The 72,089-nt window shown below is 34.4% G+C and overlaps 5 protein-coding genes across 10 annotated transcripts in view; 2 read left to right on the top strand and 3 right to left on the bottom strand.

Moving 5' to 3' along the window:
• The first annotated feature begins 2,486 nt into the window (after nucleotides 1-2,486).
• LOC148545634 (uncharacterized) lies at nucleotides 2,487-3,889 on the top strand. Its single transcript, XM_088497756.1, has 2 exons — nucleotides 2,487-3,528; nucleotides 3,855-3,889. Exons 1-2 carry the CDS (start codon nucleotides 3,195-3,197, stop codon nucleotides 3,887-3,889), a joined length of 369 nt encoding a protein of 122 aa, XP_088353882.1. The 5' UTR covers nucleotides 2,487-3,194.
• A 31,413-nt stretch (nucleotides 3,890-35,302) lies between these two features.
• LOC148545633 (uncharacterized) lies at nucleotides 35,303-36,460 on the bottom strand. The gene is made up of 2 exons (XM_088499079.1): nucleotides 35,542-36,460; nucleotides 35,303-35,445 (listed from the first exon to the last, which is right to left on the bottom strand). The coding sequence occupies exons 1-2, from the start codon at nucleotides 36,458-36,460 to the stop codon at nucleotides 35,303-35,305; spliced, it is 1,062 nt and encodes a 353-aa protein (XP_088355205.1).
• A 27,469-nt stretch (nucleotides 36,461-63,929) lies between these two features.
• Nucleotides 63,930-67,992, top strand: LOC107617914 (metal-nicotianamine transporter YSL1). 5 transcript variants are annotated; one of them, XM_088498077.1, is made up of 7 exons: nucleotides 63,930-64,369; nucleotides 64,519-64,940; nucleotides 65,283-65,455; nucleotides 65,786-65,880; nucleotides 66,105-66,239; nucleotides 66,335-66,648; nucleotides 66,763-67,992. In XM_088498077.1, the coding sequence occupies exons 2-7, from the start codon at nucleotides 64,550-64,552 to the stop codon at nucleotides 67,692-67,694; spliced, it is 2,040 nt and encodes a 679-aa protein (XP_088354203.1). In that variant the 5' UTR covers nucleotides 63,930-64,369; nucleotides 64,519-64,549; the 3' UTR covers nucleotides 67,695-67,992. The 5 variants fall into 5 exon arrangements, with proteins under 5 accessions (XP_088354203.1, XP_088354202.1, XP_088354200.1 ...); XM_088498076.1 differs by having other exon boundaries at nucleotides 64,222-64,362; nucleotides 66,766-67,992; XM_088498074.1 differs by having other exon boundaries at nucleotides 64,222-64,362.
• Nucleotides 67,956-69,141, bottom strand: SSN2 (zinc finger SWIM domain protein). Of its 2 annotated transcripts, none has more exons than XM_016319787.3 (4): nucleotides 68,992-69,133; nucleotides 68,861-68,882; nucleotides 68,564-68,780; nucleotides 67,956-68,234 (listed from the first exon to the last, which is right to left on the bottom strand). In XM_016319787.3, the coding sequence occupies exons 1-4, from the start codon at nucleotides 69,062-69,064 to the stop codon at nucleotides 68,133-68,135; spliced, it is 414 nt and encodes a 137-aa protein (XP_016175273.1). In that variant the 5' UTR covers nucleotides 69,065-69,133; the 3' UTR covers nucleotides 67,956-68,132. The 2 variants fall into 2 exon arrangements, with proteins under 2 accessions (XP_016175273.1, XP_088354204.1); XM_088498078.1 differs by having other exon boundaries at nucleotides 68,069-68,263; nucleotides 68,992-69,141.
• Nucleotides 69,142-69,609: 468 nt separating this feature from the next.
• Nucleotides 69,610-72,089, bottom strand: part of LOC107618270 (Tetratricopeptide repeat (TPR)-like superfamily protein) — a 6,399-nt gene continuing 3,919 nt past the window's right edge. The window contains exons 8-14 of the mRNA XM_021111341.2: nucleotides 71,558-71,620; nucleotides 71,368-71,433; nucleotides 71,122-71,250; nucleotides 70,898-70,933; nucleotides 70,520-70,639; nucleotides 70,192-70,380; nucleotides 69,610-69,916 (exon numbers count right to left, since the gene is read on the bottom strand). Coding sequence (XP_020967000.1) covers nucleotides 69,806-69,916; nucleotides 70,192-70,380; nucleotides 70,520-70,639; nucleotides 70,898-70,933; nucleotides 71,122-71,250; nucleotides 71,368-71,433; nucleotides 71,558-71,620 — 714 coding nt within the window. The 3' untranslated portion in view covers nucleotides 69,610-69,805. The remainder of the gene's footprint in view (nucleotides 69,917-70,191; nucleotides 70,381-70,519; nucleotides 70,640-70,897; nucleotides 70,934-71,121; nucleotides 71,251-71,367; nucleotides 71,434-71,557; nucleotides 71,621-72,089) is intronic.

The raw sequence follows: 72,089 nt of genomic DNA, 5'->3' as shown, positions 1-72,089 counted from the left end.
GGCTATGTCTCCTATTGACGCGCTTTAGAAGCGTAGCCAAAACTAACTCAACCAACATGTAACACCCTAACTATCATAATGTCACGCTTCCGGCTGCGCCACTCTGATAACTCGGGTATTACGACGACTCTTATAATATTTAATACTAAAATATGAGCCTGTTTAAAACTTGAACCTAATTTTTCAAAAAAAACAAATATTCAGACTTACAATATAAGTTACAATACTCATAGAGTATATATATATATATACAAACATCTCATATCACAATCCTATCCCTCTTACAAGACTTACAAAATTAAAGGCGAGGGAAACATAAATACTAAAACAATACAAAAATATCGTCTGACAAAAAATAAATAATATCTTCTGAACTTCGTCACCTGTAACCTGAAAAGAGAAGATCTGTAGCGGAGTGAAAACATCATCCTCGAAAGGGTTCTCACTACAAAAATATCGTCTGACAGAATTACTATAATAGGATATACGAGATAAAAATCGTTACAGTGATTAATAACCGCCTTATGCATCTTTTCAAAAGCAAAGGTTTACTTTAAAAGAAAAATCTGAAATCTTTTCTGAAAGAGGAACTGTTTGTTTCTGAAAATTCAAAAGCCTTTCAAAAGGTTTATCTATGCTGAGCTAGATTAGTTTTTCATACTTTTCCAAACCAGAAACATCAACCAGACATGGCCTTCGGCCCACCTCATGATCAACCATGGCCCTAGGCCCAAACAACCCAAACAATAACCAATCACCATAGTCCAACAAAGTCTCAGTCTCAAACACAAAGAGGAAAGTTCAAGCACAAACAAACAGTTACTGCAAGTAGAACAATTAGCAGTTAATCACAAGTAATCACAAAGGCAAACCAAGTACAATATGCACACCCAAACAATGTCAAATAGATGCATATAATGAATGCATGTCCTAGTGGCTGATGATATCATTTGTTGGTTATAAAGCCAACCCGACAAGTCCTGGTAGCTAACCATTGGACTATCCCTCTGTCATGCATCCCCAACTCGACTTATTCACAATCATAATCATAATTCACATCCAACACCCTCACTAGTGTATATTCACGGGGGCGAGCTCATCCAAAACTTTCACAGTGTCCGGCCACACTTATAACATAGGGTCAGCAGAGTATCGAGTCTCAACCTGGAGCACGTGGTGGCTAGCCACTGCTTCTACCCAGGAAAACTCATATCTCAGATAACTAGAAGTGCAACAATCACAATAGCAATAATTCAGCATATATGCATTTATTCTCAGCCATAAATCAACATTCATCTCAGCCATCCAGCTTAAATTCCTAATTCATAGTCAGCCATCCGGCTCATAACATATTCCGCAATTAGCCATAATTCATTATCATACATAGCCATTCCGGCTCATAACAAGATAGCACTTCCACCATCCAACATCATCAAATTTATAAAATCATCATTCAAGCCATAAATCACTTTTTCTCAATTCACTTCACTTTGAAATCAAAAATCAATTCTTTTCAACCTTGGCTTTAAAGTTCCCGTTTCTTAAATCATCTCAGACTCATAAGCCACGTTTACTCAAAGTAGGTTCCCTTTTTAAAACAAAGCCACCCTCGGCATCCTCTTTCCACTCTTTCCAAAACCATGGAAAATTAAAGATCTCTTTCAAAATATTCAAAATCATCCATCCAACAACGGAATTTTATAACAAAAGTTCCTCGACAAAGTCTCAAGTCTTTAGGGGAGAATAATATAATTCATTTCATCAAATTCGTTTAAAATCTTTAAAACTTTGGATTCCTGGTTTGAGTAATAATAGAAGTAGAATCTAAGTCAAACCGAGTCGTGTAGTCAATTACTCTGAACACATTTTCAAGACCATTTCTTTTACTTAACCAAAACCAATTCCATTATTAAATCTAAAGTATCTCAAACTGCTCAAAGATTGTTTAGTCTTAAAAATTCAGAATTCAAAGAGTGCTTTAAACTTTTCCCTAAAACATTGTAAAATTAGACTTATCAATAAACTTTCAAGTTGTTTCAAAGTCATTGAAACTCCTCCGAGTAAAACCTTTTAATCAAATTAAAGAAGAACATAAACCATTTTTATCTTTAAAATAGACCTCAAGCATAAACCACTTCCTAGTGACTTACACCCAAAAACATAATTTTTTTTTTGTAGGAAACAAGGCTACCTTGTTGACTAGATCAAATCAAAATCAGATCCATAATTTATTTCATGAATCTTTTCTATAAAAAGAATTAATTATAATATCCTTTTCAGTTTTAGTTTAGCTTATTTTTAGGGATTTTATGATTAGAAATATTTTCTTATTTTAGGCTAGTATATTTCCCATTTTCTAGTTATTTCTATTTCTATAAATCCTCTATAAAGAGATGATTTCCTGTACATTTGAATATACATAATATTCAGACACTTCAAGTTGGTATCAGAGCAGAATCTCTACACGGTGCCTCTGATTTGTAGATATGGCTGACAGTTCCTCAGTCATTAATCATGAACAAAAGGAGAATACCACTCCTACTCCATCAGATTTAAAATCTGAGCAGCGGGTACTAGTTAGTGGTGACTCCCATTCAGTTCAGATCACCACATTTCGACTCAATGGGTCAAACTACCTTAGGTGGTCTCAATTAGTTCAGATGTACATTCATGGAAGAGGGAAAATTGGATATCTCAACGGTGAGCGAAGCCAGCCTAACGTCACTGACACACAATATAATGTGTGGGATACCGAAAATTCTATGGTGATGACATGGCTAGTGAACTCAATGGAGGAGGATATCAGTAGTAACTATATGTACTATACCACTTCCAAAGAATTGTGGGATAGTATCAAGGAGATGTACTCTGATCTTGGGAATAAATCCCAAATTTATGAACTTACTCTAAAAGCTAGAGAAATTCAACAAGGGAGTGACAACGTCACCAAATATTTCCACACATTGAAGCGGGTGTGGCAGGACCTTGACCACTTCAATAACTACAAGTAGATTTCAGCCGCTGATGCCAAACACCACCAACAAACAGTGGAAGAAGGGAGGATATTTCAATTTCTTGCAGGCCTCAATGTGGAGCTAGATGAAGTTCGTGGCAGAATTATTGGAAGAGCAATCCTACCCTCAATTGGAGAAGTTTTTGCTGAGGTTAGAAGAGAGGAAACTCGTAGAGCTGTGATGATGGGAAAAGGCAAGACTGAACAGACTTTGGAGTCTAATGCACTCTTAGTGGCACCTGCTGCACTTAAAAGTTTATCAAATCAGAAGCATCCCTCCAATCTTTGGTGTGACCACTGCAATAAACCTCGTCACACCCGAGAAACCTGCTGGAAGATTCATGGGAAACCAGCACATCTTAAAGGCATCAAATCTGGTCCCAAAATACGTGCTACCTCAACTGCTCATGAGGCTGAAAAATCATCCTTAAGTAAGGAACAGGTTGAGCAGCTCATAAGGCTGTTAAATTCCAGTTCTTTATCTAGTACTCCTAGTGGTTCTTTGGCTCAAACAGGTAATTTTAGTATTCCTATGTCCCTTAACTGCACCTCAAACTTGAATGCACCATGGATTGTCGATTCAGGTGCATCTGACCATATGACCAGCCTCTCTCCTTTATTTAAAACTTATTCTCCTTCTTTTGAAAATGAGAAAATTAGAGTTGCTGATGGTAGTTTTTCATCCATTGCTGGAAAAGGTACCATTAAGTTGTCCAAAAACATTGACCTATGTAATGTCCTACATGTACCAAAGCTTTCCTGTAATCTTCTCTCTATTAGTAAAATATGCAAGGATTCCAATTGTGCTGTGACATTCTTTGACACTCATGGTATTTTTCAGGACCGAACTTCGGGGAAGATGATTGGCAGTGCTAAGATGATGGACGGGCTCTATCATTTTGAGGATATTTCGGAAGATAAAGTAGCTCAAGGATTTAGTGGTATTAGTTCTATGCCTATAAAGGACCAAATAATGCTCTGGCACAATAGACTAGGACACCCTAATTTTCCATATCTCAAACATTTGTTTCCAAGTTTGTTTAAGAATATTGATTCTTCCTTACTTAAATGTGAAAGTTGTATTCGTGCAAAGAGTCATAGAGTTCCTTATTACTCTCAACATTATCATGCATCTAAACCTTTTTAATTGATTCATAGTGATGTATGGGGTCCATCGAAAATAACAACTCAATTTGGTAAGAAATAGTTTGTGACTTTTATCGATGACCACACACGACTATGTTGGATCTATCTCATGCATGAAAAATCTGAGGTTTCTAAAATTTTTCAGTATTTTTCAAAAATGGTAGAAACTCAATTTGACACAAAAATTTCAATATTAAGAAGTGATAATGGTACTGAATTCTTTAACAAAAATCTTGGTGAATTTCTTCAAAAAAAAGGTATTCAACATCAATCTACATGCCCCAATACACCCCCAACAAAATGGCATTGCTGAAAAGAAGAATAAGCATCTTCTTGAAGTAGCACGTGCCATTATGTTTGAGGGTAATGTTCTAAAGTATTTATGGGGAGATGCTGTCCTAACAGCAGCCTATCTCATAAATCGAATGCCTACGCGTGTGTTAAATTACTGCACACCGTTGGATATTTTCAAAAAGAATTTTTCAGCATGTAGGTTGCATTCTGATTTACCTTTAAAAGTATTTGGTTGTACTGTATTTTTGCATACACATTCCCCCCGAAGTAAACTTGATCCAAGGGCAGAAAAATGCATCTTTATTGGCTATTCCCCAAGTCAAAAGGGTTATAAATGTTTCAATCCACACACAAGGAAATGTCATGTAAGCATGGATGTTACTTTTTTGGAACATGAAACATTTTTTCAGAAAAAAATTTCTTCAGGGGGAGAGTTTAAGTGAAGGAAATTTTTTGCATGAACCTTTACCCACTCCTATTTTACATATTGAGGATACAACTTTCACTGATCAAACAAATTCTAAAATAATTACCAAAAAAGATGTGAAAATCAATTCTGAAATTGTGCCAGAATTAATTGGAACATAAACAGAAAAAGAAATACCACAATCAGAAAAGGAGCTTCGATGTTATGTTCGGAAATATCCCAAGAAGAATAGAGACCAGCCCATCATCTCTGCACCAACCCAATCTGAAAACCCGGAAGACAGCCCAACTATAGTACCTGAGGATCTTCCAGGTAAATCTGATATTGCTACTTCTAATAATAATTTGCCAATAGCCCTTAGGAAAGAAACCAGAACCTGCACCAAAAAGGTACTCAAAACCAGTACCAACCATCCTATTTCCAATTATGTCTCTTACCAAAATCTCTCTCAAAAACATCGAGCTTTTACTTCTAAAATTACAAATCTGTTTGAGCCTAGGAATATAGAGGAAGCACTAGATGATCCCAATTGGAAATTAGCAGTGATGGAAGAGTGGCATGCACTCAAGAAGAATGAAACTTGGGAGATTGTAGATCTTCCACATAATACAAAATTGGTTGGCTGCATGTGGGTTTTCAATATCAAGTGCAATGCTGATGGAAGCATAGAGAGGTATAAGGCTAGGTTAGTAGCTAGGGGATTTACACAAACCTATGGAGTAGATTATCGAGAGACATTTGCTCCAGTTGCTAAACTCAACTCTGTGCGGATTCTCTTATCTCTTGCTGCGAATTACAATTGGCCTTTACATCAATTGGATGTAAAGAATGCTTTCTTGAATGGGGAGCTAGAGGAAGAGGTGTTCATGAAACTTCCACCTGGATTTGAGGCTGAACTAGGGAGGAATAAAGTGTGCAAACTAAAGAAATCTCTCTATGGATTGAAACAATCCCCAAGAGCTTGGTTTGAACGACTTGGAATGGTGGTGAAGGGACTTGGTTATACTCAAAGCCAAGCTAACCATAAACTTTTCTATAAACATTCAGCAGTTAATAAAATTGCCATCCTAATTGTATATGTGGATGACATTATTCTGACAAGTGATGATAGTTTGGAGCTAAAAGACTTGAAAGAAAAGCTTGCTAAAGCTTTTGAAATCAAAGAACTTGGCTCATTAAAATACTTCCTTGGAATTGAATTTGCAAGGTCTAAGGAAGGAATTTTTATGAACCAACGAAAGTACATCCTAAATCTTTTAAAAGAGACAGGATTACTTGATTGTAAAGCTACTGAAACACCTATAGAGCCTAACTTAAAATTGAAGCCAGCTGAACCAGAAAATGTAATGGACAAAGGGAGATAACAGCGCTTAGTGGGGAGGCTAATCTATTTATCCCATACACGCCCGGATATAGCCTTTGCTATGAGCATGGTAAGCCAGTTTATGCATTCACCTGGCCGAGAACACATGGATGCTGTCTTTAGAATCCTAAGGTACTTGAAGGGGTCGCCAGGGAAAGGGTTACTCTACAAAAACTATGGACATCTTCAAGTAGAAACTTATACAGATGCAGATTGGGCTGGGAATGTCATGGATAGAAAGTCAACATCTGGGTATTGCACCTTTGTTGGAGGAAACCTGGTTAGTTGGAGGAGTAAAAAGCAGAGTGTTGTGGCACGAAGTAGTGCAGAAGCTGAGTTTAGAGCAGTGGCTCATGGAATATGTGAAACACTATGGGTAGAGAAAATCCTACAAGAACTAAAGGTTCCCATTTCTCCACCAATGAGGTTGTATTGTGACAACAAATCTGCAATTTCTATTGCACATAATCCAGTTCTGCATGATAGAACTAAACATGTTGAAGTTGACAAGCATTTTATAAAGGAAAAGATTGAGAGAGGACAGATTTGTATCCCATATGTTCTGACCACGGAACAATTGGCAGATGTTCTAACTAAAGGTTTACCCAAGAAGACCTTTGATAGCATAATAAGCAAGCTGTCAATGAAGGATATCTTCAAGCCAGCTTGAGGGGGAGTGTTAACTAGATCAAATCAAAATCAGATCCATAATTTATTTCATGAATCTTTTCTGTAAATAGAATTAATTATAATATCGTTTCCAGTTTTAGTTTAGCTTATTTTTAGGGATTTTATGATTAGAAATCTTTCCTTATTTTAGGCTAGTATATTTCCCATTTTCTAGTTATTTCTATTTCTATAAATCCTCTATAAAGGGATGATTTCCTGTACATTTGAATATACATAATATTCAGACACTTCAAGTTACGTCATAATTCTCTTTTCAAAAATTCTTTTCGAAACATAATTTCAGCACTTCCGTAATTACTTCGGGTAAAGATAATAAAAGTCTCAAATTAACAATTTTCCAAGTAAGATAGTAAAGGCTTTAAATTCATAATTCTTCAAATAACATTTCAAACAAACACTCGAATTCTCTAGAAATTTCGATAGCACCTCCCCTAAAACTTGGACTCTACCACCCTTTTTGGGTCCCAACCAAACCAATCCGCAACCCCTTTCCATGGGTTCAAAATCAAATCAATTCAAAATCAAGCTAGATTCAAAATGCGTACCATTTTCATATTTCCAGAAAACCAATTCAAACTCAACTCAATTTTCAATGGACTAAACTCGATTTCAAAACTTTAAAGAAACAACTTTAAAGAAACACTTCAAAACAGTCCATCTCACAAAACCCAACAATAATCCAGTCAAACAAGCATTCACATCCATCTAAGACAATCCAAACAATACATAAGACTTATACAATCACCAAATACATGTTCTCACATCCATATCTATATATAATAATTCCAATTTACAAAGTATAATTTCCGGAAAAGGCCCCTACCTAAATTGGTCAAACACATAAATCAAACGCATCACAGTAACCTTCTCTCTCAACTCGAAATCACTGGCAACTTGAATCACAGCCTCGCTCACTTTCACAACAGCAGAAACAACCCTTACTCACAACATGTGTCCCCGATAACTAAATCCTAAAAAACATTAATATTGCGAAAGCCTTAAAACACATAACGGGATATGAATGGGGAAGGTTTCAAGACAAAGATACTTTCCATAACTAAAGAATACTGACTGAACCAAAGGACAGAAGCTTCAGCGGTGGTTCTGACTGTCACAGAACCGTTCTTGGCGGCCCGAATCACGGTGACTCAGCCTGCTCCTCTTCCTACAGTGATTCCCGCATCAACACCACAAGCCCAAAGAGCAGGGAGTGATAGAGCTCAGCCACGGTGAAGCAGGGCAGCACAACAGCGGCCAAGCACAGCCCCTCAAACGGCAGTGACGCAGACACAGCTCCTCCTCTTCGTGCTCGTCGGCGACGCGTGAAGCACAATGGCAGCATCTCCCTTTCTCAGCAGACCAGAACAGCAGAAACAGAGGGATTCATCTTGCTTCTCTCTCGCTACTGGCAAGGATGACTGCTACACAGGCTTCGGCGACGGCTCCATCATCGACAATGATGGCGACCCCAACTGATGATGGAGACGGCGTTGCGGCTTGACAACGGTGGAAACAACGTCTCCTTCTTCATCACGTTTTCCCTCTCGACGCCTCTCTCTCTCACCTCTGCTCCCCAGCAGTGGCCTCTCTCTCACCTCTCTCGACGGCGTGCGGCGGCAGCGGCGAGTCCCTCTCCACGCGACGCTGATTCCACGCCTCTCTCTTTCTTCGACTCGGACCTGACGACGGACTCCAAACTGGCGGAAGGAAATTCGACGGTGTTCGGTCTCCACGGCGACAACAGTGCGGAATCGGTGATGGTGAGCCAGACGACGGCTGGACGGCAACGTGGCGCAGCAGTGGTTCGCGTGGCTGGAGCAAGCCCCTTCCTCCTTGCGCGGCTCTCCCTATTCGATGCAACACGGCGGCGGCGGCAGTGACGCCCGCCGATGCCGTCCTTCCTCATTCCCCCTTTCGGATCTCCCTCTTCTCTCTTTCCCATTCTTTCTTTTCCTTTGATTCAGAGATCGTTTGTGTGTGTTGCTGCTGCTGGGTTTTGGGATTAGGGTTTTTTTTTTTTTTGAAAAATTCAGGTTAGGGTTAGGCTAGGGATAGTTTAGGTAATTTTTAATAAAATTAGGGAGTAATAGGGTAAAACAAATTTTAATTCAACAAAATTACTTTTAAAGAAAATATAATTCGATCATAAATTATAAATTAATTTGCTCTAATTCAGTAATTAGAGATAATATAATTAATTTTCTTTATTCATAAGAATTAAAGTATTAAATTCTAAAATCTCAATAATTTAAAGTAAATCATAAAATCTTTATTATTTTACCATTACTAAACTTTATAATTTAAATATGAAAATTATTCAACAATTATAAAATTAGATAAAAATCCAAATTTAATTATCAACATTTGATTTAATTAGCCTTAAAATAATTTCTGAAATTAAAATCCTTAATGAATAAATAATTTGAAATTGACTCGTATTGAGATTTTTCAAAGGTTTTGGGTTTTACATTCCACTTACCTTATAAAATTTTCGTCCTTGAAAATTAAAGCAATACATAAGATAATACCTAGCCTTAGTACTTTTAAATACTCTAGAAAGTAAGAAATCTTAGCATATATGTATAAATATTCAAATACCGAATAACCATGAGGTTTAAATATAGGAATAAAGTATGGCGTAAGACAGAAGATACCAGATAGGCTCGATGCAAAAGATCATATGGTCTCAAGACTTTACAAAAACTTGAAGTAACAAAGTAGCGTGCAAACCAAGATAGGCGTTCACAAAGCAAAGCGGTAGTTAATATGGTAAAAAGCTACAAAAACAGGTTGGTATTAAAACAACGGCTATAACATCCTCTCATAAATCTCTTACCCGCTACAGAACTTCAGCCTTTCAACTCCATCAAGCACTTTACAACCACATAGCCAATCATAAGCCTAACACCCGCAAGCTCATTTGTAAGGAACAAAACACCCACAACTCATAATATTGTACACCTACCGCTTCACCTTCCATATACACATATCACGTCTTAAAGAACTAACGCATCGCATTACTACATCTACAGGTCATACGTGACATTAAAACAATTCTCGAGTCTACTCAGAAGGATACAAGATTTTAGAAAGGAGAGACAAATGCCAATGATAATACTCATAAATTTGAAAGAATGTATGCAATTCCAGGTAAACAAAGATGCTCAAGCAATGAAGTTTACTAGAAATAAATCAATTGACAGCTTCAAAGATAACCCTTGGATCAAAGAAATTCAATAGGATCAATAACAAGAAAATCAGCGCATTAGTTTGAACAAATTCAAGCTGAGTCAAAGAAGTATGCGATTTACAGAAAAGAATATCTCAAACCCAAGACAAAGCTCACAGAACTCAAGAGCACGATTAAAATACTTTCGAATACATTGTTCAAAAAAGAATCGAAAACTTGTGGAAAAATACTTCGCAGTCTAAAAGAAAAGTTAAGCAATAAACATTCTTCAAGAGAGTAGCAAAAGCATAAACATGGCTTTGCTTTAATACAATTTCATGTTGAAGTAGATTATGTAGAGCTTTAAAAACAAAATACACACAGTTTTGGCTAAGAGCTAAAATATTTCCTCAAATATTTTAGAAAGATGGTTAGGTGCACAACTTAACCAAAAGTAATTCATAAAACTCGGAAGAGAATCAAATGCTTGTTCAAAAATTCTCAAAGTTCATAGTCAAACAAGTGTGTATAAAAATTATAGCAAGGAAGAAAGAAGAAGTTAAACTCTATTTAGAAAAGAGAATCCAAGGTAAAAATTTTCTTATAAGTTGGTAAAGGAAATAAGTAGTGCATTATAAACAGACAGATTTCTAATAAATATGAAAGCTTTCCAAAACTTCATTTAAAATAGTGCATGCCAACTTCAAAATAATTTTGTCAAAATTTGAAGAATGGTCTCAATTACAATCAAGCAACAGAAAAATTTTAGTTTGGAATTTTCTTCAAAGAGAATTCAAAACTTCTTTAAAAAGTTCAAAACAAGACTCCAAAAGTATACTTGAAATCACCATCTCAGAAGGACATTCAAGAAGTTTAGGATGTACTTAAAAAGGAGTCAAGCCATACAAGAAAGGATCTTAAATCAAGAGAATTCAAACAAGGTCCACTAGGCGTGAGACATCAAACAAGCATTCAATTGCTCCAAAAGAATACCAAAATTCATAGGAAAAGACAACTCAATTGCTAGTAATTTCTCAAGAATAAATCTTTGACGAAGAACTCTGGTAGAGACAATGAGAGGATAAACGATGCACTAATTTGAAACGAATTAAGCTGAGTCACATAAGAAGGATATTCACAAGAGAGGGGAAACCAAGATCAATGGTAATGTTCACAAGATGTAAAAGATTAGTTAAAAACAAAGTCATGTATGACATCCATAGAAACAAAGACTTAAGGAATTAGTCCATGCTAGAAAGGAAAGATATGAGCCCAATATTTTCAAAAGAACAACAATTGCATAAGTAATGTATCATGCTAAATTAAATTCAATTAAAAATGAATTAGGCGAAACTTGTCAAACGAAGATCAACCGGAATAAGGGCGAAAATCTTTTCTTTCTAAAATTTTGAAAAATACCTAAATACATAATCAAATAAAGATATGCATTGGAACTGTAGTAAAATTATTAGAAAGTCAAATTGTATTTAAAGTAAGTTTAGTTCCGTAAACCAGTAAAAGTACAAGCGAAGTATTAGAAATAAACAGTTGTTACACTATATAAGGAATTTTCAAGGTTCTATATAGATAAGTGTATATCGAATAAACAGCAATTTTATAGAAATTTGAAAATTGGTTGTAATCACTGTCAAATAAGAGAACAACTGAATTAACAATTTCTCTAAGAATGGACTCGGAATCAGGAGTTAAAAGGCACAGCGCATTAAGACAAGTTCAAAGCTATATCAAAGAATACGTGAAAATTCAAACAGAGAAAGATAGATACAACAAGGATTTCAAACAAGAATATGCAATTAAGATCAAACAAGAATGCATATGAACAGAGGAATAGAGTTGGAAAATCAAACTACTTTTCAAAAGGATTATCAAACAAGAACTTCAAGTTAGGATATGAAAGAACAAGTCGACTCGAACAAAATTCAAGATACATAACTGAATAGCCTCGAGAAATAGTTTCCAACGTTCCCAAAACCCACGAATCACGTTACCTATTACTCGTATATCGTCTACGACAACCCATTAGTGCTTTCATATACATAATTCACTAGTATTAAGCCGGCCAAACTTAAAATCAGGAATTATGCAATGCAAGGCTAATGGCATTAATCAATAGACCGTCATATGCATAAAGCTCTAATTCTTGTTATCCGAACAAGACCTATTACATGACAAACGCTCAGAGTATGCAATTGAAGCATAGTCGGTCCATTCCTCAGGCTCTATAGGAAAGACAACTCTGATACCATAATGTAATACCCTAACTATCATAATGTCACGCTTCCGGCTGTGCCACTCTGATAACTCGGGTATTACGACGACTCTTATAATATTTAATACTAAAATATGAGCCTGTTTAAAACTTGAACCGAATTTTTCAAAAAAAACAAACATTCAGACTTACAATATAAGTTACAATACTCACAGGAAATATATATCCTATCCCTCTTACAAAACTTACAAAATTAAAGGCGAGGAAAACATAAACACTAAAACAATACAAAAATATCGTTTGACAGAAAATAAATAATATCTCCTGAACTTCGTCGCCTGTAACCTGAAAAGAGAAGATCTGTAAGGGAATGAGAACATCATCCTCGAAAGGGTTCTCACTATAGGGTTGCAGAATTACTATAATAGGATATGCGAGATAAAAATCGTTACAGTGATTAATAACCGCCTTATGCATCTTTTCAAAAGCAAAGGTTTACTATAAAAGAAAAATCTGAAATCTTTTCTGAAAGAGGAACTGTTTGTTTCTGAAAATTCAAAAGCCTTTCAAAAGGTTTATCTATGCTGAACCAGATTAGTTTTTCATAGTTTTCCAAACCAGAAACATCAACCAGACATGGCCTTCGGCCCACCTCATGATCAACCACGGCCCTAGGCCCAAACAACCCAAACAACAACCAATCACCACAGTCCAACAGAGTCTTATTCGCAAACACAAATAGAAAAGTTCAAGCACAAACAAACAGTTACTGCAAGTAGAACAATTAGCAGTTAATCACAAGTAATCACAAAGGCAAACCAAGTACAATATGCACACCCAAACAATTTCACATAGATGCATATGATGAATGCATGTCCTAGTGGTTGATGATATCATCTGTCAGTTATAAAGCCAACCCGACAAGTCCTGGTAGCTAACCATTAGACTGTCCCTCTGTCATGCATCCCCAACTCGAGTTATTCACAATTATAATCATAATTCACATCCGACACCCTCACTAGTGTATATTCATGGGGGCAAGCTCATCCGGAACTTTCACAGTGTCCGGCCACACTTACGACATAGGGTCAGCAGAGTATCGAGTCTCAACCTGGAGCACGTGGTGGCTAGCCACTGCTTTTACCCAGAAAAACTCATATCTCAGATATTAGAAGTGCAACTATCACAATAGCAATAATTCAGCATATATGCATTTATTCTCAACCATAAATCAACATTCATCTCAGCCATCCGGCTTGAATTCCTAATTCATAGTCAGCCATCCTGCTCATAACATATTTCGCAATCAGCCATAATTCATTATCATACATAGTCATTCCGGCTCATAACAAGATAACACTTCCACCATCCAACATCATCAAATTTATAAAATCATCATTCAAGCCATAAATCACTTTTTCTCAATTCACCTCACTTTGAAATCAAAAATCAATTCTTTTCAACCTTGGCTTTAAAGTTCACGTTTCTCAAATCATCTCAGGCTCATAAGCCACTTTTACTCAAAGTAGGTTCCCTTTTTAAAACAAAGCCACCCTCAGCATCCTCTTTCCACTCTTTCTAAAACCATGGCAAATTAAAGATCTCTTTCGAAATATTCAAAATCATCCATCCAACAACGGAATTTTATAACAAAAGTTCCTCGGCAGAGTCTCAAGTCTTTAGGGGAGAATAACATAATTCATTTCATCAAATTCGTTTAAAATCTTTAAAACTTTGGATTCCTGGTTTGAGTAATAATAGAAGTAGAATCTAAGTCAAACCGAGTCGTGTAGTCAATTACTCTGAACACATTTTCACAACCATTTATTTTACTTAACCAAAACCAATTCCAATTCCATTATTAAATCTAAAGTATCTCAAACTGCTCAAAGATTGTTTAGTCTTGAAAACTCAGAATTCAAAGAGTGCTTTAAACTTTTCCCTAAAACATTGTAAAATTAGACTTATCAATAAACTTTCAAGTTGTTTCAAAGTCATTGAAACTCCTCCGAGTAAAACCTTTTAATCAAATTAAAGAAGAACATAAACCCTTTTATCTTTAAAACAGACCTCAAGCATAAACGTCTTCCTAATGACTTGCACCCAAAAACATAATATTTTTTTTTAGGAAACAAGGCTACGTCATAATTCTCTTTTCAAAAATTCTTTTTGAAACATAATTTCAGCACTTCCGCAATTACTTCATGTAAAGATAATAAAAGTCTCAAATTAACAGTTTCCCAAGTAAGATAGTAAAGGCCTTAAATTCATAATTATTCAAATAACATTTCAAACCAACACTCGGATACTCGAAATGGCACCTCCCCTAAAACTTGGACTCTGTCACTCTTTCCGGGTCCTAACCAAACCAATCCGTAACCCTCTTCCACAGGTTCAAAGTCAAATCAGTTCAAAATCAAGCTATATTCAAAATGCGTACCATTTTCATATTTCCAGAAAAACAATTCAAACTCAACTTAATTTCCAACAGATTAAATTCGATTTCAAAACTTTAAAGAAATAACTTTAAAGAAACACTTCAAAACAGTCCATCTCACAAAACCCAACAATAATCCAGTCAAACAAGCATTCACATCCATCCAAGACAATCCAAACAATACATAAGACTTATACAATCATCAAATACACATTTTCTCACATCCATATCCATATATAATAATTCCAATTTACAAAGTATAATTTCCGGAAAAGGCCCCTACCTCAATTGGTCAAACACATAAACCAAACGCGTCACAGGAACCTTCTCTCTCAACCCGAAATCACCGGCAGCTCGAATCACAGCCTCGCTCACTTTCACAGCAGCAGAAACAACCCTTACTCGCAACATGTGGCCCCGATAACTAAATCCTAAAAACATTAATATTGCGAAAGCCTTAAAACACATAACGGGATATGAACGAGGAGGGTTTCAAGACAGAGATACTTACTATAACTAAAGAATACTAACTGGACCAAAGGACAGAAGCTTCAGCGGTGGTTTCGACTGTCACAGAACCGTCCTTGGCAGCCTGAATCACGGTGACTCAGCATGCTCCTCTTCCTACAGTGATTCCCGCATCAACACCACAAGCCTAAAGAGCAGGGAGTGGCAGAGCTCAGCCACGGTGAAGCAGGGCAGCACAACGGCGGCCAAGCACAGCCCCTCAAATGGCAGTGACGCGGACACATCTCCTCCTCTTCGTGCTCATCGGCGACGTGTGAAGCACAATGGCAGAATCTTCCCTTTCTCAGCGGACCAAAATAGCAAAAACAGAGGGATTTGTCTTGCTTCTCTCTCGCTGCTGGAAAGGATGACGGCTACACAGGCTTCCACGACGGCTCCATCATCGACAATGACGGCGACCCCAACCGATGACGGAGACGGCGTTGCAACTTGACGACGGGGGAAACAACATCTCCTTCTTCATCGCGTTTTCCCTCTTGACGCCTCTCTCTCTCACCTCTGCTCCACAGCAGTGGCCTCAACTGGCGACAGCGGCGGACTCCACTCAAGGTGATGATGACTTCTCAGACAGCAGCGACGGCACACGACGGCGCGCGGCGGCAGCGGCGAGTCCCTCTCCACGCGACGCTGATTCCACGCTTCTCTCTTTCTTCGACTCGGACCTGATGGCGGACTCCAAGGTGGCGACAGGAAACTCGACGGTGTTCGGTCTCCACGGTGACAACAGTGAGGAACCGTTGATGGTGAGCCAGACGACGGCTGGACAGCAACGTGACACAGCAGTGGTTCGCGTGACTGGCGCAAGCCCCTTCCTCCTCGCGCGGCTCTCCCTTCTCGATGCAACACCACGGCGGCAGCGGCAGTGACGCCCGCCAGCGCCGTCCTTCATCATTCCCCCTTCCGGATCTCCCTCTTCTCTCTTTCCCATTCTTTCTTTTCCTTTGATTCAGAGACCGTGTGTGTGTTGCTGCTGCTGCTGGATTTTAGGATTAGGGTTTCTTTTTTTTTTTTTTTGAAAAATTAGGGTTAGGGTTAGGGGTAGTTTAGGTAATTTTTAATAAAATTAGAGGGTAATAGAGTAATTGAAAATAAATTTTAATTCAACAAAATTATCTTTAAAAAAAATATTATTTGATCATAAATTACAAATTAATTTCAAAGAAATGCTCTAATTCAGTAATTAGAGATAATATAATTAATTTTCTTCATTCATAAGAATTAAAGTATTAAATTCTAAAATCTCAATTATTTAAAGTAAATCATAAAATTTTTATTATTTTACCATTACTAAACTTTATAATTTAAATATAGAAATTATCCAACAATTAAGAAATTAGATAAAAATCTAAATTTAATTATCAACACTTGATTTAATTAGCCTTAAAATAATTTCTGAAATTAAAATCCTTAATGAATAAATAATTTGAAATTGGCTCGTAATGAGATTTTTTAAAAGTTCTGGGTTTTACACGGCACGTTTCTAAAAGCGTAGCTTTATCTCCACTTTTTGGCAAGCTTTAAAAGCGTGGTGAAAAAAGATATCGCTACACTTTTTTGCATTTTTGGCACACTTTAAAAAGACTAGCAAAAGGCAATTTTTCTTGTAGTGCAAGATACTTATCAATTTGTTATTAGTTTAAAAGGAATTTGTAATGACATTTGCGATAGTATTGCAACTAATTAAATACATATTATTTTCTAGCAAATTAGTGACTACTTTGTAACTTTGCTTTCTCATTTAGACTAGCTTTGGTTTAGCGACAAAATTCCTACAAATTTAATTATGGATTTTCAAAGATTAGCTATAAATTTGCTACAAATTGTGTTAGATTTGCGATCATATTAGCGAACAACTTGAGACGAGTTAAATTTGATAAAATTTCTCAGTAATTAGCATCAACTAAGCATTCCATTCGTCTACAAAGTTAGCTTGGATATAGCGATGAGTCTACTGCAATAGAGTTTGACGCTAATTAACGACTACCTATTAGTCTATTTCTTCTATGGAATTAGCTTTTAATTTAGTGATGGATTTGCGACTATCTATTCGGTCGCTAAAAAACTTTTCCGATGAATTAGCAACTATTGTATTTGCCTCACTGATCTGCGACTTGTAATTAGCGAGGAAAGCATTGGTTGCTAGACGGTAACTAATCCGTCACAAATTATATTTTGCGTTATATTAGCGATGATTTTACGATTTTTTGTTGTAGTTAATCGGCCAAATTCTTGTAGTGCTCAAGATTGACATATTATGTTATGCTCATACATATGAGATCTTAGCTATTTGGTTGATTTGCTTATGGAAATTGATTTATTCGAATGTGGCTTGGTGATTCTCTTCCCTAGCAACTCCTAGCAAGACAAAGAGATTTAGACAATCGTTGATCCAAATGTATTTGGCTTTTGTGAAAGTCTGGTTCTTTGTAAACTTATCTCCTTGCATAATATAACCCTCCAATAACGCTATAATTATGTAAGGACTTCAAACCCAAACACTTTCAGTACTTAACCATTGTTTTATTTGTCTCGGTCATTGCACTTTTCGTTTCTTTTTTCAGTTCTTAAATTTTAATTCTATTTTGAAGAAGTTCAAGCATTGAAACTCAGTTTTCTGCAAGCTCTCTAAGAAGTATGAGTACTGTGAACATGTTATTGATACTCTGGTTTCTCATTCAGAGTCCATTGAATGTGTTGCCTTTTAACCAAGGTATTTATTAACCTTTCATGGCCTTTGTGTCTGTGCAGTGCTACATAATTGGAAATAGTTTAGAGAAAAATAACTCACTTTAGATGTAAAATTATTGTTAACATGTAAAATAAAATACATGATCATCAAATAACATGAACTAAAGAGTGGCTTGACTTGGTTTCTAGTGTAACACGGCTTTTTTGACATAATTCTTTCTCATAATATGTGATGTGCTGTCGATATTGTCACTTGTCATAGATGTTAACCATAAATAACTTTGTTCAATGAAATTGTGATAATGATTCATGGGCTACAATTGGAGGCTTGGATAACAAACTTGTCATTTGGCATGTACAATATTCCTTATCCTGTGCCACTTGTAACCACAAGGTTTGTGTGAATTATGCTTTGTGAAAATCTAGGAACTAACTGAGCCCTGGTTGTAACTATCTTTAGCTTGAAACTATAAACTCACTACATGTTTGATACAAGGAACTTCATCATGTTTGAAAATTAATTTGGCTTTATGCTTCCAATTTGGCCACTGGATGCTCGGATGGAAATGTAAGATTATGGAACAGCCGCTCCGGTGAATGTACAACCACATTCAGGGGGAACCGGTGTGCCATTCATGCTCTCTGTGTGTCTGCTGATCACAATTCCGCAGGTCCGCAGGTCCTTAGTGCTCCAGCAAGAGAGAAGCATTCTATGCCACCAGCCTATCCGTTCTTTTGTTAGTTGTTATTCTAATTATTATATATATATATATATATATATATATATATATATATATATATATATACACAATTAAATTATTCTATATTTATATAATTTAATTTTAGTTTTATACTTTTTTTAATTTACAATTTTTCAGAATTTATACAATATTAAAATAAATGTAAAATATTTTAAATATTTACATAAAATTTTATTTTGATGTATTGATAGTGTAAAATATTTTAAACTCACTTATTTTTTTTCATAATTATAAAATATCTATTAATATTAATTTTTAATACATATTTGTAGTATATAATAGTATAATAGATATAAATTAATTAATAAATTATTAAAATTTAAAAATAATAGTTATTTTAATATAAAAATAAAATAAAATATTTATGATAGAGTAAAATTAACAAAATACTTATTGTTTCTGTTCCATATTGTTTTAAAATAACTAGATATTCTTAAAATATTAGTGAAAATATGTATTTTAAATTTTAATTTTAAAATTTTGACTATATTTTATTTTTTATTTATATAGGACCGGGTTAACTGATTCAACCAGTGATCTAATCATTGAACCAATAATTCAGTAACACAATAATCTGATCGGTTTGATTATGAGTTCGGTTCTGACAACTATGGTTTATTCATTGGGGCAGGATTTTTGTACGGGAAGATTTCTATTTTTTATTTATGATAGGAGTGTTAGAAATGTGAAATAGATAAAAACTAAACCTATTTTCATCATTTTTATTTGTATAATTGTTTTTTAAAATAATTGAATATATGACAATTAATTTATGTTTATATATATTCCATTCCAAAAATAAAAATAAAAAAAATTCAAAACAATTGGAATTTTTTAGAGATTAGATGCAGTTATTAATTCATGATCTAACATGTATGGTTAGAATAAAATTTTCATCTTCGATTTTATGAGAATTTTTATGAAAGTCTTTTATTTTTTTTTTTCAATAAAAATCTTATTTTTTTAGAATGTAATCTAATTTTTAGTCTAATTCTTCTTCTGATGATCAATTCAACATTAAAAAAGTGATTTTAAGATAATTTGTTGTATTTATGATATGAAAATAAGCCATTTTTAAGTGGTATAATTACAAAAATAAATATAAAATATTTATATTAATATTTAATATCTAGTATTTAAAGTAAAATTGGTAAATTATTATAATTAAAAAATAAAAGTAATTTATTAAAATGGTATTTGAAAGGTTTATCACTTATAAGAGTTTGTTTTCGTTGATAAAAAAAAACCCGCTAAGTTGGGGCAAATGATATACAACTAATTCTCAAATAAATTTTTAATTCGGTCAAATTCCTAAATTGATCTTATTCTCATATTTTCTTATTCTCTTTGTCATTGTTTTATTTTTTCTCTTCTCTTGTCTCTAAAGTCTACATCTACTATGACACCACATCCAGTACCACCACAACCGGCACTAATCCTCTGTCCCCCTGTAAAAAATATGTCATTTCTCATTGTCTAACGCTAACAACTACCATTAAACGAACAATCTACAAGGACAATGGTGGCTGTGGACAAGATTTAGTTCCTTTGCGTGTTTGCTTTGAAGCTCTGATGAATAAAATAAAAATAAAGAGGAGGATGAAATGACTAAATGTACACAAAAAAAAAAAAAAGTTAAATCGTGTTTTGATATAGTACTTTAAGAAGGCTTATTAAATTGTTTTTTTTTTATGAGCAGCTGAAAATATATGTTAGTTCAAAAATGTTTTGTAGAGGATAGTTCAAAAAGAAGCTTATGAGGTGTGTGAATACTTCAAAACAACATTAAAAGCAACTTCTTAGATATATAAAGAGTAAAATTTTACTCTGGTCTAATAATGGTTTAAAATAATAATTTGTCCTTCGTCAATTTAAAAAATGACAATGTGATCTTTAATTATTAATTTTGTCAAATTTTTTACTCTTCTGTTAAATTCTCCATTTAAAATTAACGGATTTTATTTCTGTGTAACATTAATTGAATACGTATCAAAAAATTATTTCATAGAACAAAATGCCTCCTGTTATATCAACAATATACTGCAATAAAGTAGGACAAGCAATAAAATAGAACAAGTAAACTTTTGTAAAAATTTTTGAGACACTTAAATCTTAACTAATTATAAATTTAGACACATAAATCCATAATAAACGATAAAATAGAATAAATATCTCTAAATTTTAACAAACAATTGTACCAACTACTACACTAGTTATTGGTTTTGGTTAGTAGTAGCCTCAATTCCTTACTTTTTTTTCTTCTTAGGTTGCAAAAATTTGATTTGATGAAATGTGTAAAAAAGGGTTAATCTCGAATACTGTTATTTTTATCATTTTGATTGATGGACAATATAAATATAAAATTTTGATTTGGTCTTAAAGAATTTTCGGACAATGATCAATCAGGGTATTAGGCTTTACTTAATCACATACAATATCCTCATGATGGGAAGAAAGAGAAGATGAGAAAAAAATTTATTCTTCAAATGTGATTTCACGTATTTTTTTTTTAGTTATTTAAAATTTAAAATTAAAAATTAAAGTTAATTGGATTTTGTTATTTAATAAATTTAGAAAGATAGTTATTTTGTCAAAAGATAAAAATAAAGATGTTTTTGTCTTTAAATAAATAAATAAAAGGATGTTTATGTTTTTATTAATAAATCACAAAAATATTTTAGTATAAACAATGACATAATATTGTCTTACAAAAAAATTAATTAAATGTTAATGTAGATAATATAATCCATATATCGTATTTTTATTTGTTCTCTTTTTTATCATATTTATATATATAAATTTAATTTAGCCATCATATTAGTAATTAGGATAATGCTACTGTGCTGATGGAAAAAAATTTTCTCATCTGCTGAGACAAGTTCTATGTTAAAACAGAGTGAGTAAAAAACGTTAACATCATGAATATTAATTATATTAGATTAATTTATTTTTAATGATGATAATTTATTTGTTGGGTTTTATTAAACCACTCTTCCACCTTAGCCCATGACAACAATAAAGACGTCTCACGACCCACAAATTCAGCCCAACAGAATACACAAATTAAATTATAATTTAGTCTTTATCTTATCTTATAGTTATCTCTATCTTTATCTATATCTTATCTTTATCTAATTTTATCTTTCATAGGCCAATACTCTATATATACTTAGTTTTACCTTTATAGTTTACATTTTCATTCAATCAACAATCAATAAAATTTCTTCATCTTTTTCTTTCATAATTCTTTTATTTTTCTATTCTTTCACAATTTTATTATGGTATCAGAGCTCCTCTTGAGCTCTGCTGACATCCATGGATCAAGGAGAAAGGGCACACCAGCAACTTCATCCGGAGTCTCTTTTGGACCTTTCGTCAGCCCAACACTTTTCTTTCATAGCACTTCCTTTCAATGAAGAAGCTCGTCCTTCAAACCAACTTGAACTTCTGCCAAGTCCAACTACTCATTATCTTTGTTCTTTCAATATCTTTTCTACTGTTAACAATTCTTCAAATCGAGATTCATTCTTGAATACTTGGATCATTGATTCTGGTGCCACAGATCACATTGCATCAAATTTGTCTTGGTTTATTTCTTACACACAAATTTCTCCTATTATTGTTCATTTACCAAATGGTTCTCGAACTACTGTTTCTTATAAAGGCATCGTTCAATTTTCACCATCCTTGGTTCTTCATGATGTTCTTTATTTACCTCATTTCAACTTTAATATTATCTCTGTTTCAAAAATTACTTCAGCACTCATATGTGAACTCACTTTTTCATCTTCTTCTTGCACTCTACAGAGCAACAATTTGGGGACAATTGATTTGGCCAGAATGAGAGAGGGATTATATGTCTTTGAACCCAATTTCGGTAAAAATTCATCCACTACACACTCCATAAATTCCATCCAATCTCCACCCATTACACCTTCCAATATATGGCATTTTCGTTTAGGACACCTTTCTGGGCAAAGACTTAATCATTTACATAAACAATTTCCTTTTATTTCTATGCATCATGACGAGGCTTGTGACATTTGTCATCTTTCTAAACAAAAGAAACTTTCTTTTTCTCAAAGTTTTAACAAAGCCAATGCAAGTTTTGATTTATTACACTTTGATATTTGGGGTCCGTTTCGACAAAATTCTATTCATAATCATAAATATTTTTTTACTATTGTTGATGATTTTAGCCGCTTTACATGGGTTACTTTATTAAAATCAAAAGGAGAAGTACAGAATCAAATAAAAAATTTTATTACTTTAATTGAAACACAATTCAACTCCAAAGTCAAAACTATTCGTTCTGATAATGGACCAGAATTTATTTTACCTGATTTTTATGCTTCAAAGGGCATTATTCATCAACGTAATTGTGTTGAAACTCCTCAACAAAATGGAAGGGTAGAACGCAAGCATCAACATATTTTGAATATAGCTCGTGCTCTTATGTTTCAATCTAATTTACCATCATCTTTTTGGTCTTATGCTGTTAGACATGCTGTTTATTTACTTAATAGAGTTCCATCATCTGCAATTAATTTTAAAACACCATTTGAGATTTTACTCAATCTTCCACCAAATTATCATGACATTAAAGTTTTTGGATGCTTATGTTTTGTTTCTACCCAAAAGGCAAATAGATCAAAATTTGATCCAAGAGCCAAAAAGGCTGTATTTATTGGCTTTCAATCTAGTTTTAAAGGGTATATTGTTTATGTTTTAGAAGATAAAAGAATTGAGATTTCTAGAAACGTAATTTTTTATGAAAAGATCTTGCCCTTAGTCACAAAAAATGTCCAATTCCAGACACTTATCCCAACATTGCCAAACACACCTTCTCAAAAACAAGATTCAGTTAGTCTTCCAGTTGAACCCTCACCTATACCCATTGACCCAACTCCACCTAGTTCTTTATTTTCTCCAACAACCTCTCCTTCTTCCTCATTATCGTTTCCTAACCAAGTTGAACCCATGACCACCGAATCCCTTTCAACACTAGACACTAGTCCACCATCACCTTCTCATCCCCCGTCACCTTCTTCACCACCTGAGCAACCCCATCCTCGTCATTCCGACCGGCCTCACCGACCTCCAGCATATCTCTCTGATTACTTGTGTAATTCCTCTCTCATCTCTACAAATCAATCTCCGTCAAAGTGCAAGTATCCTTTATCTTCAGTCATGTCTTTTTCTTCTCTTTCATCTTCACATAAAAAGTTTCTTTTATCTCTACATTCTGACATTGAGCCAAAGTCTTTTAAGGACGCCAATCAACACTCTAATTGGCGTAGTGCTATGAAAGATGAGTTGGATGCTCTTGAGCTGAACAAAACTTGGCGTCTTGTTGATTGCCCTGCAGGGGTTAAGCCGGTTGGCTGTAAATGGGTCTATCGCATCAAACGCAAGCCTGATGGTTCAGTTGATCGATATAAAGCACGCCTTGTGGCTAAAGGGTTCACTCAAACTGAAGGTGTTGATTTCTTGGAAACTTTCTCCCCTGTTGTCAAGCCTGCCACTATCAGATTAGTTTTGGCATTGGCCTCTATGAAGCATTGGCCTATACATCAGTTGGATGTCAATAATGCTTTCTTACATGGGGATCTTTCTGAAGATGTTTATATGACTCTGCCACCCGGATTTATATCTCCTCAACCGAATCAATGCTGTAAGCTACTAAAGTCACTGTATGGTTTACGACAATCTAGTCGTATGTGGTATGACAAACTTTCTCATCTTTTGCTATCTCATGGATATCAGCAGACCTCATCTGATTATAGTTTATTTGTCAAATTCATTGGTGATCAAATTTCTATCCTTTTAGTCTATGTTGACGACATTGTTCTCACTGGTAATTCTATTTCTGAACTTGCTGCCATCAAGTCTATTTTACACCAACACTTCCGAATTAAAGACTTGGGCCCATTAAAATATTTTTTGGGTATTGAAGTTGCTCAATCAGAGAAGGGAATTTGCTTATCTCAGAGAAAATATTGTCTTGATCTTTTGGAGGATTCTGGTTTATTAGGTGCTAAACCTGCCTCTGTTCCAATGGATAGTACCACAAGACTATATCAAGACCAAAGTCCCTTGCTATCCGACCCTTTTATATATCGTCGTTTGGTTGGCCGTCTTATCTATCTCACCACTACTCGACCGGACATCATGTATGCCACTCAACAATTAAGTCAATTCATGGCATCTCCTACTGAATCTCATCTTCAAGCTGCCAAGCATGTGTTACGATATCTGAAAACTAGTCCCGGCAAAGGACTTTTCTTTCCAAGGGAATCAGAAATTCAGCTTCTCGGCTTCAGTGACTCTGATTGGGCCGGATGTCCTGACACTCGGCGATCTTTAACAGGTTATTGTTTCTTCTTAGGTAGTTCTTTAGTCTCTTGGAAGACCAAGAAACAAACCACCGTTGCCCGCTCTTCCACGGAAGCAGAATATCGTGCACTTGCCAACACAACTTGTGAACTTCAATAGATAATAAATGTGTTACAATTTTTACGCATCTCTCCTATTCGCCCACCAGTTTTATATTGTGATAATCAGAGTGCTCTTCATATTGCTGCTAACCCGGTTTTTCATGAACGGACCAAACATTTAGAGGTTGATTGTCACTTGGTTCGACAAAAAGCTCAAGCTGGAGTGATGAAACTTCTCCCAATTCCCTCTTCTGGGCAACTAGCTGACATCTTCACCAAACCTTTGTCTCCTCAACCCTTCCATCTTAATCTGAATAAGCTTAGTGTTCTTGACATCTTTCATCCTCCAGCTTGCGGGGGCGTATTAAACCACTCTTCCACCTTAGCCCATGACAACAATAAAGACGTCTCACGGCCCACAAATTCAGCCCAACAGAATATACAAATTAAATTATAATTTAGTCTTTATCTTATCTTATAGTTATCTCTATCTTTATCTATATCTTATCTTTATCTAATTTTATCTTTCATAGGCCAATACTCTATATATACTTAGTTTTACCTTTATAGTTTACATTTTCATTCAATCAACAATCAATAAAATTTCTTCATCTTTTTCTTTCATAATTCTTTTATTTTTCTATTCTTTCACAATTTTATTAGGTTTTATTGATTTTGTCAAGCGTTTAGCTTTAAATTTTTTGTGAATATTATCTAGCAGATAAAAATTGGTCCATAAAATAATAAATTGGTCCATAAAATAATAAATTGGTCCATAAAATAATAAATTAAAATAATAATAACAACAATAATATATTTCCAAAATAATAATAATAATAATAATAATAATAATAATAATAATAATAATAATAATAATAATAATAATAATAATAATAATAATAATAATAATAATAATAATAATAATAATAATAATAATAATAATAATAATAATAATAATAATAATAATAATAATAATAAAGAGTTAGGGTATCATCACCCAAATCTTTTTTTTTGTTTCCGAAATTTTTATTTATATATATATATTCTCATATTTAATTTGTATAATAATAAAAATAAAGATTTTTTGTTTTTAAAAAAATTATTTAAAACTAATCACTAGTATTATTTTTATTATATTTTTTTATTTTTGAATTTATATTTTTTCATGAAATTAGTAGATAAAAGCTTATTGGATAATTAAAATTTGTGCTGAAAAATTTTGGTTTTGTTAAATTAGATGAAACATATTTTAAAAAAATTATATTTAACAAAACCAAAATGTTCTAGCAAAAATTTTAATTATTCAATAGATTTTTATCTAATTTCATAAAAAAATATAAACCCAAAAACAAAAAGAAACAGAATAAAAATAACATTAGTCATTCATTTTGAATAAATGATTTCTTTGAAGCAGGGACAAATTTAAAAGAGAGCAAACATAACTTTTTTGAACAAAGTTGATGGTTTTAAGTATTTAAAGTTATTATATATTATATAATTTTATTTTTAAAATAGAGTAACTAACTATTTTAGATAAATAATTAAATTATTAAATTCAAAAATAAGTAATAATTTTTAAATTAAGATAAATATTATTTTTAATCTTTTTTATTAAATAATTTTTTTAAATTTTTAAAATTTAAACTTTTTTTCTCTTTTTAAATATTTTTTCTCTTAATGCTCATACGTATTATCATATAAAAATACTTTAATATTTATAATAACAAAAAAATCTTTATAAGTACATGCATGAAAATAAATTATTTTAAAACTTATTTATTTATTTTATGATATTAAAATTATAACATATTAAGTAAATTCATTAAAATAATTATATTTTATATATTTTATTCAAGAATATATTTTAAATATATATAAAAATTATTAGAATAATTTATTTATATTATTTTATAGCATATTTGTTTATGATATGAAACATAAAAATATAACTTACTGTTATAATAATATTCAACAAAATAAACTAATAAAAAATAGATAACTTTTTATATTTTATTAAATCTAAAATAAAAAATATATATATAAAAATTAAGATAATTTTTTTATATAACAAGTACTTATTAGTATCTTTTAATTAAAAAATATTAGTTATGATTATATATATTACTAAATATATAATATTATATTTAACTATATAATATTTTAATTTTTGACATGTCCTCTACTAAATTTTTGGATTTATCTCTGCTTTAAAGGTAAAAATATATTTATTATTATATAAGTTAAATATGAGGATATATATATATATATATATAAAATAAAAATATAATTTTAAATAAAAATTTCAGTGAAAGAAAAAAAAGTTAGATGGTGATATTTTAACTCTTTCTTTTTTTATTATTAATTTAGAAGGATATTATTGTTGTTTTAATTTATTATTTTATGGACCAATTTCTATGTGATGGATAATATTTACAAAAAATTTAAAACGGTCAAAATTTTTCAAAACCAATAAAACCTAACAAATAAATTATCACATTAAAAATAAATTAAACCAATATAATTAGCATTCATAACGTTGACAAATTTTAACATAAAACTTGTCTAAAAGTATAGAAACAAGGCTAACACGTGTTGTCTCTTCTCTAGTGCCACGCTTCTTGAGCACATGCGGAGAAATTTTACCGTAGAATCTTCCTAGTAATTATCCTAAACTAAAAGGGAACTCCACCAGTAGGAGGAGGTTATTTATTTTTTTTTATATACGTAGAAGGAGTTAGTAATTACCTCCGGCATTGGACACCCTATTTTTTTGGGCTGGCATACCCTACTTTTCACGAGACAAACTGAGAAAAGTTTGTTCATTTTTATCGTTTTATCATTTTTTAGTTTGAGATATAGAAAAGAGAATGGGTTCTCTCCTAAGCCTTTACCCATAATCAAGCCCATAATGGCTGATTTATTTTTGTTGACTGGATCTTGGTAGTTCCAACTTCCAAAGTTCCAAAATCTTCGTCAGTAGTTCTTGTGACTGTGTAACAAAGGTATCAATATTTAAACTAAGCTAGATTGATTTAATAGTTAATTTATTAGTCTGTTTAAGCAAGTATGTATGCAACAATTTATTGGCCAACAATAAACTCTTAAATAAAGCTCCAATCCGTGAGAGACTAGTTTTTGGCCTGTCGAAATGAGAAATACAAAAAAAAAGTATCAATATTTAGTTTATCCTAATCTCAATACTTTGGCATGTATCGAAATGGTTGAGCTCACAAATAAATATGAATAGAGTTAATAAAATAATTAATATCATAAGTGGCAACAAGATATTAAGCTAATCTCTCATTTTTCTTTCTTTGAAAAAAAATACGAATGGATGCAATCATGCAGCTTGTAATTGTACATAATTGATTTTTTATTATTTATGATTTATGAAGGAAGAAAGTCCAAGATGGTGGTTAGTATCTTGCTAAGATAAGACACATTACTGAAAAGAAATTGCAGGTGATCTAATGAACATAAACAAACACTGCAAGGTTATTGTTTATTGACTTCTTCGTTTTATAATTTTCCTTTAAATCGTCTATTATGACAAGGTTAGCCTTATGTCTATGAAATCTATCCAAGACAGTACCATAGGAGATTTAAAATTTCAAGACAAAAAAGCTAAGATACACAAACCAAAGCTATTAAACAAAACATTAAAACTATATATAAAATTTAAGCATACAATCAATTCATCTATGTATAGTTAATTAGTTACAAAGAGTTAAGGTACATGCATTCAAATTATTCCCAACTTGCGTGGATTGGCTAAGGTTCAAGAATCAATTAGGAATTCGGAACAACGTGAAGCTAAATTGGGCCTAGCATAGCCCACCTAACAATAATAAACATATTTGAGAGCATGCTTTGTACATTTAATTGATATCTTACTAGTCACTAGTCATGAGTCAATATAGTCACCATTGTCCATTACCATACAAATTACAAACGCATTATTATTATTATTATTATTATTATTATTATTATTATTATTATTATTATTATTATTATTATTATTATCTTTTAACAAAGCTCATACGTAAAGGGTTGGTGCTCTAATCTTTTGCCACCCCCTAATTATGGAAGCTTAAAATGGTATATAGATCCTCACGGACTCGCTTTACGGCTTGATTTTATATGAATAGTTGTATTAAATTATATAATTAGTTATAAAAAATAATTAATAATCCTAGTTTATCTTCCTAATTCTAAATAAAAAATTGAATATTTATCATTTGATATTTAAAATATATATATATAAAGTTTTATTTATTTAGGAAAAAATGACAAATTGATCCCTGATTTTTTTGTCTACGAATATTTAAGTTTCTGAGAATTTAAAAATACATTTAGGTTTTTGACCTCTTCAAAATCTGAACATATCAATTTCTGAGTTTAATTTGTTCCATTTTAAAAATTCTCCTACGTGAGCATTCACATTAGCCAAATCAGTATAATAGAAATCAGGTTTGATTTTTCGTTAGGCCTGACAAATTCAAGTGAATAATAGAGATAAATGTGTCTAGATTTTGAGAAAGTTAGGAACTTAAATATATTTTTAAATTTTTAAAAATAAATGTCCACGGATCAAAAAGTCAAAAATTTATTTGTCATTTTCTCTTTATTTAAACATTAAAAAAATAATTAAAAAATAAATTAGAATTCTTAATCATTATTCTTAATTATAATATCTTCTAATAAGTAGTGGGGCATGTAACTTAATTTGTGTATTGCTCAAAATATTTTGCAATTCTTTTTTTTTAACAAATTTATCGTTATAAAATAATACTAACTAATTGCTTAAGATAATATTCAAAACCATTAAGTAAGGGATGTAAATAGGGTGAATATGAATTCGATTAGATATGGCTAAAATCTCGATTCAATCTGTGCTAAAATCATTAGATAGATTAGATCTAATATCTTCGTTTTTAGGCTCGGATCTATTCGATCCACAAATTTGTGGATCAAATTAGATTGAATATTAGATATATTCACAAAATATAAAAATATTTTAAAAAGTTTATTTTTATTAAAAATATAAATAAAAAATTTATTTTCATTCTTTTAAATATGTTTATTCCTTGAATATTATTAAACATATATTTTTTAAGTAATAAAAATAAAATAATACAACATATATAATAATTATTAATTAAAATAAAACATAATAAAAATATTTATTTATTTATTTATTTTACAGATCTATAGATCAGATATACGGCTTACATATGTAGATATTTACCTAAAATTTGTAATTCAATTTTATTAGTGTGCAGATTAGATCATATCTACAATTTTTGAATCGGATTCAGATAAATATTGCGTTTATATGGATTGAATCTAATCCATGAATATCCTTAGGTTTTAGGATGAAACCATATGAGTTTAATAACGGAATATGATCCAAAAAATTATTATTATTATTATTATTGTAAAAAAACAGACACTTATTAGGCTAAAAAATCTTGGATGTAGACTAATTAAATGTCAAATAACAGTTAATCCTACTAATTAAACCCTAATTAAGCTTTTTGTGTCGGTTGGACTAAAGCCTTGTTGAAGGGGAAAGTATTGTTAATTTGATTTTTATTTATGGACTTTATTATAATAATATACCTCCTAACCGGTTATAACGAATGTCTAATGCACATGGGGTGCCAATTTTGAGACCCACCTATAATTGGAAATATATTATAGAAATAGAACCCTTTCTCTTTTCTTATCTCTCGGTGTATGGCCTTGAAAAAATGGTATATATTCTCTATTGAGAGAGCTTGGACTTTAACTACTCTAGGCTAAAATATAAAGAATTTTCTCTTTCTTTGACTAATTTTGTACACTCACTCTAAAGAACAAAGAGCATAATAAATTATTTGATCTTCAGTTTAATTTGGATAATTTCTTCATAATGTTACTTAAAAGTTTAAGTTATTAATTAGACATCGAAACCAGAATCAAATCTAGATCCAAACAATATTATTTTAAAAAAATAAAAATCAATAAAATTTATTATTTTTTGTTAATATTTTAATTATCAATTTAATTTTTTTAGTATAATAACTCAACAATATATTTTTAGTTTATATTTTTAAATATTATTGACTAATTTTTAACTAAAAATAATAAATTAAATTTTATTAATCCTCTAACATTTTTCTATTATTTATTATTTAAGTAGACAACAACTTTTATTGTAGATGCATGAATGACTCCCAAGTTCAGAAGGTCCAAACCTATACTCATTATTTTATTTAATTTTTACTTGTCTCATAAAAATATCCAAGGTTGGTTAATGTTATGCAACAAAGCTCAAATTAATTTTATTATGGAGCCACAGTTTAGGTTGGACGGCGTTATGGAGAGAAGTAGAGCTTTACATGCGTATGATGTCAGTGCACATAGAAATCGGACCGAGCGAATAGCAGGCACAACGGAGACCGTCCGAGTTGTGGAAGGCGAATCCACGTGTCGCACACCCATGACTCCCCAGGACGGTGCCCCCTTTAACCCCACAAGTTGCCTTCGTATCTTCACTTTCCCATTCCTTCCCCACCCAGCGAGTTGCATGCCATCTTCTTCCTCCCTGAAATTTTGAAAGCTTGCTCCTTCATCCGTGGGCTGAGGGAAAAAATTTTGAAAATGTCCAAGAAATCAAAATCTAGAAAAATTGATCGTCCGGAATTTCACATTGTAAAATATCTCAACTATTCTGATTATGTAAGTTTATTTGTTAAATTTTTTTAATATTTTATAGTTCTGAGTATTAGTTTTGTAATTTAGTTAACTTTATTGTTGTTAGAACTTGAACTGAGAATGACTGAGTTTATAATTTTATTGATATAAATTTAAAAATAAATGTTTAAAAAAAGTGTAAATATAATTGATTCTTGTTTAAAATAGTTTATAATATATAATAGGTTATAAATAAAATAAAACAGACGTTTTTAAAAATTTTTGGAGGAATATTAGTAGTTATAATTAAGTTGTTATAGTTAAGTGTCGAAATTTAGGAATATATGTTTAAATAATAGTTAGAAATGTATATATTTAAATGTAGTTATTCTTGTGGCTGATTTTTTTGTAAATATAATAGATTAGAAATAAAAAAAATAGTTTTTTAGAATTTTTTGTAATAATAGTAGAAATTACAGTTAATTAGTCAACTATTATAATTAATTTTAAAAGTTTAGCAATATATATTTAAATGATACTTGGATAAGTGTGTTTAAGTATAATTAATTCTTGCTTACAATTTATTTCGAAATTAGTAGATCAGTATTAAGAATGACTTGTTCATAAATTTTTATAATAATATTATAAATTAGAGTTAAGTAGTTACTTGTTATAAGTAATTTTAAAAATTTAAGGCTATATGTTTAAATAATAGTTAGGAAAATGTGTGCTTAAATGTAATTAAGTGTTGTGGAGAATTTTTTTGAATATAATAAATTAGTAATAAAAATAACTTGTTTATAATTTTGTGTAATAATTTTAGTAATAATAATTAATTAGTTAACTGCTATAATTTCGTTCTATAATTTTTTTGGATTAATTTTTTTGGAATAATGTTGACAGAAATATGCTATTTTAGGGTAGTTTTTAGTATTATGAGTAAAATTATATGTTTTAATTAGATATTTTTATATTATGTATGATAGTTGTGTAATTTGAATCGTAATTTTGCTACGCTTTTGCAGGGTAACCGGATGCTGACCTGTGATCACCCTGTCCCTCCGGATCGGTACAACGAGAGGGTGGATGAGCATTTACGATCTACCAGTTTTTACCATGTCGCCCAGATTGGAGTTGTTCAATGTCAGAAAACACTGGTAAATGCTTTAGTGGAAAGGTGGCACCCGGACACTCATACCTTTCACCTTCCGGTTGGTGAATGTGCCGTGACACTGGAAGACGTGGCTATGATCTTCGGTCTTCCGACCGATGGTCTTCCAGTGACAGGTATGACTTTGAGTAGTTTTGAAGCCTTAGAGGCGGAGTGTCTGCACCAATTTGGGGTCACACCGAGAAAGTTGGATTATCGAGGAAGCGGCATAAAACTTACGTGGCTACGGAATTTAAAAGAACGGTTACAGTTGACTGATGAAAATAGTATACATGTGTACGTTAAGTGCCACATCATGTTGTTGATCGGTACGATCTTTTTTGGAGACAAGTCTGGGGCATCTGTCCACTGGAAGTTTCTGCCTCTGCTCAGTGATTTTGCTAGTATTGGATAGTATAATTGGGGATCAGCATGCCTAGCACACCTGTATAGGAGTTTATGCATGGCATCACGTTTTGATTGCAAGGAAATCGATGGTCCGCTAACACTTCTACTATGTTGGACATGGATTCACCTACCGAATCTAGCGCCGGTTCCTAGGAAATCCCACAGTTTTCTGCTTGCAAACAGGTAACATTATCTTACATTTACCTAGTATCTTCATATTTAGAATCCAATTATGTTAATAAATTGCGTTATATTAGGTGGCGTAACTGGGAGCGTGGAGACCGAGTCTATAGATATCTTAAGCTTGCTCATTTTAGAAAGGCCTTGGATGATCTTCAGGAATGCCAGGTGTGTTTGGATTAATGTTGTATTTGGTTCAGATCTAGTGATATAATTGTTTGGATTTTAATTATTTGTTTGCTTTACTGTTACCAGTTTTTGTGGGTTGCATATTCTATTGAGCATGTTGATCCAGACATAATTCCTGCGGACATCTACATGCACTCAGTCATTTGGAGTGCAACGGTGCCGTTGGTATCTTTCAAATATATTGAATGGCATGCTACTGATAGGTTTAGACGACAGTTTGGTCAACTGATGATATTATGTTCATGTATGGTATGTTGGTTAAGGTTGATTATACTATATACTTGGTTGGTTTGATTGTTTTATATACAGGTGACACCTGTACTCCAGATGAGACTGGCAAAGGCTACAATCTCAGGATTGATCCACCGCGTCGTAGCGCGAGTCGATACACTCCGTCTGTGTTCAAAAAGGCCGCAAAGAAATGCAAGAACATCGTGAACTTTGGAAAGTGGACATCGAGGAAGTAGTTGTGGTGTAGTTAATTTTATTTATGATTCAGTTATCTTTTGTCATGTATACCTTAACTATTTATGTATGACTATAGTTTCCTAAGTACCAACTAAGTATTGTATGTTTCAGTTGATGTTCCTAAATTTCATTAACTATTATATGTATGATGACTTTGCATGTGACGCTTCACTTGGACATAGGTTACAATGATTCTATTATCATAAATTACATTGACATAGGTTACGATGATTCAATTATCGTAAAGTACATTGACGCAGGTTACAATGATTCAATTATAATAAAGTACATTGACATAGGTAACGATGATTCATTATCAGAAAGTACATTGACATAAGTTACATTGTTTCAAATATCATATAAACCTACTACACATTATGGTCAGTACCTGGACCACCTCCCTGACGGCATCTACTACGACTGTGACCCTCAGTCCCCACATTGCCTACATCGCCTCGGACGATGTAACATTCGTGTGTCCATCTCATTCAAGAAGCGTGTCATCCTGGGCCGACCTTTGGCAACGCGTCTCAGGTACGGGTTCGGTACGAATCGAGGACCACTGTAAGAAGGACACGTTGTAGGATTCCCTAGTGACCTAAACCTAGCCCGATAAACGCGTCTAATTTGGTCCATCTTATAAACATCATGCACATACACCTGCCAATCTAGTTGTTGATTTGCACAACATGCAAACACATGCCGGCAAGGAATCCGGTCCACTTAGAACTCACCACAGTCACATCTTTGGCGACGGAGGTCAACAGCATACTCCACTCCACTTGGCATCTCACGCACTTCAAAGACTTCATTCTGCCTGTCGAAGCAATTAACCTGAATGTTTCCTAATGCAAGTTGATTTGCATGAAGTTTGGCAGTCACATGCTCAGAAAAAACATGGCCAGCATTAATCCGAGCCTCCGCCTCGGCTTTTTTCCATGTGAACAACTCATTAAATCTGTAGAATGTTGCTTTCACAAGTGCAGTGATGGGAAGATTGCGTGCACCCTTCAAGATTGAGTTGATGCATTCCACTAGATTAGTCGTCATGTGACCCATCGGTAACCACCGTCGAATGCCAATGCATACTGTTCACGGGGAATACGGTTTAACCAGTTAGTGTACGCCTCGCCTCGCTCTCGTAAACGATGGTAACACAATTCATACTCGCGAACCGTCCTCGAATATCCTGCACAATATCATATACCAAACACAAAATAAGCTTCAGGATGTTTAGATTGTTCGCATTTTCATTAGTAACAAACTTTGAAGTAATCAATGTTACCTATATTGACGACAAGCTTTTGCAGGTACGGTGCTTTAAATTTTCTCAGAAAGTTCGACTCAATATGCCTGATACAAAACATGTGGAAAGCTCTAGGAGGTGACCAAGCTCCGTGACTGCGTTCCACAGCTGCATTTATGGACTCATGTCGGTCCGATATAAGTTCCACACCATCCCGAGTCACAATATGTTGACGCATGTTACTCAGAAAAAAGTGCCACGCATCAGAAGTCTCTCCCTCGACAATAGCAAATGCAATCCGGACGATATTGTTGTTACCATCCTGCGAAATGGCCACTAACAAGCAACCCTTATACTTTTCGTACAAGTGAGTCCCGTCCACCTGGACAACTGACTTATAATGTCTGAATGCTCTAATGTAGGGGTAATAGCTCCAAAATACTCGATGCAATACCCGGATATCACTTACCGAGTCATCCCCTTGATATGCAGGCATAGTCTCAAAATGCACGACAGCTGATGTCTCCTTATGACACATGGCCTCGAACCATATAGGTAACGCTTCATAGGATGCTTCCCAACCTCCAAATATTTTATCAACTGACTTTTGCTTAGCCAACCATGCTTTCCGATAATTGACGGTATAGTTGAACTTCGACTGAATTTCTGCAATAACTGATTTTACCTTTAAAGAGGGGTCAGCCTCAACCAACGGCTTTATGGCTTCTGCAATTGTATTTAAATCCAGCTTCGAATGATCCTGAGAAATGGTTGCTCTGGTACAAGTGTGATTGCCGTTGTACCTCCTAATAACCCAACAGTACTTTCTGCTGATCATGCTAACTCTGATAAGCCAATCACACCCTGACCCGTACTGTGTACACTTCGCATAAAATGTCAACGGCTCCGACTCATACACACGGTAGTCTACAGATCTTCGGAAGGTATACTCCTTCATCGCCTTAATAATAGCTTCCCTAGAACTGAATTCCATCCCACGGCGAATTCACCATCTGCGAAAAAAGGAACTTCTGCCAGGACGGTAGCCATACCATAAATATTTAATACACGATTGTTTAATGACCAAAATTAAAGGTTAATCAGTACTCACAACATCAATAACGATATAAATAAGCTTTACATTACGTTATTATCTCAATTTCAATTAAATAAAAATACAAACACATTAACACATACTGTTAATTAATACAAATTAACTAAATATTTCGGTAAAAATAAATACTAATCTTCCAAATAACTTCATAAACCCTATAATAAACACTCGTTAGTAAACCCTAATTAACTAAATAACTAAAAATAAATAGTAATAACCTAAATAACTAAAAATAAATACTATAATAAATACTCATTAATAAACCCTAATTAGCTAAATCACTAAATAAATACAAATTAACTAAATAACTAAAAATAAATACTAATCTTCCAAATAACTTCATAAATCCTATAATAAATACTCATTAATATATCCTAATTAACTAAATATCTAAATAAATACAAATTAACTAAATAACTAAAAATAAATAATAATCAACTAAATAACTAAAAATAAATACTGTAAGAAATACTCATTAATAAACCCTAATTAGCTAAAAACTAAATAAATACAAATTAACTAAATAACTAAAAATAAGTACTAATCGCCTAAATATCTTCATAAATACTATAATAAATACTCATTAATAAACCAAAATTAACTAAGTAACTAAATAAATACAAATTAACTAAAAATAAATACCAGTCGCCTAAATAACTTCATAAATACTCTAATAAATACTTATTAATAAATTCTAATTAATTAAATAACTAAATAAATACTGGACCCTAAATACTAATTAACTCAAATTATTTTTATCTTAAACTTGACTAAATAAACTCTTTTACAAATGCTGAACGAGTACCTGCACTCATATAGTCCGGAAACTCCGGAGTATGCATGGCTTCCAAATTCAAAACTCGCATGAAAGATGGCTCCTCAAATGGCACTTCGTTCGCGAGTGTATTTTCAACGTCTGTCACATTCGGAGCCACACTGCCGTCACCTTGGTCTTCATCTCCGTCTGGGCCAACAACTTCGTAATTGCTTTCGAACTCTTCCTCACTGTCACTATTGTAGTCTTCCCGTAAAATGTTTCGATCGGCCTCAGATTGTTCGAATTCAATGTATAACTCGGTGAACGAGATTTGAGCACGACTTTCGATATACATTGAAAATATCTCCTGCATGCTCGTTTCGTCCGTAATATATTTCGTCTGAAATTGAACGAATCCACCAAATACTGGTACAGGATATATGTATAAAATACATGATATTTTTATTGCCATCTCCGAATCTATTTTATCACAAATCACACCTTTAAACTCTTCAAATAAAATTGTGAAGGGTAATAACATCCAACGGATCTTCACAAACAAATTTTACTCCTTCAGGTGTCTGCAACAAAATTTGACTAAAATAATACACTTTCAAAAGGACTCTATCATCCATTCTTCTCACTCAATTAAATAGACACAAATATTTCACTATCAATTTTTTCCTATCCAAGCCAACTAGCTCAACACCAGACCATGAGAAAGAAGAAGAGAAGTCGAAGAAGATGAAAAATGTTAGATCTGGTCGGCGGATTAAGGTTTACACATCTTCGCAAGGATATATATACACACACAAATCGGACCAAGCGAGTTGTGTAACCTAATTCAAAAAAAAAAAAAACTATATAATAATGAAAACGGACCATCCAATTTCATTTAGGGAAAATAAAAAAAAATTACTCCTCCACAACTCGGACCTAGCGAGTTGCTAAACCTAATTCCAAAAATTCGTTAACAATGAAAACGGACCATGCGATTTCCTTTAGGGAATATAAAAAAAAATTGTTCATGGACAATTCGTAGGGTCCAATATCCTTTATGTTATTTTCAGATCTTTTCTCCATGCAAAACGGACCCTCCGATTTGTTCAAAGCAATCTAAAAAAAGAAATCGTATGGTCCGATTTCTTATCACCAACTCTGAGCAAAAAAGCTGTCCCACATATTGGTCTAGCTCCTTCTGATCCCATAACCCAGCACAACACACCCAGGTCTTCCATAACCAAAAAAATTAGCCGCAACAAAGTCCTAGAAACAAAAAATAAATAAATAAATAAATAATTCCACACCTTATTAATTAGAACTGACCTAAGACAGCAACACAGCTGGTCGTTTCAAAAGAGAAGAACTACTAACTAAGAATAGGATTATTATAATACATTTAATTTATTTGTAATTTATAATAAGATTTATTTTTTGTGCATTTACAGTATAATGTATTTTATATAATTTTTTAATTATATTTATTTTAAAATAATTATTTATATAATTAATATAAAAAATAATTATTTTTACAAAAATACTATTTGTACACTAAAATCAGCCACTAAAATTAGTTATCAATGTATTTATATATAAATACTTGTGATTTAATTTATTTTTAATATATATTTGTGTTCTAACATGTATTTTATACTGGTGACTGATTTTGATATACATGTAGCGTAACTCTTATTTTTATTGATATGATATATATATATATATATATATATATATATATATATATATATTTGTGTTCTAACATGTATTTTATACTGGTGACTGATTTTGATATACATGTAGCATAACTCTTATTTTTATATATATATATATATATATATATATATATATTTGTGTTCTAACATATATTTTATACTGGTGACTGATTTTGATATATATGTAGCATAACTCTTATTTTTATTGATATATATATATATACTAACACATAATTTATCAAAATTAAATTTTTATAAATTATAATAAAGTCTAAAAAGAAATTGCACTTTTGTAGGGGATTCTAAAGAAGGAAGAGATCAATGATCAATGTGAAGATCACAAGTTGGCAAAAGTCCAAAGCACTAGCACATGGCGTCCACACGCCTCCCTCATAGTCATAGCTAAGGCAATCAATAATTATCTATGATATGATATATGTGATATGTAACGTGTACTATATATGTGTGGTTCACGATTTTTATGGATGGTTATATCTTTTTTATATGGTAAGGTCATAAATAAGGGCACCAAGTAAATCAAAGTATCCATCACGGAACTATAGTGGCCACCAACTACAAAAATTCAAACATTCACCACCATCACCTTCTTAACATCTGATGCGAATCCTGCACGTACCCACAAATAATATATCCTTATAATGATGCCAATTAATAAAGGGAAAAAAAAAAGAGATAAAAAGGAATAAAAAGAAGAAAAAAAAACTTCTATTATATTTAATTTGGTAATATTTTAAAATATTTTAAAATCATTGGCCTATCTTGATCTAAGAAATTGATTATATGGAGACCGAATTTGTGCATGATGTGATCCCTAGTGCCCCATATTTTGCGGTCCCAAAGACAATACAAACTAAGTATTATTAGCTTCTGCATCTCCGTCCGGTGTTGTGTTGAAAATTTGGCCTCAACTTTGGTATTCCTTTAATTGGAGGAATATCATACCACCTCATCAAAAGTTAGGACAAATTAACTTTTTACCTCCTTGAGGTCTATCAATAAAATAAATATCTTCTTTTAGATTGTAATAAGGTAATTACTTATCAGCCCTTACTCGTAAACTTTCACTGACATTAAATTTGTATATTGATGCATGCGTATTTTAGTAACCTTTAGTTATTATTTTTTTAAGAGGAATGCTAGGGCCAGTAACGGTTGTGATTTGTTGCCATCAAATAGTCATCAATTGTGGTTTTAATTGTGTGAGATTGGTGTGAGATTTTATCCAATGGTTCACTTTTTTTTGCTGGTTATATGCTGGCCAGAATTTAACAAAGTTGCTGACCCCCTAGACTTTTCCTTTTTTTAAATAGTAGTAATAATTTAGTGTTTTTATTAGGAATTTTATGTTTTTAATCTATATTTTTAGTAATTTTTTTTTAAATTCAAGATAGACATTGTCTTTGTTTTAATTAAGATTTTTGGTATTTTGATCTGTTACGGCCTGGCCCAAACTCACGCGGGTCAACCCGACCCGAGTTCTCGCCGGCCCAGTAATGCGCCCTCCACCCGACCCGGACACGTGTCCCGTACGGCTTGCACACAGCCGAAGGACAGCGCCCTTGAGGGTATGGGTCTGACCATTGAAGGGGCCCACTACTGACATGTATATAAGGGGGAGACTGGCTCCCCCCCCCAAGGTACGTCACATTCTTACACCACCTCCTTTCCGCCTGCACATATTCTGACAAGAGCGTCGGAGTGTCTTTGCAGGTGGCACCCCCCCTCTACATACGAAGTGCTCGGGACCTCGCACACCCGGGACCAGGAAACCACGACCAGACGAGCCTCTCCACCATCCCAAGCGTTGACCTCAGGGTCCTAACCCGAACCGTCCGGTACCCGACCTACCGAACATTGGCGCCCTCTGTGGGAACCGTTCATGGATTTCGTGCTGGTCCAGACTGGGACAGGTTCCGAGGTAGCGCCTCCCATACTCGGGGGAGGCGCCGTCGCGACGGAATCCCGGCAACAGCAACGGTCGCCCCCGAGGGATGCGACACAGACTCACGAGAGACGCCCCTTCGGGGGGACGGGTGATAACCACGCCAGGATAATGCAAGAACTACGCCATAGAATGCAGGACTTAGAGCGCCGGCTAGCAGAAAGAGAGCGCGACCAACGCTCCCCAGAACGGAGCCCCACCCGTTCCCGTTCGAGGAGCCGCTCGAGGCGCACGCCGAGCCCCCAGTACTAGTTGGAGAGCACTGGGGGGCGAGTACGCCCCAGAAGGAGAAGTCGCGACCCCATCATCTACGCCCGACACGAAAGGCGGCGCGCGTCGAACAGGGGCGACGAGGAAGCCCACCGCGAGAACAATGAGTCGAGAAGAACTACCCGAGGACCCGTCATAATAGGAGCGACCCCTTTCCACCGCTCTGTACTCGAGGTCCGACTACCAAAACACTTCGACAAACCGACAGATATGAAATATGACGGAACGCAAGACCCCCTGGAACACTTGACGGCCTTTGAGGCCAGGATGAACCTAGAAGGGGTGGGAGATGAGGTCAGATGCCGCGCCTTCCCAGTCACCTTAGCGGGCCCAGCAATACGGTGGTTTAACAACCTCCCGCAAGGCTCGGTGACCCAATTTTCCGACATCAGCCACGCCTTCTTGGCTCAGTTCACAACCAGGATTGTCAAAGCCAAACACCCGATTAATTTGCTGGGGGTAACACAGAGACCCAGAGAGCCGACCAGGAAGTACCTGGACCGTTTTAATGACGAGTGCTTGGAAATTGACGGTCTGACGGACTCAGTGGCAAGTTTGTGTCTAACGAACGGACTCTCGAATGAGGACTTCAGGAAACACCTCACCACAAAGCCCGTCTGGACAATGCAAGAGATCCAGTGCGTGGCCAAAGAATACATTAATGACGAGGAAGTCAGCCGGGTTGTGGCTACCAATAAACGGCAGCCCGCCTACAACCAATCCCGGCACTTCGAAGCCAGAGAAAGACCAAAGGAACACGCCAGGGACGGCGGTCCGAGTAAACCACCCAAACCGTTTCCCCGAGTTGGGAAGTTCACCTACTACACCCCCCTCACGGCATCGATCACTGAAGTTTACCAACAGATAGCAGAAAAGGGGATACTGTCGAAGCCCCGACCACTGAAGGACAGGACGGGAGGAAACAAGAACCTCTACTGCGAGTATCACAAGGGTTACGGGCACAAGACCCAAGACTGCTTTGACCTAAAGGATGCCCTCGAGCAAGCTATCAGGGACGGCAAACTCGCCGACTTCTCCCACCTTATAAGGGAACCAAGGAGACGCAACCGGGATAACGACAACGAAGACAGATCCCGACCAACAAGACGACGACAAGAACCAGAGGGTGACGACCACGGTCTCACGGTGGTAAACGTGGTGACGGCCAGGAATACCGCCCCGAGGTCGAAATCGGCGCAGAAGAAAGATGCCAAGGTCCTAGCGGTCTCCACCTCACCTGTTAGAAGTCTTAAAGGTCTCCCACCTATCTCTTTTGGCCCGGAGGACCAATGGTTTGACGAGGTGCCGGAAAGTCCGCCCATGGTCATTACGGCTAGGGTCGGAACTGGCCTCGTCAAACGAATCCTGGTAGACACGGGGGCAGACTCAAACATCATGTTCCGAAACGTTTTCGATGCCCTGGGATTGAGAGATTCCGACCTGACGACCCACCAGCACGGTGTGGTAGGGTTAGGAGACCACTTCATCAAGCCAAACGGAATCATCACACTCCCGACCTCTGTGGGACAAGGGCAAAGACGGAGGACAATCATGGCAGACTTTGTAATATTACGAGATTCGACGGCTTATAACATCATCCTGGGGAGAAAGACCATTAACGACCTGGGGGCAGCTATCAGTACGAAACTACTGGTGATGAAGTTCATCACCGATGACGGATCCGTGGGATCCCTCCGGGGCGACTTGGAAACGGCGGTCGCTTGCGACCACGCCAGCCTTTCTCTCAGGAAAAAATCCAAGGAAGCGTCAGGGGTTTTCCTGGCCGACCTGGACGCCAGGGTAGACGACAAACCCAGACCAGAGCCAGAAGGAGACTTGGAAAAGTTCAGAGTCGGCGAGGAGGACGATAAATTCACATTCATAAACAGAAACCTCCCGCACGAAAAAACTCAGAAACTACACCTTTTCAACTCAATCATGACCAGATACGGCTAAAAACTACGCCTACCTCACAAACCACCCAAAAAAGCCTATCCTGGAATGGTACCCCTTCCCTAACTCACCTACCCCAGCACTGAAAAACCTCTCAACAAAAATAAACCAGCCATGCAACGAACGCAAACAGCAAATCACACAACAACAGAACATAACACAGATACCAGAAGAAAGAAACCAGAAGATTACCTGGAACGATGAAGGAAATCTGGACTGAAAGTTGGAGCAAGAGGGAGTTCGCACAGAAAGCTTTGGATGTTAGGGAGAAAAAGAGTTGGAAATAGTGAGAGTGGGAGGTGGATAGGGAGAAAAACTGTTTAAAAACCACCCCCAAAAGCGCGAAAGGAAGCAGGGGCAAGATAGTCTTTGCGCACGGGTTTTTTCAAATCATTATGAGCATTAAATGCCCAGCGCGGAGAACGAAACGGCAAACAGATGCCACAGCAGATCAAGAGACACGCGCGCAAGAGACGCGTCCCTCCCACGATCAGCCGACCCGACGACAACGCACGAGTGTAAACATCACGCGCCACCAATGGCCCCCACGGCCATCGCTGACGCGTCGGGGGCACTGTTACGGCCTGGCCCAAACTCACGCGGGTCAACCCGACCCGAGTTCTCGCCGGCCCAGTAATGCGCCCTCCACCCGACCCGGACACGCGTCCCGTACGGCTTGCACACAGCCGAAGGACAGCGCCCTTGAGGGTATGGGCCTGACCATTGAAGGGGCCCACTACTGACATGTATATAAGGGGGAGACTGGCTCTCCCCCCAAGGTACGTCACATTCTTACACCACCTCCTTTCCGCCTGCACATATTCTGACAAGAGCGTCGGAGTGTCTTTGCAGGTGGCACCCCCCTCTACATACGAAGTGCTCGGGACCTCGCACACCCGAGACCAGGAAACCACGACCAGACGAGCCTCTCCACCATCCCAAGCGTTGACCTCAGGGTCCTAACCCGAACCGTCCGGTACCCGACCTACCGAACATGATCAATATTTTTTTGAGTTATTTTGTACTTTGATAAGTGTAAAAAATAAAACAAGAATCAAAAGAGAATAAAGGAGAAAACTAAAAATACGTTTTGAAAAAAAGGACACGCTTTAAAAGTTTAGGATACACTTTTTCAAATTCAAAAGTTAAACCTAGAAGCTTTGCTGCCTAACGTGGTGATCCTGGCGTCCTATGGCATTCGTGCGTACACATGTTTCATACGTAGGCACAATTATTCAAATAAGTGAAAACATGCGTACGCACAAGTGATAATTTTAACAATGTCAAGCATACGCATGACCCCTGTTTCATATCTCACGCCAATTTTGTGACGTCCCACACTGAAGCAAAATAAAAACATCATTTGAGCCATGAAATTAGAGCAATGTTGCAGGCGTCCCACTCCCATCACTTGGCGTGCCACGACAAGTAAAGCAGAGGTCAAATTGGGCTGTTTCTTGAAGCAAAGTGTGTCATTTAACCTGTTTTGCATGCTACCTAATGGCTCACCTTTAATCCAATCTCCTAGGCTTCAATTTTCTCATTCATTCCTCAATTCTCCAAAGTTTAAAAGAGTGGATCAAGTCTAATAATTCAATTTCAATTTAATATTGAATTTAATGTAATTTGAATTTTATTTGAATTTGTAATTTAGATAGGTTATAAATAGAGGATTAAAAGGACATTTTGGGGGCAGCTAGGCTTTCTAATCTCTCTTCATTCACTCTTATCCTCTTTTTACCTTTCACATTTTATAAGCCATGAGTGGCTAATTCCCTTTTCATTGGGGAAAAAGAGTTCTATTGAATTTAATGGATCAATTGTGATTTACTCTTCATCTTCAATTCATCTTTCATTTGCTCTTTTAGAAAGAATCTTCGTTCTTCATTCCAAGGATTCAAATCTATTGAGAGATAGTTTAAATCTCATTTGAATCCTATGAAAACTTGAGAGAGGGATCATAGGAATTAAACTAGAAGTTCTTTCTCCCAATTTGATGAATTTGGATTTGGGATTGATAGGTGACACGTAATCAATCCATAACTTGATTTATGAAATTGTGTGGCTCTAAATTAGAGATCAATCTTTATCTCTTCTCATGAACAATTAGATCAAGACATTGGCAATTGATCAAGTTAAGAGAGATTGAATTACCATGACATTGGAATTTAATTACTTATGATTTGCCAAAAGATCAATAATTGTATGATTGAAGTAGAGCTGAAAAGCTATTTGATCCAGAGAATTCAATATCTCTGTACCCCAATGATCTTTCCTTATTTTTTTATTCCCTTTTTTATTAATTACTTTCAATTTAATGCTCATTTATATTGCTTTTTTTACATTCTTGTAATTTACTTTTTTTGCAATTTACTTTCCAGTATTTACATTCAAGCAATTTAAATTTTAAGTTATTTACATTTCTGTCATTTACTTTCTTGTCATTTTATTATTTTTATTTAATTCAAGTCATTTAAGTTCTAGTTTATAATTTTGCTCATCGTTCCAATATGAATTTTCTTATTATAATACTCAATCAATCATTGCTTTCTTAATACCTTAATCCTCGTTGGATCGACACTCATTCACCGTGAGTTTATTACTTGGTACGACTCGGTGCACTTCCCGGTAGTTATGCGAGATTGTAAAATCTCGTATCAAGTTTTTGGCGTCGTTGTCGGAGATTAACAGTGATTAACAAACTACTGGTTGATTGATTATCTAGATTATGCACCTTTTATTTTATTTTATTTTTCTATTTTAGTCATTTACTTGCTTTTAATTTTTTTTCTTTTCTTTAGTCCTTTAACTGTTTGTTTTATTGCCTAACTTGGAGTTTCTTTCACTTTACTAGAAGAAATTTAAACTCTCTTTTTTTTTCTTGTGTACATGAGAGAAAATCAAGAAGAAGAACCTCTCCTCTTTGATTTAAAAATTGAAAGAATTCTTTGGAGGATAGAAAAGAGACAAGAAACAAAAGAGTGCTAGAAGAAGGTGAGGGAGCCCCAGATACAATTATGACAGAATTTCACAACAACAATGAACCCAATGATGCTCCACATGCTAGAAGGATATTAGGATCATATACTACTCCTGATCCTGAAAATTATGGGAGTAGTATTTTGACTTCAAATATCAATGTTAATAATTTTGAACTCAAGTCTCAATTATTCACTCTTGTTCAACAAAATTGACAATTTGGAGGAAACTCCCAAGAGAACACAAACCAATACATTTCAAACTTTATTCGAATTTGTGATATGATAAAAACAAATGGAGTGTTCGTTGAAGTGTATAAACTCCTCTTGTTCCCATTCTATCTTAGAGATAGAGTCGCACAATGGTTGGAAACACACCCAAAAGAAAGCATTGGCACATGGAAAGACTTAGTTAGCAAGTTTTTAACTAAGTTCTTTCCTCCTCAAAAATTGATAAAATATAATTGAGAACAGAAGTGCAAAATTTTAGGCAACTTGAAGGAGAATCCTTATATGAGGCTTGGGAAAGAAACAAAGGGATGTTGAAAAAATGTCAACCAAATATATTTGCGGATTGGGTCCAATTACAAATCTTTTATGATAGAATCGCTCAAATCTCAAGGAGTTCATTGGATAATTTATCAGGGGGATCATTACACATGAAAACTCCTAGTGAAGTCATGGAATTCATTGACATTATTACAAATAATCAATACGTCTACTCTTCAGAAAGAAATATGAAGACATAAAGAGGAGTGATGTAACTAAAAATTCTTGATACTGTGGCCTAAAATAAAGTCATGTCTCAACAACTCTCCATACTCACTAAGCAAATGGGAGGAAGTAAGTCTCTACCATCAACACACAAAGCTCATTGCATGATATGAACGACGGAAATCAATTTGGTAAAAATTTTGACTCATTCAACACTAATCAATTATAAGTAGAGCAAGTTAATTTTATGAACTTCTCCAGGACACAACAAAATGATTCATACTCTTAAATATGTAATCTTAGATAGAGAAACCACCCTAATTTTAGGTGAAAAAATCAACAAAACCAAGACAAAAAAAATTATAATTTCAACCATGCAAACAATTTCAACTCCCAATCAAATACTCAAAATCATTTTCAAACCCACAAAATATCACTTTTAATTCTTCAAAATTCAAACAATTCTCACCAACCGCAACCACAATTCACACAACCCTCTCAAGAGTCTCAAAGACTCTCTTATCTTAAACTTGTCCTGGAGAAATTCATGGAAGAAACAAGGTCTAATTTTTAAAATCAAAGTGCTTCACTTAAGAAATTGAAAATACAAATTGGCTAAATTGCTCAACAATTAACAAAACTCACTAACACTTTTTTAAGTGAGATTGAGATCAATCTAAGAAAAGAATGCAAGGCATTCATGTTAAGAAGTTGGAGAGTTGTGGAGAAAGAAGCCACCAATCATAAAGTGCACAATAAAAAAGTTTCAACCGAGGAATTAAAGGTGCAAAAGCAAGATTGTAAGAATATTAATGAAGTTATTCGTTTCAATGCAAAATCTTGACAAGTTAAATTGATAAGTCTCTAGATCAAACTTTGTAAAAGAAGTCCTATCTATTTTTTGAATTGAAATCTTTTAATACAAACTTGGTAATCAAAATACCAGTGAAACAATATTTAATTAGATAAATTTAAAAGCAATGTTAAGAACTACAAATTATGTATAGAAGTGTTTGAGTAAACTAGTTAAAGAAAAAATATTGTTTAAACTACAAAAGCGCTTTCTTTTTAATATAAAAAAAAATTCAAACAACTTTAAAAGTGCAATTTACGTTAGTCAGACAAGAAGGGACCTTGAATGAAAAACGCAATTAGAGAGGTTGTTAGTGATGAGATGGAAATAAACATGAAAATAGAAACCATATATATACCTCTGTCTTATCATTTGTTACTGTTCAATGTGATTGAGACTCCATAATTCCTCAAAGTGAGAGTTCATCGTTGAGACCCTTTTGGGTTCTTGACATGTCAAGGATTCTTAATTCGATACAAACAATATCCAATTTCTTTCTGTCCTTGATATATATTTGAACATGATAACAGCATGCATATTAATCCTTTTTTTTTTCAAAGAAAAAAAAGTACAATCTAAATGCATATTTCCTAAGTAATTTGTTTTTTTTTTTGGTTTTCTTGGTTTCTAAACTTTCATTTGAACTTTTAAGTTAATGTTCATCTTAATTGTGATGAAACAGGTTTTGCCCTTACTTCACGGGTAAATATAATGAATTAATTAGGTTAATTTTAGGATAAAGTATAGTTTTATTGTTGAAAATTTTGAATAATTTCAAAAATCTTTAATTTTGTGTCAATGATACATCAACATACGATCTTCATATTATATGTTATCACACTTACGAGTATAATTGAAATATATTAAAATGTTGGGAGTAAAATTGAAATAAAAAATTAAGGATAACTTAAAAATAAAATGAAAATATTAAGATAAAAATAGTATTTAATATGTAATAATTTTTTTAAATAAAAAATATATTGGTAATCGTATTATATTCAAATATTCAAATTATTTAAATAAAAAAATATATTGGTTCTCTTTTTCACAATTTAAATATTTAAATTATTTCCATTACAATTTCCTTCTTGATATGAATGCTATTTAAGTAGTATTATATAAACACAACTACTATTTATTGCTATCACTTTAAAAATTTAATAATTTAGTTAATTAAATTTCACATCTATAATGTATGCATTTTGTACTTGTATATAAAGTCCTTTGCAATATCCATAGTTTTATTATTACTAACTTAATAACTTTTCTTATTCACAATGTTTATCTTTCAAAGAATTAGATTTTTTTTATTTTTTATTTTTTATTTTTTGTAAAAAAACTTAACTATATGCGCCACTAGAAAAATTACTACATTTTCAATTCAACGGGCGCTTGATGGCACTATGATGAAGGATATGGTGTAGAAGATGAATTTAGACCCTAATAAGCAATCATTATAGAAGAGTAGACTTTTATATGCTAAATTACAAAACAAAAGAAAAAAGATCATATGACATATGTGAATATATCGATGCATATTATGTCAATCATCAAACGAATTGGGAGAAAAAAAAGCATCAATCCAAGTTTATCTTTATACATCCTTTTCAAACTCGATGCTGATAGCAATTGATCGACCCTCCCACTTAGCTGCAATCAATGTTGTAACCTATTAATTTCAATGGTCGACCTTACTCCTCATATGGGAAGAGAATCTTTGCCATCTAGGAAACCTTATCAAAACCTCATCATAGCCATATATAAACACAGGAGAGGGTGAACTTGGACACATTAAATTTCCTATGTTGTTTTTATTATTATTATTATATACATAATATTCTGACTAGTCTATATTAGATCACTTAATATTAGATCACTTTCTCTCGATTGAAAATTAAATACTAAGACCTAATCACTTAATAAACAATTAAATCAGTAAACATTTAATATAATAATTAAGTATATATTATGTATATGAGGACATATTTATATAATGATGATAATGATGACGAAAGGATTATTATGTTGAAAATCTCACATAAAATAACGGATTGGATATTATCAAGTGATGTGTTCTTGTGAATATTTATTATTTTATCACGCCTGTTACACATATAAGTGTTTTTGCCTTATAAGTTATATAAATTGGGTCAAACTCAATAAAAAGAACGTTCACCTATACGAGCGTGTTAACACGCGCGCTACGCTCAACAGTTTTCTATAGCGCACTCATTTACCATTATAAAAGACGCTTTTTCTTGTCTCTCGATCAAAACCACAACCGTCATTTTTTCTTCACGTTCTTCCTCCTTCTCTTCTTTCTTCTTCTCCTTTTTCTTTGCATTTCTCCTCCTTTTTCTTCGCGTGTTTCATCTTTATCGTCGTTTTGTATTACTGTTGTTGTTGCTGCATTTTTTCCCTCCTTTTATTTCTATTGATTTTGCAACATTATGTATTTTTTCTTCTTTGTTTGATTTTATCCTCCCAAGAAGAGTTATGAGAATATGAAATAAGAAGATGAAGAAGAAGCAGCAGCAGAAGATGAGGAGGAAGAAGAGGAAGAGTTTTAAATTTTGCAGAACTTATCAGCACACATACACCGAAAATTATTAAACAATACACCCAAATCTCTTTGTGTTACAACCAAATTTGCTGCAAATATAGAAAAAATATTTCCTCTAATGCTGCATTTTTTTCTTCTTCTTTTTTTTTTGTTATTTTTTTTCTTTCTTTTAGTTGAATAGATGTAAGTTCATTCTCTTCCAAATAATTTTTTACCATTATGTATTTCTTCTTCTTCTTTGTTTGTTTTTTTATTTTTATTCTTGTTATTAAAAGAGTAAAATAAGAAGAAACTTAAGAAGATAAAACAAGAAAAAAAAAGAAGATGATGATGATGATGATGATGAAAAAGAAGAAGAAGAAGTAGCAGAAGATGAGGAGGAGGGAGAAGAAGAGTTTTGAATTATACAGAATTTATCAGCACATATACACCGAAAATTCTTAAAGAATACACCAAATATCTTCGTCTTGCAACTAAATTTGCTACAAATATAGAAAAATATTTTTTTAATGTAGAACTTTTACATTACATTCAATTCAAACCATCAACGATGAAACATTACTCACCTAAAGAATCATAAACTACTAACGAAAAAATTAACTAGAATCGAACTACACGTCAGCTACTTGATTGGATTCAAAACAATAATCAATTTCGTTTTAGTTCAATTGACAATCTGAACTTGAATTATTCATTATCTTCAACAACAAGATAACTGATGATGGAGGAGAAAGAGGAAAAGGAAGGAGGAGAAGAAATTCCAATAGAAAAAAAGAAGGAGAAAGGGGAGGTGGAGGAGGATGTGGTGTTGGTGACGATGATAATGAGAGAGAAAAATAACGAAGAAGAAGAAGAAGAACGTTCAGTAACGGCACGAAGAAAAACATGCGCGCGTGAATATAAATAACTTGTATGACTTGTATAGAAAAAACACTTGTATGTAGAGAATAATGGTTACTTTATATACCCAAATCCAAATAATAAATATCTAAGATCTAGATATCATAATGGGCTAAATATTTCCTTTTTTTCCTTGTGCAAGAAAAATGGGTTAAACTTGTTAAAATATATAATTTTATTTATTTATTACTAAAATTATATATCTAACTAGAGAGTATGATTAAGCAAAATAGATTTCTGCTCTTTAGTTGAGTGTCAAGAATTTTATTTTTATTTTGAATATAACTTTTTTTTTTACATTTTAGATCCGTTGTTTCACCTAAATAAAATACAATACATTAATAAATAAATTATTTATTGTATTCAACAGTTGATATCTCAATTATAGATGAAAAAAAGAATGAGAATCACTTTAGAATTTTGGTATAGTTGTGCAGATATTGAAAGAAGGATGATTAGTTATTCTAAGTTTTGATGTACTTGCACAAATCAAAAGAGAATGATGATGATGAAATTCGAAGTTGAGAAATGTTGCACATATGATGAAAGGAGGGTGATGTTTTATTCTGGGGTCTAGCATCACTACCAGATCATGTTGGAGGATGAATATCTATTCTTCGGTTCCATATCGCTTCCATAGAAGGAGTAAGTGGAAGAATATCAACTCTATAGTTTAGCATGATACACTCGAATGGATGAGAATCGATCCCGAGATCTGACGTGATAGTGCTAATGGTGAAATGAGGGTGATAATCAAATCCAAAATCTATCGAGATTTTTAGAAAGAGAGGATGAGAGTCAACTATATGATCCAACATTGTTGCACAAAAGAGGAGGATGATCATCGAATCCATGGTCCAACATTACGTGGAGGATCATCGATGCCTAGTTTTGACATAGTTTCATAGCGTCAAGAGGGATCCAGTTGTTTTGAGCGACCACATGGAATGAAGATGAGGATGAATATTAACTTTGGGAGTCGATAGGTTTTCACGATTGATAAAGAGGATGACGATATCCACTCCAAAGTCGTTCCTCTTTAAGTTTTCGACGAAATTGCTCATGCAAGTTGGATTATTTGTCACTCTGATGAACCTTGGTTCAAGTAGGATTTGGATATGCACCTTCATATCAATTATGTTGTCAATTTTAACCATTTTTACTGCTAGGTAATTGGTTTATTCCTCTCACAACGGAGAGTAGTTGTTGAAAGTTTAGGTTGATCCTTGGTGCATCTGTGACTATCTAGGATAATAGATCTATAATCTTGAGTAAATGGATGACTTCAGTCCCGATTATCTTAAAGGCTTTTGGTCAATGTGGTTGCTTTGATTGGACACTAATGCCTCTCTTTTATTCTGGGATTTTCGGCTCCATTATGCTTAAGAGGGTTGCTATTTTAGAGGCTCTTTTTTTTTTCTAAAGAGGGTGGTATTGAGGCACTTTCCTTGTATAAACTTGTCTCTCTTATGGTGTTATTGTATGCCGACTCGTAGTATGTGATTTGCCACTTTATCTTAAAGGTTTGACTATCTAGGATATTCTGATAGCGATGAACACAGATGTATACTTGTCAAGTGTTATACGTTCCTTGTAAAAATCTCTGAGTTTATTATTAGACTCTCCACTGTTAATTAGAGTGTTGATAAATTGGCAAAAGACAGTGTTGATAAATTGACAAAAGACAGAGCCCAACATCCTGACTGAGATAAAGTGGGAATCGGTGTTGGTAAAAGGACCTAATATTAGCTATGTAGAGAAGGTAATATTATGGAAGGAATTTTGCCATTCTGCCCCCTGGGCACGACTTCAACGCAGAGATATTAAAATTCTCTTCTTACTTGACTTCATCAGGGTTGGATTTCCTACTTCTAGTTGCAGGTACTCATTCATGTAGCTTGGACCTCAATGATACCTTTTTGGTTAAGTTCTTTCTAAAAGAAATTTCCTCCCATGACCATTTTACAAAGGCCTTTAGCCTTGTATGGGACTATAAATTATCCATATTTGAGCATATTTCATGTTGAAATAATCCATAACATCTTGTTGAGTCTCTTTTGGCTTAATATAGAGAAAATATTACGATAATTCTTAGGTAAACCTTTTTTTTAAGTTGAGTTGGTTGAGAATCTTTTTGGTTGGCTCTGGAAGGTGAACATACACTTCCCCCTCATGACGTTGAGCCAAATCACAATAATTTTCCTTAAAAATCATGAGGATGTTGTATGTTTAGAAGAGTCCAAGGCACTGTCACCTCCTGTCCAACTTCCAAAGGTATCCAAATGGTGTTGTGAATTTGTTATCCCATCATAAGTATGCATACAAGGAGGGTTAGGAAGAGCTTGGAGATGGGCTCATCTAAAATTTGCATGGAGAAAAGCTGGTGATTTCTTTCGATGTTGTTTTGTGTTTAAGATGCCTTATGGGTGTGTTCGACGCTAGACTTGGCATGGGATATTTTGGGACTTCAATGACCATCTGCTAGAGAGACTACCTTTGACACTAAAGCTTTCGTTGTGCAACGTTTGCCAGAATTTATACATGTGTTTGGCCCTACATTTCAGGTGCTTCTTAGTGGGTTAAGGGAGTCATGTCTTTGACTTCATGGAAGGTTGTAAGGGCTTCCTTCAAATGGTGAATATGTTCATCTCGGCTAATTATTTCTTTGATTGGTATCCTTGTTAGGTGATAGAGATTTTATCCATGCCTCTTGAGAGTTTAATAGCATCATGATCCTAATGATATCGATTTGATTTTTGCCTTGGTGGCTAAGTTTCGTCATAAATGTGGAATCAATTAACATCGTCTTTCACTAGTGGTTACTTCCTCAACGAGGGAAAGAAAATAATGAAGGTCAAAGAGTGTAAACTCTAAAATCCAACGAGGTTGCCTAAAAAATGAAGGAGGATGAGAGTAGAGTTTGAGATCCGGCTAGGTTGCACGGACAATGAGGAGAAGAGAATGATCAACTTTGAAGTCTATAATAGTTACCAGGATGATGGTGGAAGAAGAAAATCTATTGTTGGATTGACATCATTGCATGAGTCGAAGACGTTTGTCTTGTATATTGTGGTCTCTTTCAAAATTTTCTAGGTATATCTATTCTAGCATATGTCAGTTTGGTTCTTTAAAGTTGATCTATGTTTGAGAACTTGTGAATAAAAAATTAGATCAACATATCGAGTCTGCTTCAAGGGATGATAGTTTTAACCCTGCACCCATTCGCTTTGCGTGAATATCCACATGCATTTTACTGGTTGAGCACTATGCAATTTATCGCTTTTGAGTTGTTTCTCTTAGAAGGGTAAAAGAAATGTTTTCTAAAAAATTGAGGCGATAATTATCATGACTTGACTCCATAGGTAATCAATACAGGGAGAAGGTGATATGTATTTTCATGACTATCACTTAGCTATGAGTGCGATGAGAGAAAGAGGACGGTGACTAACTCTACAATTTGGCCTATAACTTCCTTGGTGCATTCTCCTTGATGCGTAAAGGTTCAAAGGAGGATTTTATACTTTTAACTTCTATTCTTGTGCATGAAAATGGTGATACTAATCATGTTTGCATATTCTTTTTTTAGGAACACTTGCTCTTTCATTGCTTGCGCGGTATGTGAAATTGCTTATATGTTTGCTTTTGCTTTTTTGTATTTTTGGAAGTGTCATTATTGATTAACCACAATTTTACGGTAAATTTTGGGTTGAAATGGGTGGATTTTATAAACTTATCTTATATTTATTCACTGAAATAGCACAGTTTTGTGAATTTCTCCTAATTGTGCTTAATAATGAAAAACATGCTTTTTTTATGCTTAAAAATTGTCAAATTTAATTCACATCAGTTTCATTCGATGCCTTGATGTATTTGTTGAGTGATTTCAGACTTAGAAGGCAAGGATGACTTGAAGAAATGGAGAAAAAGCATTCAAAAATGGAGAATTCATGAAGAAATGAAGATTGGAGTTCCTCATGGCCATGGGTACGCATGAATTTCAAGTTGCGTGTATGCATGCCTTATGCGTACACATGAATCTCAAGTTGCACCGTATGCATGGCAGATGCGTACGCATGACTCTCAGCACATGATTTATTTAAGTAAACACGTGGGTCGCGATTTCAGGACTTTCTTGGACCCAATCCAACTTATTTCTGAAGTATATGATGCAAGACTCAAGAAGGATCAAAGAGAGAGAAGCTCTTTTTTCTCTCTAGAATTTAGGATTTTAGGTTTAGTTTTTCTGTTAGTTTAGGTTTTAATTCTTGTTTTAGGATAGATTTGCTTACATTTCCTTGTATTATTGTCTTAATTTTCTTGGTCTTGCTTGTTAGTTTCTCTAATTTGGGTTAATTTTGATTTATGAACTCTCTTGTTAATTTTATTTTCTTTTAATGCAATTTGATGTTTTATGTTTTCTTGATGCTTGTTTGAGTTATTGTTATTATTTTCTTGCATTTGGTAGTTTTAGATTTTATTATTCCTGTAATTTATTATGCTTCTTTTTATGTACACCAAGTATTTGATAAAATGTTTGGTTTGTCTTTAGAATTGAATTTTAGCACTCTTGGCCTAGGTTAAAGAATTGGATGATCTTGAGTCATTGTGTCTACTTGGATCGATAACGTGGGGGTCTTTGTTAGTTAAATTAACACCCATTGACGCTAATCTTCTACCCCTAATATAAAGAGGTACTTGGAAGAAACACTTGCCCAATTGATCATATTTCAAGAATCTGAAGTTAAACACATAATTCAGGAGTAAATTATCTGAGCTGATACTCTCTAAGCTAGCTAGCACAAAGTCAGGAGGCAATAATAAAAGTCTAATCCAAGAAATCCTACAACCACCTTCAGTAGCGAAGGAAGTCGATAAATCGGACTCATTGACGGTCTCCAACATGAACTTGGGATGAATGACCCACATTATCGAATATTTAAAACTCGATATCCTTCCCAGAGAAGAAAAAAAAGCAAAGAGGTTAATAAGGAAAGCTCAGAATTACACCCTAGTTCACAATATCTTCTACGGAAGAGGAATATTTACTCCCTTGCTAAAAGTGTGTTCCAACCTTAAGGATAGAAAAGTCTTAAATAAAATTCACAGTGGTATCTGTGAAAATTATCTAGGAGCAAAATCACTAGCAAAGAAAGTGCTATGAGCTGGCTTCTACTGGCTGACCTTGAAGCAAGATGCGACTGACTTCGTTAAGAAATATCTACCTTGTTAGCTTTATGCTAATTTCTATATAGCACCACCAGCTCTCGGGTAAGCAAAATACCTCATAATAAGGATCGATTACTTCACTAAGTGGATTGAAGTAGATCCCTTAGCATCCATCACATCTCAACAAAGTCGAAAATTCCTTTACAAAAATATTATCATGAGGTTTGGAGTTTCATTTTTCATTACCACTGACAATGGTACTCAACTTATCGACTCAACATTTCAAAGCTTGGTGGCAAGCCTACAAATTAAACATCAATTTACATCAGTATAACTCCCCTAAGCCAATGGACAAGTAGAAGCTACAAACAAAGTCATATTGGTGAGGCTCAAGAGAAGACTACAAGATACAAAGGGAGCATGGGCTGAAGAGCTCCCCCAAGTTCTATGGGCATATCGAACAACTCTTCAATCCACGATGGGAGAAACTCCGTTCCGACTTGCATATAGTGTGGGAGGGATAATTCTTATTGAGGTTAATGAAGAAAGTCCAAAGGTAGAATTCTACAACAAGTTTAACAATATTTAGGCCCACAAAAAAAAAATTTGACCTCCTTCCAAAAGTTCAAGAACAAGCTCGAATAAGAGAGGAGGTACCAAAACAAAGAATGACAACCAGGAACAACAAGAAAAGTCATAAGAAGGAACTTCACCACAAACGACCTCATCCTAATCTAAAATGACATCAAAGTGCAGAAGTCGAGAAAAAGAAAACTGGCAGCCAACCAGAAAGGTCCTTACAAGATTACTGAAGTCTTAGAGAAAAAAAGTTACTACAAAGTGTCTGACATCAAGGGAGACGAGTTTTACAGGTCGTGACATGCTTGTACTATAAAAAGATACCACAACGAATCTTACTCTCTAGTGTACTCTTTTTCCCAACTTCATAGTTTTTTTCCAAGATGATTTTCCTGAAACGGGTTTTAACGAGGTATCATAGTAAGAGCTAAGAGTTAGGATAACTTAAAAGTCTTGGTAGTAACTAGTAAATACTTGTAAATAATTTGAATAAATAATATGTCTCCTTTTCACAAACTTTTTAATTCTTTTAATAACAACCTCTTAAGGTAAGACAAACAAGATAAAAAAGGCTTCGGACTGTGCCTGCAAACAGGTCCTTTAAAATAGCTCGGGTAAAACAAGTTGTATCGTATACAAGGATGACAACCTTGAAAAAATTAGAAATGGGAGAGAATAAGCATATAATCCCTTCACGTAAGGCGTAAATTCATGTTCGACAAAGCGCGAAAATCACAGGTCGACGTTTAAAGTGGTCGCTTGGATAAAGCGATTAGGTTCGAGTTGGCGTCCAATGGTTATAATATGACTTGACAACTTAAAACAACTCAAACTCATGAGTTGAACAAAATCAAGTAAAAAAATAACTGTATGTTCTAATAGATTTGTATTAAAAACAAGTCGTATAAAATTCCATCACTATAGAAACAACTTGAGTCGAACAAAGTATTGAAAGGCTTCATGAAAACTCAACCTTGATAATCTGACTTGAACATCCGACTCACTCGAACTGCTTGAGCACGACTTCATAAAGTTTGACACCGAGTAGGGGCACAATTGATAAGGTTATGAGGCCTAATGGCTACAAAGATGATTTGATACTTTAGAGGGACCCAACTTAAACGAGTTGTACTTAAAACAGGTCGTAGAGTTCCAAAACAACTCGGATCTAAAATGAGTTGTATAAAATCAATCATTAAATAAACCTTATAACTACTCACATCAAACGAGATAGACCAGGTTGTACTAATGAAATAATGTTTTAAAGAAAATGATTTGTACCAAAAAAAATTATATGAAGTCAAAACAGTTTCAGAAATGATTTGTATAAAAACATGTTATTAAGTCAAGTTGTGGAAACTAATTCAAGAAAAACGACTTGACCAAAAAACAATACGTGTAAGGAAATCAAGTTATTTTGAAATGAATTGTAAATAACCTTTCTAAATTCAAATACTATATTATAAAAATGATACAAGAATCATAAAAATAATAAGCATAGAAAGGCAAAGTAATTGCAACAAAGTACTATAAAAGCCCGAAAAAGGGCAAAACAGTATCAAAAAGTTACAAAATAAATTGTTCATAAGACACAAATCGGGCCATCAAAATAAATATGAAAATGACTAAGAGGCAGCTTCAGTATCGGTAGAGTGAGCGATGTCCTTCTCGGGCTGAGGAGCTCCCATATCAGCATCCTGAGCGACCTCTTCACCAGGAGCAACTTGTACGACCTCTTCAGTAGAAGTCGGAGGAGGGACCTATTCGCCGGCTGGGGTAGAAGTTTTCAGACTTTGAAGAGTTGGAGCAATTTCATCATCCTTCGAAATTGAGATAATCTCGCCACCAACCACGATTTTGTCGAGATCAATGGCAGTGATATCAACTCCAGGAGAAATTACCTGAGATTGGGCCTTTGAATTTTCTACAAGCTCATCCATGCCCTTAATAATAGATCCTACCAACTCCTCATGTTGACCCTTCAACTCCTTTAACTCGGACGTCAACTCAAGCTTCTCTCCGTAGACTCGAGTATAGCTCTCCTTTGCTTTCTTCTTCAAATCCTCCACCTTGTCAAGCTTGGTGTTGGAATCCTTAACCATCACCCTCAGCATAGAAGCATTAGACTTAAAAGTGTTCCTCTTAGCCTCCCACATGCTTTTGCCCTTTTCTTAGCTCAGCCACCTCCTTGCAAAGGTCGACCACTTCTTTCTGCGTAGCATAAAGGGAGGTTTGGCAAAGCTTTTTTAGAAGAGTAGTACAAATGCTAGTAGTTCGGATCCCTCCCTTAGCCATCATTTTAATATTTTTGTCAACAACAACATCATCTATAGCTATAGAGCTCCTAGGGAGAATATACTCTTCGCTGCAAGCAACAACATCAAATCCTGGGTCGTAGATGCTGTCATATTTGTTGGAGGGTGTTTTGCGCTTACGACCAATATTCGAACTCATAGAGGATGGGGCAGGTTGTGCTAACTTCCCAACTGGGAAAAAGGTAGGAACTGGCTGAGGAGAGGAAGTCCCAAGGTCGCCTGACTTGCTAGCCTTCTTCAACCTAGCATGACAAGCAATCTCATTTCTTCTTGTCTGCCTCAGCTTATTATAATGGCCGGAGCCACTAGTAATTTTTTCTACACATAAGAAAAAACAGACTTAACAACTAATTACTAAATTCATAGAAAACTTTCTATAGAATAAACATATCTACCTAGCTTGATCCAAACATAACTAGATTTTGCTAGCAAATTTTTTTTTGGGTCTAAATGAGAAGATCGGCCCTAACTCTTTTAGAAGAAGGTCACAATATTCTGCTCTAACTCATCAAGATCATCAAAATTGTATTTAAGGACTACAGACACCTCTTTCCAGTACAAACAATATATATATATATATATAGAAGCCAACAAAACGTCCATTTCAAAGTCGGTAAAAAGAAGTCTTACTCCAAGCGTAGTGAAAAGGCACTCATATATGAAGAGAAACTGCTCATCTGACTTGTTATAACGGGTATAGCAAATCCTCTCTTCGGAATAAGGAGCTTCTAATACATACTTTTCTTCCTCCTCCTATCCCATACAAATTCTATGCTTAAGTCGGAACTCTTCCAACATTTTCCTATCAACTACAGACACAGCAGTTAGTATTGTGCTATCTACCCAATCTAAATCAGCAGTAATGTTTGAAGACAATTTGCACTACTGAACAATACATATAGAAGATATACCTACAAAAAAAGAAAATAAAACAACTAAGTTAGTACAACTCTAACAAAGCTATAAATCGGACAAATAAAAAAAAATCTACATCATCATGAGAACCTATCTTTTGTACCTTTAAACAACAACAATGGCCAAAAGAATGGCCTACATCAACAAAGCGTTAAATGGTACCATTGTAGCCATAACAATTATACCATTTAGGGGGTAAATAAATCTCTTACTCATAAGATATTTTTTCAAATCAAAATATACAAATATATTCCTAGCAAGCAACATTCTTGAAAACTCTTGAAACAAAATCTACAAAATGACTACAAAATCATTCAACTTTGCAAAACCAGGAAGCATCTCTAGCAAACTCTGAGATCACCAAAGAGATTCAAAATACCATAACAATCAACAAACCTACAAGTAGATGATAAAAAGAAGTAGAAACTAACCTTTGATGATGAATAAGATAGCGCACGGTGAAATCCTGGAAAGAAACAACAATTAGAAAATGCAAGAAGCAACATCGAAGAAGGTGAGATCACCAAAAACAAGAAATGACAGTGATGAGGATGCTAAAGATAAGAACAATAGAAATAGTTTTCTTGCAAGAGGTTTTGCAAAATGAAAAAACAAAAAAGAGGAAGAAGAGGAAGAGTTAGGTTTATATAATAATAGGGGAAAAAGGTAAAAATACTCCATTTTAAACGATGGTACATGGTTACCGAAAAAAGTATGCCAGCAGTTACAGAATAAAAAAAAGTTACGAAAACGTTAGAATTGCTCGAATCAGGTCGAGTACTTGACCTCTACAGGGGCCAATCACGTCAGATTTTCTGACCTGATTAAATCAAAAAGTCCACTTGAAAGACCTACTCGTGCTACTTTATCTTGGTCTAATAACCAACTTGATTGAATTCTTGAATCCGACTTACAGAAACTCGACTTCAAGTAGGGACACTGTTTATGACCCATTTTAAGAGCCAGGTCCAAAATGATTGAAGTCCAATCAATACTCTACAAATACCAATGTGCATATCTACATTACGGCCTACCCAACCTCACAGAAGTCGGACACGGTGACACGGGCCTAGCCCTACTTATTTAAATAAGTAACCAACTCTTCAATCTCTCCTATTACTCTAGAAAGGAGATCTCAATAACTTTCCTAATAAAAAGGAATAATTATCCACCATCAAAGGTGGAACCACTTCATAAAGTGGTTATTGGTTCACCCACAACTATAAATATCATGACACTCTCAGATATTTTTTGAATTCCAACCTACTAAAAGTCTGTCTAAAATTCTTGCTAACTTAAGTATTAGAGTCCATTGCAGTTACTCCCCGCCATCTTCTCTAGAGTACTCGGACAACATCATCTTGCTGAGAAGTCGAAGAGCATATCATTCTAAAAAAAAGTCTAGACCTCACAGTCAGACATAAATTCATCTATTTCAAGTAACCCTCAGAACACTATGTATATACCCCTAACTTAGAGCATAGATGTTATAATATCAAGCATACGAATTTTCAGTGGCAGAGTAGTAATATAGAGAAGTTTCAAGAGGTCAAAAATAATATTAATGTATCATGTACTAGTAGTTTTTTTTAGAGAAAATTTGCGAATCATTAGATAAGGAAATTAATTTTTCGTAAAGACAATTGTGACGAGTTTTATCTGCCCAAAGGTAATTTGTCTAAATGTACTTTTTCATATCAAAAGTAATTGTCTAATGGTATCTTTTCATAAAAGAGTAATTAAACGATCGATATTTTCAGTTAGAACATTTTGATTTGATGGATTTTTCAATTGTTTTAAGAAAATTATTTCGTTATTTGGACTACAAAATTTTATATTATTTTAAAAATAATATAAAGAGAAATAGTAATGATATAATATTGAAATGAGTGGATTAATTTGTTTTTATGTTTAAGAATGAGAAATAGACAGGTGGTCATGACTCATGAGTTTGGAGTTTCCAACCGTTTTAATTGATTAATATAACAAAACGGGCAGTGTAAATTCGCAAATATTTTTGCTAATTTTTTCCCATTGTTCCCTCATGGTATTGTGCTCTGAATCAAGTACAATAAAGAATTTGTCTAATTCCTTATTTTCATTAGTTGAAGCCTTTCTTCATTTGTTCGTGTCAATTGTCGTAATTAACAAAAAATAGTAGTGGGATTTTTATGCAACTAGCGAGGGGTGGATGTTTTACTCACATTTTAAATGAATTTTACATTTGTTAGAACTTTGTAGTATACTCTATGATGCACTGACACGAATATGGGATACGATAAATACGAGACATGTTAATATATAAATTTTAAAATTTAAAATATAAAGTATTTTTTTGATAAATCGTAATGATATTTTGATAATTTATTAATATTAAAATATAAATTAATTTTTAATTATTTTTAAAGTCTTATTTTAATTATATAAAATATTTAAAATATTTTTTTGTTTTAATAAATAATAATATATACTATTTTTAAATTTATCTCAAAAATACATGTTAAGAATAACATTGGACACGCTGATACGTAATGGTATTTAGGTGTGTTTAAGTATATTAAAAATAAATTTTTTTTATTTTTTAAGATACAGTTGGACACAACAGACACGGACGATTATCGATGAGTGTCGTGTCTAAAATGTGTCTATATATAGACACGACAACTCAACAAAATATCCATACTTTATAGAAGTATACTCTTATTGCCGGGTTAGCATCTCCATGGCAATAAGTATGTACTTATAACTTATAAGGGACCTGACAATTAAATGAATATTTGTCTAAGAGACAAGAATTATGGGAGATAATATACTTTAAGCATGTGTTAAGCCTTTTATTTTTAGTGTTTGGAGATCAAATCTATGCAAAACATGCGCAAGATTCTATGCAAATATAATTCAAGTTACATTCTTTATGGAACGACAGTCCTAGAAAGGGCATTCTTGAACCGATCATTGTTTTGGACTCAATCTATGAAATAAACCGTAACAATAAAAAAATATGAAAAAAATTACCATTCCAAAAAAAGGGTAGGCAAGTCAATAGGATGGTGAAACTAGTCAAACCAATAAAGAATGAAGGTGGAAAGAAGTGACATCTTTCGCTAACTTAGCTCCTTGCTGATTCTAACATCCACTTTTGCATGTGCATCAAATTCTTTCTGGGAAATTCTCTGGTATGTGGAAAGAAGTGACATCTTTATATGTGCGTGTGCCTGTACAAGTATATATTTACATATTCCGATTCTGAATGTGGTAGAATAATTTTTTTTTCTTTGGGACAGGGTTTCAGTTTTTAGAATAACCCTTGATTTTTTTCCCTCTCAAAGTGCTACAAGGACTTCTAAATTCTTAGCATCAAAAGAAGTTGAAAAGTCTAGTTGTGCATATTGTAGCTGAGCTAAGCCCTGTCAGGTTAATTATTGGATTCAATTATTCCGTTGAAGTTTCAACCACAAGCCAACTATATAAACCATCAAGGGACCAAGTTGACTACAACTTGTTCAAACATCCACCAAATCCAACACATTTTTAATTATTATTTTCCATATATATATACACAAAAAAATAAAAATAAAACAAGTTTAAGTGGCGTATGCTATAGTGAAGAGATGAAGATTCTCTTCGATAGATAGTTAGATATCTATCAAAAAAATGTGATTTTTTAAAATTGATTATATACCCATCTTCATTCTTTTCACACAAAAACTCTCTTGTCATAAAATTGTCCTTGTTAGAATGGACAAAATACAAAGACAATATTAAGTCTTTATTCATTTTTTCACTTTTCTATTTGAGTGAACAAAAAATTAGAAAAAAATTGTCTCTATATCTATCTTATTCTTTACATAAGTTTATATTTCTCGTTATCTGTAGATTTCTTTCTGCAGAACAAAGGCCAAGAATCAGCATTATTATATTGTGCTACAGCTAGTCATAGAAAGTTACCGCGTGTCCTATTACTTAGTTAACAAAGCTCTATATATGTACAAACACCACACAAAATCCACGCAGTAGCTGTGCCTCTTACAGATAAAAATCATCTTATTAGTTCTTTAATGGTGTATTCAGAAAGCAAGGCTAATAGAGAACCAACCAAATCATCAGGGTAAGATGTAAGCTACTACACTATTCTATTCCGTTGTTTTTCAGTACTTTCTCTATGGCATTACGCCAACAACACAACAATAATATATTAAAAATAAAATAAAATCTATGGACCTATTGTATTTCACTAACCTGAGTTTACCTCTGATATTTGAAGTTTGTACTAGGCCATATAGCTAGGACTAGAGATGATGTTTTCCCCATCAAGTGCAATGAAAATGGAAGAAGGAGAAGAGAACAAACTCGAAATCGCCAGGGACCATGACTTGGAGGACCAGCTTCAGCTGCAAGGTGGTGCTGAGTTGCAGCCTCAGAAATGGAGTGATCAGATAACACTGAGAGGGTTGCTTGTGAGCATGATGATTGGAATAATGTACAGCATAATAGTCATGAAGCTCAACCTCACAACTGGCATGGTTCCCAACCTGAATGTCTCTGCTGCACTCCTTGCTTTTGTGTTTGTCCGCAGCTGGACGAAGGTTCTCCAAAAGGCTGGCTTTGTGTCGAAGCCCTTCAGCCGCCAAGAGAACACCATCATACAGACTTGTGCTGTTGCATGCTATAGCATTGCTATTGGAGGTAAGAGCCTACTATTCATTTTGGAATCTATCTATATCCATGTCACAAAGGTTTGACAATTTTCTACGTCAATAGCCTAAAACAACCTTATTCTTTTTCTGGGTTTGGAACCAACTATGCATATAAAAAACTCCTCCATATTATTTAATGAATTTCCTCTGCTTATGTAATTTCTAGTCAAAACTCTACCTATGTTAAACTTTTGTGCAAAGCTTCACATCACAAGATGAAAGAAGAGGCTTGTGTTAGGTTTTTAACCGCCAACTTAAAAAGCTTCATCAAATTTTTATGATTATATAATTTCCTGTCAAATTTTGATCTATGTATGTGTGTATGTTGCAGGAGGATTTGCTTCTTATCTACTGGGATTAAACAGGAAGACTTATGAGTTGTCTGGGGTGGGAACTCCGGGTAACAGTCCAGGTGCCATTAAAGAACCTGGATTTGGTTGGATGACTGGCTTCCTTTTTGTGGTTTGCTTTGTTGGCCTTTTTGTCTTGATCCCACTCAGAAAGGTATGAGTGAGTTACGCAATACCATATTTTATATAATATTGCATCCTTTCAACATTCGAATTCTCCTTATCTTATATATTTAGTTCTATACTTCATTTTGGATTACTTGCACATCATTCAAATTTCAAGACTACTTAACGGCATGGTTGAGTATTTTGAATTATGAATTTAATACATTTTATGGTTTATATCCTGCCCCTCTCTATTCATATATATGCCTAACTGGTCTAGTATGCCGAAGTTTAGTTATATTTAAAACTCATCCCAGTCATCAAGAGACAGATGAAAAATTACTCAGGGGCTTACTGCAATTTTTCCCCTTTGATGCAGATCATGATAGTTGATCTTCAATTAACATATCCAAGTGGGTTAGCAACAGCTGTTCTAATCAATGGTTTTCATACCCAGGGTGACAAAATGGCCAAGTATGGAACACATATCTGGAATTTAGTGTTACTTCTAATAATAACTGATGGAATGAGAAAATTAGTACATCAAAATCTGTGATAAATCTAGACATAATTTGTATCCAGATACATTAATTTCTGGGTGTACTAATTTTCTCACTTTTTCAGTTATTAATAAACAGAGAGTAATAAATTTTGAACAAATCTAGGGCAATGATTTGATTCTTATTGTAACATTGCAGGAAGCAAGTGAGGGGGTTCATGAAATATTTTTCCATCAGTTTCTTATGGGGTTTATTTAAGTGGTTCTTCTCAGGGATAAAAGACTGTGGATTTGAACAGTTCCCTACCTTTGGATTGCAAGCGTGGAAGCAAACGTAGGATTTGTCATCAAACATGTACCAATTTCTTTGGAAAGAAACATTCCACTTCCACTCAAGATGTTACTAATCTTATCGTTTTGACTTTGCAGATTCTACTTTGATTTCAGCATGACTTATGTGGGAGCAGGAATGATTTGTTCTCACCTCGTCAATGTGTCTTTGCTCCTTGGAGCTGTGCTCTCATATGGGGTCATGTACCCTTTAGTTGGTAAGCTTAAAGGACAATGGTACCCTGATAATCTAGAAGAAACCAACATGAAGGGCTTATATGGCTATAAGGTTTTTCTGTCAATTGCTCTAATCCTGGGTGATGGCATATACAACTTCACCAAGATTTTAGTTGCCACAGTTAATGGCATAATTGACAAGATGAAGCACTATAACGATCGGAACCAAAAGAACGGTAAGTGTCAAACTAATCCGTTTACACCTATATGCTTGCCCTCCTCTTTTTCCTCATATAACATCTAAAGACTAAGATATGATATCTAATGTTGAGGTCTTTTTCTCACTGCAGCAGTAGCAGCTGAGCAGCAAGGGTATCCAAATGGAAACATTAAACAGACTGAGTTGTTCCTCAAGGAGAACATTCCCATGTGGATTGGAATAGTTGGATACCTTGTTTTCACAGTCATTTCGACAATTTTGATCCCGCTTATGTTTCCCCAGCTCAAATGGTACTTTGTCGTGGTTGCTTACATTTTCGCTCCAGCTCTTGCCTTCTGTAATGCTTTTGGAGCTGGTCTCACAGACATAAACATGGCGTATAACTATGGCAAAGTTGCACTCTTTATGATGGCAGCTTTGAGCGGGAAAGAAAATGGTGTTGTGGCGGGACTGGTGGGTTGTGGTGTGATTAAATCAGTGGTTTCAGTTTCTTGCATTCTGATGCAAGATTTCAAAACTGCTCATTACACCTTAACCTCTCCCAGAGCAATGTTCATGTGCCAAGTAATTGGCATTGCAATGGGATGTGTAACAGCTCCTCTGAGCTTCTTCTTGTACTACAAGGCATTCAATGTGGGAGACCCTAATGGAGAATTCAAGGCTCCTTATGCACTGATATACCGAAACATGGCAGTTATAGGTGTTGAAGGCTTCTCAGCATTGCCTCATCATTGCTTGCAGCTTTGCTATGCATTCTTTGCTTTTGCTGTGGCAGTAAACGTAGTGAGGGATCACTCGCCTAAAAAGATAGCAAAATGGATGCCATTACCAATGGTAATGGCAGTGCCATTCCTAGTTGGGGCATACTTTGCAATTGACATGTTCATGGGAACTGTGATTGTGTTCTTGTGGCACAAGATTAACGACAAGAAGGCAAAGTTGATGGTTCCGGCAGCTGCTTCTGGACTAATTTGTGGGGAGGGACTTTGGACTCTTCCTGCAGCCATTCTTGCTCTTGCAAGGATCAATCCTCCAATTTGCATGAAATTTGTCCCTTCCTAGAACTCAATCAGTATCAAGCAATGAATACATATATCACTCAGGCTTTCTAGTGCCATAGGAATTAGATAGCAGTTTCCGATGCTCACACCAAACATGGGATGCAACACATTTGGGTCAGCTATTACGGTTGGCACCAGAAAACTGTGTAATACACAATTCTGTGAATTCAATGACAAAAATAAGGCCTGTATCTTGCACCCATCTCTTGCAAGTGCATCCCAACACCCCAACCAAAAATGTAAACAAGTATCAGCGAGCAAATATTGAAATAATGAGAGATACTTAGATCAAAACAAAACTCTCGTCCACGAGGCACACATACATCTTGACAATTTAACTAATCTAAAAATGAGATGTTCCTTGCTTGCCCCACAATAAATTTTCTTACCCTAAAAATAAAGAAAACAAGGGCTATGTATCTATGTATGTATGATGTATCTATATTTTGGAAAGCAAGAGAGCGAGCTCCTCATCGGAGACATTCAATTCGACATAAGCTCCCAATGACGCAGCAAGTCTTGCAGCTATTTGATGCTTACACTGAGGACAAATACATTGAAACATATACTCTATTAGAGAATATTAGAATATTAGAATTAGAAGCTTATAAGTATTTATTCTTTGTGGTTGGTTGTTAGTAGATAGTAGATAGTAGCTTAAGTATTGATGATGTTGGTTGTTAGTAGCTTAGCATTTATAATAGTAGTCAATAATCACATCTATAAATACTTTGAATCTTGTATCCTACACAATTCCAAAACACAATTCTAATACACAAACCTCTTCTCTACTGCTCTTTCTTACCTATCCTAACATACTCCAAGAAGAAGCAATGGAATTAAAAAGAAGCGGGAAATGAAAATGCTTACAGAGAGTTGTTGGCGTCTGTTGAGAACATCGTAGAAGAAAGAATAGCAGGCGCAGAAGTGATGAGGAAAACAGAGATAGTGATCTTTCTTCCTTGGGGATTCCCCTGTAACCTGAAAGACGAACCTCCCACTTGGATTCCCAGATATCCTGCTAACGCCTCTTTGATCCACGATTCTTGCGGCTCCCTCCATGTTCTTCCCAAATATAAAATGCAATCTGTGAGCATGAGGGTTTCGCAATCTTTTCAAACACAACACTTAATTGACAAGAGAAATTGAATGAATTCAATTACTTACGTCCAAAGTTGGTCATCGCTCACTGTTTTTCAAAGTTCAACTTCCAACCATTAATCAAACGAACGCAAGGTCAATTCATGAGAGAGAGAGAGAGAGAGAGAGAGAGAGAGAGAGAGAAGGAAGCGGTTAACCTGTGCGTGTAGATTCGATTTCCTTCCACACAGTCTCTGCTACCAAACTACTTGCACTCCCACTCTCACTCATTCCAACTTCCAACTCCAACCAAAGAACACCAAATGAAACAGCAAAAAGTTGGTCCAATGTTAACGTTGAGTTACTAATATAAGTATGGTCCTCTTAAATTTGTTGGTCTAAAATCTCAATTTAACTCTTAAATTTTTTGATATTATAATTTTAGATGAATTAATCTATTTTACTAAATTTCTATCTAGATTTGAGAATTTTACAATTTAAATTTTGTTATGATTTTATATTTTATAAACTTAATTTATTTGTCCGATTTCACAAAAAAAAATTTACGGAAAGAGTCCAAACGAACATTAACCTCCATTAAAAAATGTTATAAAAATGGGTTAATTTGATCGTGACGGAGAAACTCTTTGCGTTAATGTCAGGGATTTTTATGAGTTAATTTTAGTAGTTTCTTCGAATTTATTGTTGACTGATACCCGAGCACCTGCGGTTGTTGATTGTGGTTTGCGATTTTGAGTGTCTTTCAGGTTTGATGAGGCAAGGTAGCCTGAGTTGGAAAATACTCGATAAGAAACCCCATTAAGGAATTGATATCATAAGTTCTAATCCTTGTAGAATATTTATTGCCAAAAACTAGAATGTTGAGTGATCCGGCTAATCAGTTAACTCAGATTTCTCAGTTGTACAAAAAAACGTTCATACATTGTTGTTGTTATACACAAGTTTGCAGAGAAAAGTACCCAAAAAAAAATGGCTATCAAATCTGAGAGTTTAACAAATCAAATTTCACATTTATCCCGCTATAATTCCAGCCAGCACATCACTTTTGCCCCGTACATAAATTGTGTATACTAAACGAACTGCGTCGAGCCATCCATCTAACGATTCCCACGAGTCAGCAACCTTGGTAATCCAAGAATTGAGAACAAAAATTAGAGCTGCATTTTTCTTAGCTAAAGGGATTCTGATGCAGGCTTCAGATTAAGCACATTTCAAAGATTTCACCAAGCCTTGAGAAATTTATCAAAATTTGGATTTGGCAAAAACAATAACAATGCTAAAATTATGTTAATGACTTCATGGTGAGAGAGGGGATAGAAATAAGCTGACAAGTGTATAGAAAGATGCGGCAAAAACTGTGTGACAAGGCAGAATCAGGTCGGCTGAATGTTGCTTACCAGGTAAACAGGTTCGTGAATTGTATCGATGCAGAGGCCTGCACCAGGTGGTAAGGTTAGGTCAGCACAAGCTGATACTGAAACAATATCTGCTATATCTACTTTGATTGTCTTTTTATCTCCATTTGCTGCATCTGTGGATCTGCCTGCGAGAGTTTGAGGCACTTGTCTCTGTTCGCCTTTGGGCACCTGAATAAATGGTAGTGGGTAAGTTATTTGATTGCAAATTTGTGTCTGAGACACTAGAGCCTAGAAGTTTGCCAATGATTTTGAAAAAATTTGATATTAGCCTCTGAAAAGCTTTCACTTGATTAGCCAGACTTCTTACCTGTTGAAGCCTTTCGTGATCCAAAATAAATTCTGATCGTTTCCAGTCATTATGAGGTGCAAGTGATCTCCCCGCGGGAGGTGCCGTTAAATATCCAATTTTAAGATGTGGTAGCGGTAGCTGTGGAAAATTGAATTCCATCAAGGTTAGTATAAAAATGTTCCCGTCATCTAATGCTCACATTTACATAGTAGTAATGACTACAATAGCTACAGGATAATGCATACTGCATGTTGATTTAGATGGCAGATAAGCTAGGTTCTAACTGGAAGAGGATGACCTACTTTAAATACCGGTGAAGGGAATGTGATATAATACAGTAGAGTGTTTTACTTAACTGAACATAATTCAGAAAGATCAAAGGGGTATATTACTCACCATAGATCGCACCAACCGCAAGGCACTGCTATAAACCTGTCAGATCCCAAAAATACAAAAATAGGCTGATTGTATGACGAAAAAGTGGGAGGATATTAAGTAAAGGAAGCAACAATAGAAGGATGGATTAAAAAGGCAATGTTAAGTAGAAGAAAGAGCAAGTCTATTCCGAGAAATTGATGCAACCAATAGGAATTTTAAATGAAGGTGATAGGGCATCTTACTGAATAATTTGGTTTCAATGCATGAGCAGCTGCAATATATATTGCAGATTGGCTGTACAATTCATTAGGTGAAACTTCTTGAGCATTCGCGGATCCCCCAGTTCTTAAGGTGTCCTCGGCTAAACCATACTGCAAAGATAGAAAAAAAGGAAAGTGAATTCTATACTCATAATACTGTTACATGCACACAAAGTAAAACAAAGCACAATTGCACGATATATAAGTAAAATGGAGAAGCATTATGACCAGAACAGTTCCGAGATTGTAAATTGCCCGATGGAAATCAAATTGTAATTGAATAGCTGCACGGAACTGCATTGAAGAATATTGGAAAGTTAAAAAGTGGAAGAGAGAATAAGTTATATGCTAAAGGACATAGTAAATGTAAAGCACTGGTTTGCAAATTCTATCTGGTATGCTCCTACAACTTTTGTACCTTGCTGATAGCAGTTCTTACAATCTTTTGCTTTTCTCGAACTGGAACAATGGCACTAAGTTCCTATATTGGGGAAAAAAAAAATCCAAAGCACAAAGAAAATAAGTTAGAACTCCAATACAGAAAAAATATAATTCATATATCAAGATTGATAGCAATGTCTTGTTTTATTTAATTAAGTTCATTTTATCAAAGAAATAAAATGAGGAAAGCCTGGGTGGTTATTTACTATAGAATAATAAATTTTAGTGACATAGTTACACAATCAGTGATATAATGTAATGACTATTACTTAACAAAATAAAGAAACAGTAGAATAAGCTAATTATGAAATAAGACTCTGGTTTAATATATCTGGAGTGTGCTACGTGTATGTACGGATAACCTTCTTAGCTAAGGATTAATAAAAGATGTGACTCCCCTAAATTTACTTAAATTGATAACTAGCAGCACTTGAAGATGAGATTTGTTTACGAGTCAAGAAGTGCTTTTGGCATAAACAAGGCCTTTCAGGAGAAATTCAAGTGTTCGG

The sequence above is a fragment of the Arachis ipaensis genome, chromosome B9, assembly GCF_059453495.1.
Source record: "Arachis ipaensis isolate K30076 ecotype BB chromosome B9, ASM5945349v1, whole genome shotgun sequence".
Classification (NCBI taxonomy): domain Eukaryota; kingdom Viridiplantae; phylum Streptophyta; class Magnoliopsida; order Fabales; family Fabaceae; genus Arachis; species Arachis ipaensis.
Note: the sequence above shows the minus strand (reverse complement) of the source record. Positions and strands in the feature narration are given on the sequence as shown.

Coding starts and splice junctions, on each gene's coding strand:
- LOC148545634 (XM_088497756.1), top strand. CDS start 3,195: ATGATGGGAAAAGGCAAGACTGAACAGACTTTGGAGTCTAATGCACTC. Junction 3,529..3,854: donor TGGTTCTTTGGCTCAAACAG/GTAATTTTAGTA, acceptor GGTATTTTTCAG/GACCGAACTTCGGGGAAGAT.
- LOC148545633 (XM_088499079.1), bottom strand. CDS start 36,460: ATGAAGGAGTATACCTTCCGAAGATCTGTAGACTACCGTGTGTATGAG. Junction 35,446..35,541: donor AAAGCTTGTCGTCAATATAG/GTAACATTGATT, acceptor GATATTGTGCAG/GATATTCGAGGACGGTTCGC.
- LOC107617914 (XM_088498077.1), top strand. CDS start 64,550: ATGATGTTTTCCCCATCAAGTGCAATGAAAATGGAAGAAGGAGAAGAG. Junction 66,240..66,334: donor TTGCAAGCGTGGAAGCAAAC/GTAGGATTTGTC, acceptor TTGACTTTGCAG/ATTCTACTTTGATTTCAGCA. Junction 66,649..66,762: donor CGATCGGAACCAAAAGAACG/GTAAGTGTCAAA, acceptor TTCTCACTGCAG/CAGTAGCAGCTGAGCAGCAA.
- SSN2 (XM_016319787.3), bottom strand. CDS start 69,064: ATGAGTGAGAGTGGGAGTGCAAGTAGTTTGGTAGCAGAGACTGTGTGG. Junction 68,781..68,860: donor AGCGATGACCAACTTTGGAC/GTAAGTAATTGA, acceptor TCATGCTCACAG/ATTGCATTTTATATTTGGGA. Junction 68,235..68,563: donor ACAGACGCCAACAACTCTCT/GTAAGCATTTTC, acceptor ATTTGTCCTCAG/TGTAAGCATCAAATAGCTGC.